The 58,045-nt window shown below is 36.6% G+C and overlaps 5 protein-coding genes, 1 non-coding gene and 2 pseudogenes across 11 annotated transcripts; 4 read left to right on the forward strand and 4 right to left on the reverse strand.

Moving 5' to 3' along the window:
* Positions 1 to 5,920: 5,920 nt before the first annotated feature.
* Positions 5,921 to 9,264, reverse strand: LOC147555863 (orotidine 5'-phosphate decarboxylase). 3 transcript variants are annotated; one of them, XM_086663561.1, is made up of 8 exons: positions 9,068 to 9,208; positions 8,442 to 8,509; positions 7,892 to 8,136; positions 7,694 to 7,813; positions 7,439 to 7,597; positions 6,959 to 7,131; positions 6,742 to 6,847; positions 5,921 to 6,136 (listed from the first exon to the last, which is right to left on the reverse strand). In XM_086663561.1, the coding sequence occupies exons 3-8, from the start codon at positions 8,114 to 8,116 to the stop codon at positions 6,107 to 6,109; spliced, it is 813 nt and encodes a 270-aa protein (XP_086519687.1). In that variant the 5' UTR covers positions 8,117 to 8,136; positions 8,442 to 8,509; positions 9,068 to 9,208; the 3' UTR covers positions 5,921 to 6,106. The 3 variants fall into 3 exon arrangements, with proteins under 3 accessions (XP_086519687.1, XP_086519686.1, XP_086519688.1); XM_086663560.1 differs by lacking the exon at positions 8,442 to 8,509 and having other exon boundaries at positions 9,068 to 9,264; XM_086663562.1 differs by lacking the exons at positions 5,921 to 6,136; positions 6,742 to 6,847; positions 8,442 to 8,509 and having other exon boundaries at positions 6,955 to 7,131.
* A 1,434-nt stretch (positions 9,265 to 10,698) lies between these two features.
* Positions 10,699 to 14,934, forward strand: LOC147555864 (peroxisomal membrane protein PMP22-like). The gene is made up of 7 exons (XM_086663566.1): positions 10,699 to 11,127; positions 11,288 to 11,386; positions 12,430 to 12,531; positions 12,926 to 13,001; positions 14,163 to 14,233; positions 14,349 to 14,434; positions 14,541 to 14,934. Exons 1-7 carry the CDS (start codon positions 11,056 to 11,058, stop codon positions 14,590 to 14,592), a joined length of 558 nt encoding a protein of 185 aa, XP_086519692.1. The 5' UTR covers positions 10,699 to 11,055; the 3' UTR covers positions 14,593 to 14,934.
* Positions 10,828 to 10,901, reverse strand: TRNAV-AAC (transfer RNA valine (anticodon AAC)). The gene has a single exon. It is a non-coding gene; the product is annotated as a tRNA-Val (tRNA).
* Positions 14,935 to 15,476: 542 nt separating the features above from the next.
* On the forward strand, positions 15,477 to 17,244 carry LOC147555866 (putative F-box protein At4g22030 pseudogene; annotated as a pseudogene).
* A 1,871-nt stretch (positions 17,245 to 19,115) lies between these two features.
* Positions 19,116 to 25,184, reverse strand: LOC147555867 (phytepsin-like). 3 transcript variants are annotated; one of them, XM_086663563.1, is made up of 14 exons: positions 24,889 to 25,184; positions 23,853 to 24,232; positions 23,449 to 23,509; positions 22,279 to 22,373; positions 22,087 to 22,199; positions 21,709 to 21,877; positions 21,563 to 21,602; positions 21,396 to 21,460; positions 20,933 to 21,046; positions 20,714 to 20,778; positions 20,313 to 20,472; positions 20,102 to 20,221; positions 19,723 to 19,811; positions 19,116 to 19,408 (listed from the first exon to the last, which is right to left on the reverse strand). In XM_086663563.1, exons 2-14 carry the CDS (start codon positions 24,222 to 24,224, stop codon positions 19,324 to 19,326), a joined length of 1,548 nt encoding a protein of 515 aa, XP_086519689.1. In that variant the 5' UTR covers positions 24,225 to 24,232; positions 24,889 to 25,184; the 3' UTR covers positions 19,116 to 19,323. The 3 variants fall into 3 exon arrangements, with proteins under 3 accessions (XP_086519689.1, XP_086519690.1, XP_086519691.1); XM_086663564.1 differs by having other exon boundaries at positions 24,732 to 24,993; XM_086663565.1 differs by lacking the exon at positions 24,889 to 25,184 and adding an exon at positions 24,838 to 24,855.
* Positions 25,185 to 29,753: 4,569 nt separating this feature from the next.
* Positions 29,754 to 31,843, forward strand: LOC147555868 (wall-associated receptor kinase galacturonan-binding protein). The gene is made up of 4 exons (XM_086663571.1): positions 29,754 to 30,481; positions 30,754 to 30,992; positions 31,197 to 31,241; positions 31,464 to 31,843. Exons 1-4 carry the CDS (start codon positions 29,898 to 29,900, stop codon positions 31,589 to 31,591), a joined length of 996 nt encoding a protein of 331 aa, XP_086519697.1. The 5' UTR covers positions 29,754 to 29,897; the 3' UTR covers positions 31,592 to 31,843.
* A 189-nt stretch (positions 31,844 to 32,032) lies between these two features.
* LOC147555869 (uncharacterized) lies at positions 32,033 to 42,309 on the reverse strand. 2 transcript variants are annotated; one of them, XM_086663569.1, is made up of 23 exons: positions 41,908 to 42,309; positions 41,414 to 41,638; positions 41,092 to 41,122; positions 40,776 to 40,960; positions 40,232 to 40,391; positions 39,726 to 39,822; positions 38,559 to 38,728; positions 37,648 to 37,808; positions 37,109 to 37,297; positions 36,848 to 36,937; positions 36,249 to 36,329; positions 35,764 to 35,907; positions 35,242 to 35,324; positions 34,843 to 34,984; positions 34,667 to 34,750; positions 33,932 to 34,093; positions 33,757 to 33,844; positions 33,404 to 33,481; positions 33,227 to 33,290; positions 33,030 to 33,129; positions 32,815 to 32,931; positions 32,662 to 32,718; positions 32,033 to 32,365 (listed from the first exon to the last, which is right to left on the reverse strand). In XM_086663569.1, the coding sequence occupies exons 1-23, from the start codon at positions 42,010 to 42,012 to the stop codon at positions 32,216 to 32,218; spliced, it is 2,763 nt and encodes a 920-aa protein (XP_086519695.1). In that variant the 5' UTR covers positions 42,013 to 42,309; the 3' UTR covers positions 32,033 to 32,215. The 2 variants fall into 2 exon arrangements, with proteins under 2 accessions (XP_086519695.1, XP_086519696.1); XM_086663570.1 differs by having other exon boundaries at positions 41,414 to 41,743; positions 41,795 to 41,909.
* A 4,390-nt stretch (positions 42,310 to 46,699) lies between these two features.
* LOC147555870 (histone H3.2-like) lies at positions 46,700 to 47,316 on the forward strand (annotated as a pseudogene).
* The last annotated feature ends 10,729 nt before the right edge of the window (positions 47,317 to 58,045 follow it).

Below are 58,045 nucleotides of genomic sequence, written 5' to 3' on the forward strand. Positions count from 1 at the left end.
ATGTAACAAGATTTCCACCAACAAAGGTAAAATATCCTGCAGTTGATCGCCTACCATTTACTTCCCCGACCCAATCTGCATCAGTATATACATCAATAGTTCGACAACTCGAATTTTTAGTAAACAAAATACCTTTTCCAGGAGCCGCCTTGAAATATCTCAAAATGCGTAAAACAACATTCATGTGTTTTTCATCGGGATCGTGCATAAATTGACTAACAATACTTAACGCATATGCAAGATCTGGCCTCGTGTGCGTCAAGTACATCAACCTTCCAACCAGTCGTTGATATCTTCCTTTATCAACCGATATCTGATTAGGCTCCACTGACAACTTTAATCCTTCTTCGACAGGTGTATCAATCGGCTCACACGCTGACATACCCACCTCATGTAACAAATCTAAAGTATACTTTCTTTTGGATAAGAAAATTTCATTACTAGATCGAGATACTTCAATTCCAAGAAAGTATTTCAATGGACCAAGGTCTTTCATCTCAAACTCTTTAGATAAGTAATTCTGTAAAGCCTTTCGTTCTTCAGGATCATCCCCAGTAACCACCATGTCATCAACATATACAATAAGTGTTGTGAGTTTTCCTTTCTGCCTTTTTGTAAATAAGGTATGGTCAGAATTGTTTTGGTGATAACCGAATTCCTTCATAGCCTTTGTAAACCTTCCAAACCACGCTCTTGGTGATTGTTTTAATCCATACAATGACTTTTTCAATCTACATACCTTCTGGTTATGTATTTGTGGTATCTTGCATCCCGGTGGAAGGTCCATATAGACTTCTTCTATTAGTTCCTCATGCAAAAAAGCATTCTTTACATCAAATTGTTGTAGTGGCCAATCTAAATTTGCTGCTAACAATAACAAGACGCGAACAGTGTTGATTTTTGCAACTGGAGCGAATGTCTCTGTGTAATCGACTCCATAAGTTTGAGTGTAGCCTTTTGCCACTAGTCTCGCTTTGTAACGTTCAATTGTACCATCTGCTTTATACTTCACTGAATAAATCCACCGACATCCCACTGGATTTTTATCTTTTGGACGATCAACTAGCTCCCAAGTGTCATTCTTTTGTAAGGATTTCATCTCCTCATTCATAGCTGCTTTCCATTTTGAATCAGATAAGGCTTCATGTACATTGTTGGGAATATATACAGTGAATAATTGATTTACAAACGACTTATTTGATTCTGACAACCGATGATCTGACACATACTGACTCATAGGGTATTTGACTCTACTAGACAGCTCAGGTTCATATGTCGGTTTAGGAATACCTCTGGTTTGACGCGACGGTAATATTTTCCTAGGTGGTTCGGAAGGTGCTTCAGGAACATCCTCGACAACTGATTGGTTTGGTGTATTACTAACCCTTGGTTCAACGACTTCAATTGGAGGTGAATCCACAATTTGTTCAACGATTTCATTAACACTTTCTTCTATTACCGATTCAGGTGTTGGTAATTCTGGAATTTCAATTTCAGCTCTACTTATTTCTTCAAGAATCAAATTTACTTCAATATTAGATCCAATTTTGTTCTCTTCTACATGATTATCCGTTTCTTCATAATCAAGAGTCAGAACTTCCTGCTTAGTTTTCTCCCCCTGAAGTTCAGACTCAGGTGAAAAATACTTAGAATCTTCATGAAAGATAACATCCGATGTAACAAACATTCGTTTAGTTGGAGGATGATAACATCTGTACCCTTTCTGATTTGCACCGTACCCTACAAATACACATCTTAATGCCCTTGGAGTTAATTTTGTACGTTGGTGCTCATGAAGATGAACAAATGCTACACACCCAAAGACATAGGGAGGTAAATTTGAAACTGTCGGAGAAGTTGTAACATCCGATAGAGCTTGAAAATGAGTCTTAAACTCAATAGTACTAGATGGTACTCTATTAATTAAATAGGTTGCAGCAAGAAGTGCTTCTCCCCAATAAGATAATGACATATGTGCTTCGATCAACATAGCCCTGCTAACTTCTAACAAGTGATGATTCTTTCTTTCAGCGACCCCATTTGTTGAGGGGTATTTGGACAAGTAGTTTGATGAACAATACCATGAGAAACCAAATAAGTTTGAAGTTCATGATCCATATACTCTCCTCCGTTGTCACTACGAAGTATCTGAACATTTGCATTGTACTGAGTACTAAACAGTTTATGAACCTTCTGAAACAATGACTTTACCTCACTTTTAGATTTCATCAAACACACCCAAGTCATCCTAGTACAATCATCAATAAAGGTAACAAACCACCGTGCCCCACCCAAAGTAGGAACCTTAGATGGACCCCAAACATCGGAATGTAAGATCATAAAAGGAGTTGGACTTTTATTTAAATTTAACGGAAACGATGCACGATGACTTTTTGCAAGTGCACAAACATCACATTGAAAACTTGAAACATCGCATTTAATAAATAGCGATGGAAATAATTTCTTAAGATAACCAAAGGAGGCGTGCCCCAGACGGCGATGCCATAACCATATTTCATCTTTATTTTTTAATTCAGAATTTTCACTACTAATGCCTGACGCAATTTATTAGAGCTTTCAGATACTAAATCCAAGTAATACAACTTTCCTCGCCTAACACCATAACCAATTGTTTGCCTTGTCCGGATGTCCTGAAAGACACAAAATTCAGGCCAAAAGATGACAACACAAAATAGAGTGGTGGTTATTTGAGACACTGATAATAAATTATGATCTAAAGATGGGACAACCAAAACAGACTCTAAGTTCAATGTGTTCGTTAGAGTTATAGGTCCTTCCCCTACAACCGGGGCTGAGGTGCCATTGGCAGTAGAGACATATTTATGTGAAGATTGGTTTATGGTTGAGACCTGTCTAGAAGCAAAAGTCATATGATCTGTAGCACCAGAATCAATTATCCAAGTACTATTCGAAAATTGTGTAGACATATTTAAAGTCTTGCCTACATTACATGTAGTGGCTACCGTCGATGAAGCTTGCTTAACAGTTGGATCTAAAAGGGTCTTCTTAGAGTTTTTCTTTCGATTATGATCCCACCATTCTGGATAGCCTAATAGTTCATAACAATGACTTTTGGTATGATCAATTTTGTTGCAGTGAATACACTTATAAGTAATTTTGTCAGATTGACCAACAACTTTAGCAAAATTTGAATTTGCCTTATTGTGAGTCATCATTGCGGAAGCATCAGTTGCCCTTCACTTTAGCTAAACCGGAAAAACAAGATGAAGATGAAAGGCTCTTCTCTTTCAATCAATATAAATTCCCAAAAAAATTTAAGACTTTTGGCTCTGGTACCAAGTTGAAATTGATCAAAGAACTTGTTTTATTCCTTGATGGATTACAAAAGAAATATAAGACTCTATTTATAGAGTTACAATACTACTAGTTTCTAATATTTTACTAATTTCTTAATAGTTTATACTAATATATTTACTAGTTCCTAATTCTTACTAGTTTCTAATATTTGATATTTCCTAATATCTATTATATGGGATATCTTAATATATAGAAAGATATTTCATCAAATTCCCCTTATCCTATTAGCCACGTAGCACATGCAGTGCACAAGGGAGTACACGGCAGTGTATTGAAAACATTTTCGATATTTATTCGTTATATAAGTTGAAAGGTTGCCAAGACGATCCAGGGAGCAAAAATGGCGAGTTTGTCACGTGTGGGGAGAAACAAAAATGAACCCTACAAGGTATACGACCCTCTCCCGTCTTTTTACCCCCAACATAAGTAAAGATCAACTCGTAAGATAATAAAATTTCGAGTGAGCTCACTTTAGTGGAGTGGTCACACATGGTAACGTGTACGTCTCTCTATTAGAACTACCTTTCGCAATCTTACCATTAAAAGAGAAAGATCATAAGACGGCTTACCCTAGAATGAATTTGAAGTGGGACTAACAAAGTGGATAGGGGAGACAAGTTTTGTAGAGAAATGAAGATAGATAGAAGGGGCGTCGGTAGCATTGACTTATTGAAACAAGGATTGAGAGTCTTAGCTTTGACTTAGGAGTGGTGGGGATTGGGGAGTTGGTCATTCATATTTAATTTTTCCCTCTAATTTCCCAACCATATGAGACGCGGTTATTGAACTGAGCAGTTATTGCTTTGAAAGAGTGGTATAGTGGAAGTGGATCAGATGATATGTCAAGTGGATGGATTAATAGAGAGTACACTATATAAGTAGATGACTTAAACCCAGTTGAAATATCAAGTTCTTGAGGCTTAACTGAGCAGAGAGCTACAACTGATATTATACATACATATATAGATCTTCTTCTTCTTTATTTGTAAGAATAAGATTGGCATTCATGGGTGTAGTCAATGTGAAATGGTTGTCTGTGCTGCTTCTGCTTAGTATTTGCTTCAACTTGAGTGTAGTTACTCTTGGAGATGGTGAGGTTGATGTGAATGGATTTGGTTACCCAAGAGGTGGAAGGTTTGGTGGAGGTAATTGTCGTTTCGGTGGTCGTCGTGGTTGTGGAGGACGTGGTGGTGGATTTGGTGGAGGAGGAGGCTTAGGAGGTGGACGTGGAGGAGGTCTTGGAGGTGGAGGCGGCTTTGGTGGTGGTGGCGGTGGTGGTTTAGGTGGTGGTTCGGGGCAGGGTGGAGGGTTTGGAACCGGGGGTGGTGTAGGGGGTGGCGCAGGAGGAGGTCTTGGAGGCGGCGGTGGTGCTGGAGGTGGAGGTGGTGGTGGTCTTGGTGGCGGTTCAGGTCATGGTGGAGGGTTTGGAGCTGGGGGTGGTGTAGGAGGTGGTGCAAGAGGAGGTCTTGGAGGCGGCGGTGGTGCTGGAGGTGGAGGTGGTGGCGGTCTTGGTGGTGGTTCAGGTCATGGTGGAGGATTTGGAGCCGGTGGTGGTGTAGGAGGCGGTGCGGGAGGAGGTCTTGGAGGCGGTGGTGGCGCTGGAGGTGGAGGTGGTGGCGGTCTTGGTGGCGGATCAGGTCATGGTGGAGGATTTGGAGCTGGGGGTGGTGTAGGAGGTGGTGCAGGAGGAGGTCTTGGAGGCGGTGGTGGCGCTGGAGGTGGAGGTGGTGGTGGTCTTGGTGGTGGATCAGGCCAAGGTGGAGGTTTTGGAGCTGGGGGTGGAGTAGGAGGTGGTGCAGGAGGAGGTCTCGGAGGCGGTGGTGGTGCTGGAGGTGGAGGCGGAGGTGGTATTGGTGGTGGTTCAGGGCATGGTGGAGGGTTTGGAGCTGGGGGAGGTGTAGGTGGTGGTGCTGGAGGTGCAGGGGGTGGAGGTGGTGGTGGTGGTGGAGGTGGTGGAGGTGGAGGAGCTGGTGGTGGTTCTGGTGGAGGATTCGGAGCTGGTGGTGGTGTAGGAGGTGGAGCCGGTGGAGGACTTGGTAGTGGAGGAGGCCTTGGAGGAGGAGGTGGTGCAGGTGGTGGCAGTGGTGCAGGATTAGGAGTTGGACATGGTATAGGTGCAGGACATGGGGCAGGAGGAGGATTTGGAATTGGGATAGGTATAGGCGTCGGGGTTGGAGTTGGAGGAGGGTCTGGAGTAGGCTCTGGAGGAGGAGCAGGTGGTGGTTCTGGAGTAGGCTCTGGAGGAGGAGCAGGTGGTGGAGGACGTTAATTCTGTTAAACTTGTCTTCTTCATTTTGTTTTAGATCTTAAAATACTATTGTTATTGGTGTAATACATCAAACTCTGTTTTCTTACTAGTTCTTTTGAGTGTGAAGTAATGAAACCACATTAATGTAAGAGAATTTAAAAAAGTATATTATGGAATTGAAAGCACAGAAGTTCAATAAAAAGCTAATTGCATTTTGCTCAATTTACTTCTCAGAATCTCATACATCTCCCACAAACAAAACCCTAAACCCCATTCAGTTTTAATAGAGCAACAAGACTTCATAGATATTCAAAAAGTATATAAAAATGGCAGTTAAAATCAAATCGAAGTACTGATAAACAGTACATTTTATACATGAACTATTCTTTCATTCTTTTTATTTCTTACATGTATAAGAGACATTTACATGTATATTCAACTGGATGGTAAAAACGGAAATATACATCGAAAAGACAAGGAGTCTGCTGAAATACATTTTTGTCATCGTAATACTTCTATCTAAGCTCTGGGCCATTGAGGACTCACTACCTGCACAAGCAACAACAAAATCAAGGTATTCTCAAATATCATAGGCCAATAGGTGAACAACTAAATTCCATGACACAAAATAAGCTTATCGAACATTATACGCCCTAGTTAGCAGAACTAGGTCGAAAACCCCATTTTGGGTTTTGAGGAATGAAGGATCCTATGGGTTTCGGCCTAAGCTATTCGATGCAGATATTATGAGGTTTCCATACATTTCACTTACGGGGATTCTAGTTCGCCTGCTGCAGGTTAGGCCTAACATGGACCGCCTTCAGCCAGACAAGAATTCTCGTTTCATTTATTATCATGTCACATGTTAAATAAGACCTAATTGATATGTCTCTGGCGTCTACACCCAAACAACCAATATTCTTAACCTTCACTCTACCAAAATTTGGATAAAAAAGTTTGGTTTTCTACATATTTTTGGAGTAGTGAATGGTTACTACCTAACGGTGGTGCTTCAACTAAAAGTTATCGATCGATAGAAAGCAGACAACTTCACACCCGAGCCGGGTACAGAGAATTATAGACCTTAGCCTTGTAATAAAAACTCTCTATAATTTGAATTGGTCGGAAAGAAAAAGACGGGTAATATAACAAACCTCTAGAGTGCTGAATACTAGTCGCATTCGGCTAGCAACAACTGATGGCTCCTCAGAACGTCCAATTACTGCCATTTGTTCTAATTGAAGTGTCTTAACTGGAAGCCTGTGAAAGAAAAAGAAATCAAAGTGATCAGTGTGAGTGATTAGAAGCCCGCCTGAGTCAAAATCAGCAATACTCGAGAACGGCTAATTAAGTCTTTAAAGCAGTACTCACCATGCCATTCCTTTTATATAATATGCATTAGCTATTAGAGCACAGAAACCTTTCCACTGAAGCATGATTTCATCTTTGACTGGAGCTGTCTCTGACCATCTAACAACGGTTGGTTGAGGCGTACACAAGATCGTAATAAATACAATGCCTAACCATAGAATGCATTCATCAACCTGCAATATGAATTATCGATGTTTAAGCTCCATATTTTTTGGGTGGTGTTTCTTTTTTCTCCTTGTCGAATTCTGACTAGTTCGAATCCAAATCGCTTGACTCATAATGGACCCAAAATGGAAAAATCAACTCAAATTAGTCGTTCAGACGAGTCAAACAAAAATAAACATTTTGAAATCTCACTCGAGTCCGATTTCAGATCATACTTGGAAAGAAGCACTACCTTTGTCAATAAGATTCCATTAATACAAAAGACACATCTAGGAATGCCGAGTGATGTAAACTGTAAAGACAGAATTTTTTTACCTCTTCGGAAAATATTTTGGATTTCAAACTAGTGTTCCCACCATAGTTTTGCATTCTCTCAACTTCAATACCAGAGTCTTTCATATCGATAAGTTCTCTTCTCAATCCTTCATCAGTACAACCAAGTGCATAAGCATTTACTCCCGCACCAATGAACTCCTAATACACAATCCAAAAGGTTTTTGTGATCAAGAAGGCAAAAAAAATAATCTTACACTTCTCAAAATTCAAGAGTACGCAAAATTATGAATATACTTTTAGGGTGTCACCTCCTCCACGATTGATGACGTTCCTATATCGCCTCAACAAACTGATAGCTATGTTTCGAGATGACCGATACTCATCGTCCGCAGAAGCAAAAACACGGGATTCACACTAAAAAACATAACACATAAGCAAGAAAAATATACTACAAAGTTGCATCGAAGGTGGAAGTGAAGTAGCAATTCCTACCAGTCTCCGGCTTAAACTTTTTTGCTTTGAGAGATAACGGAATTTAAGGCAGGTATAGCATTTCCGAAAGAGAGAGTGAGTATGTAATGTTTGATTGCAAGAATTTCTTAAAGAAAAGATTGATAATGAACTATGTGGGATACTGCACGAAGCTTGGCACAATCCTTTAGTTTCATCGCTTATCCGGCACATGACAATTCCTTTTGGAATATGTATGGTCAGCATACTTTTGTCATGTTAATATCCTGCATTCATAAATTAACACGACTCGTGACTTACAAGAAAATAGCATATATAACTAAATTACAAAAAGTATGTTCGCAAAACTAACAAAGTGGTTACAGAGTTGGTTTCCACTCTCGTCTCGGGTTCGAGACACGGGTACTATATTACCTTTCTAAAAAAACAAATTGTTGACAGGCTCGAATTTGGGCTGAGTTGGATATTGCTTTTTGATGTAAAAAAACTTGGGCACATGAGTAAGCAACAATTGCTCATCCATTAACGATCATGGTATAAAATGTATTAATCTATTAAACAGATCACTTACCATATTCCCTTTTGAGTGATATGAACTATAGTGCCCACCACCTCTTGGTGTAGTGTTGAATACCCAATCTGTGAGACAGAGGTCCTAGGTTCGATCACATGGAAGTGCAAATCCAGGATTTATTGAACTTGTGTATACTGCCCCTTAGATGGCCTTTAAGGGCAGATGTATACAGCCTTTACGGCTCAAATGAGGCAGTTAAAGTGCGTATTCAATTCATGAATCTTGATGTATCTTTGTATTATCATGTATCAATGTTTCGTAATGATAACTCTTGTAGTCCAATTCCAAAAAATAAATAAAAATTATGAAATGTAGTATTTTTTTTTTTCACTTTCTTTGTTCTGATTACTTGCATCTTGGATAGGCCAAAGAGGGTAGTTGATTAGTAACTTAAAATATGTAACTGAAACCAATCTAAGAGATAAAGCCAATGACTTTCAAGACCATTTCAAGCTATAAAGGGTTTGTGATTCGATAATTCAAGACTAAACTAATATCTGAACTAAGAAAAGTTAAAGATTTCAGTCTAAAATGTTTTTTTTTTTATGGATGATTATCTGGCAAAGAATACTACAAATTGAAATGTTGAAATATCATCAATTGAGATGGATAGAAAAATTTACCTGATATTAGGGTTTTGATGGAGCAAAGCAAGAATTGAATAGAATGAAAACTCAAAAATCAGTAGATTAAAAGAAGAGTAATTATCTGTAGCCACAAATATTTGAATGGCTATGGAGCTATGGAAATGAGAAGAGTAGTTTGGGCCTTGGGGTGGGAAATGGATCCGGTATCTTTAAGTCTGGGTTCGGGTGTTTCCAGGACCATATTTCAAAAATCACTAGACTTATTATGCCTACCATGACGACCAAACGGACTCGGACTAGACAAAATTAAGAATTTTTTGTTCAAAGTACGTCTTGCCATATGCCTACTATGCTGCCATCACGACCAAACGGGTCGTGGTCTGGGACTGAAGTAACGGGTTGGTCCAATATCAAATATGTTGGGAAAAACGGATCAAGTCGATGCAGCGTAATACAAGTTTTCCCCGTCCACCACCCTTTGGTGTAACGGTTGGACACCCCTCTTAAGCTCATGAGGTCGTGGGATCGAGTCTCGGTGGAAGCAGTTGCCATCAAGATTTATCCTATGTAATTTAGGCTATAAATAATGTAATAATTTGTCGGGCTTTAGGCCTCTTTCATTCTCGGTTTAAATTAGGCGGTTATCGTGCTTATTACATCTCTATGATGCATCAATGCCTTGTAACGACGGACGTAGATCGTTGTCGAATTCTCAAAAAAAAAAAATACAAGTTTTCCCCCTTTGTGTTAGTTACGAGGATATTATGGCAGAAAAATTCAACAAACTCCCCCTCCGACTAGGTGGGAGAAACAACCAGTCATGTTGTCCCCTTGACATCCATGGAAACAACCAGTTCCGCTTTTCCTCGACAACCCTGAACAACCAGTCACGCTATCCCTCGAAGCTATTTCAAATTGAGCAATTTTTCATCATATACATCTTATTATTTTATGTCTTCCGAGCAAACAACTGCTCCAGCTTCAACCACAAAAAACGAGCATTAGTCTCATTCTCAATATGATGCAACACATTATCATCTATCCATTGCCTCATCAAACCACATACTTGGCGATGTAACAATATGTCCACTGATCTTCAGTCTTCTCTTCGGGTTTCTTTTATTGAAACACCGGAACGTGAAGTTCCTTCACAAAGAGCAAGTCTTCCATCTCACCCTTTCATAGATGATAGTTAGCACCATTCAAACTTATCATTCTACCCATATTTTTCATCACGAACACAAACAAACCAATAACCAAAGTTATTACGACAAAGATATCATTATTATAACATGTAACCATCGCAATTCACAAGATAAAAACAAAAACTTAAATTTTCAAAACCAAACTAAGACGATAGAGATTTTCTTCCGTGTAAAAAACACCATTATGACATATATAGAGGGAGTGTCCATAAATCATCTTGAAACAAAACAAATGAATCACACACACAAAACAACACCAATCCATTTCTCAATTGAACCTTTTTTTTTTGTTGAACTTTTCTCAATTGAACTTAACTCCAAAATTTAAATATAAATAGATAAGAACTCCATAAGTTCCTTTCAACAAAAAAAAAACTCCTTAAGTTTTATTTTATAGTACTCAACAAGACAACAACAAGAAAAAAAATATTCTATATGAACACTTACCTAACTTCAGATTCTGAGAAGTCATGAAGAATCCCAATAAAAGATTAGCAATTTCTCAACTCATGTCCAAATTAAAATACTTACCCAACTTTCTCCATCTTGAAAAATAAGAAAAAATAATAAATTGGCAGATTAAAAATCTCCTGGCTTCGCCCGGGTTCGAACCGGAGACCTTCAGTGTGTTAGACTGACGTGATAACCAACTACACCACGAAACCTTTTTGTTAGGTAGAAGCTGAAAATCCAAAATAAACAACCTCTATCTGTGATCAGAGAGGAAGGGGGAGAGAGAGCAAGTAGCTTCAGTTACCTCTCTTCTTCTGACTCTTCTTCATCAGTTGGTTAAAAGGAAGAAAGAGAAAGAGATCAATAATGGGTGCAATTGCAAAGAATGGATGGCAAAAGTACATGTTACAGCTTCAGCTTCATCCCCTTAGAACCAAGGTTAACAAAGTTGCTTCCTTTTTCATTTTCTATAACAAGGGTTGTAATAATTCTGTTCTGATTCAAATGGGTATTATTCATTTTCAACTTCTGAATCTACAATTTGATTTTTCACAAAGGATTCAGATTTGGGTTTTTTTTTTTTGTTCTTGGTTTGTAGGCTATTACTGCAGGTGTCTTGGCAGGAATTAGTGATTCAGTTGCACAGAAACTCTCTGGTATACAGAAACTTCAACTGAAACGACTTCTTCTTAAAGTGGTAAAAACATTTTTGATGATTTGAAGTGTTGGGTATATTTCATTTTGTGATCTTTTAATCATTCAGACAAGTAATAGAGTTTTAGTTTTCAAGTTAGGGCTTTTTACATCTACTTGATTGAAGAAATCATTTGATAATCAAATGATTTTAGATTATTGATTAAAAATCAAAACCACATACTGTTTGGTCCTTCAGCTGTTTACTTTTTTAAAGTAGATTTTGCGTTCAGTTTCTTGATGAAAATTTGATTCTAGATTCTCTTTCGATTAATCTTTAGTATGTAGTTGTTCAAAACCCTAACTTTACTAATTTTTTGACTGCTAGATTCCAACTTGTCGATCATCTACTACTCATTCTACTGAATAGGATGTATAAATTTATAATCAGACAAATAAAAACTCGGTATAGACTAGAGAAAGAGAAAATGGCAAATATTTTGAGCTTTTCTATAAATTTATAGTCAGACATATAAAAACTCGGTATAGACTAGAGAAAGAATAGAGTAGGAGAAAATGGAAAGTTTATCGCGAATATTTGATGTTTAAGCTGTGTGATCGAGCCCCACTTGTACCCACTCCGGTTGCAACGATGCAACCCATTGACCCTCTATTAGTCATATCTTTTCCAAGTCTATTATTTGCTGTAACTAAGGAAAGAAGTGGATAAGAGAAATCATAATATTTTTTCTACATGGGGGTATGTCTCACCGAATTATCATACTACTTTGTCGTGAACAAATGTACTTTATGAAGTGCAATTCTGTTCATCCAGGGATGCCATTGTTGTATAAAAAACTAGAATCTTCTCGATATGGCCATGAAGCTAAAATTATGTCTATATATTTACAAACAATTTCTATTAAAAAGCATGAAAGGCTACACAATACTTGGGTTAACCGAATCTTGATTGTTTGGGGTTCTTGTGAAGTTGCTATTATGTCAAAGTATTTGCATATTTCATCTCAGTGTGGATTTTGGGCTACTGCATTTTTTCAGCAGCTACATAGATTTGGTTTATTGTCCTAAAACAAAAATTGCCTACAGCTTTTTGGATTTGCTTATGGAGGACCATTTGGGCACTACTTGCATATACTGATGGATAAGATTTTCAAGGGAAAGAAGGATAAAAAAACAGTAGCAAAGAAGGTACTCTACTTTGTCAATTCTTCGTATTTATGTTGCATTTGGACACCAAAATCATCGTTTTGGATCTTCTTTGGCCACTAATTGGAGTGGACAAAATCAATCCTGACACCCGTTTTGCTAATTGTGAAGGCCGTCTTTGTAGGCAAGTTGCCTTGAATCCACATTCCAATTCACATCTATACACTCACAAAAAAGCCTTAGATGGTTGAAGAGGAAAAACTTAAACGTGTACGACAAGATTTACCTTACAGGTTGTGACCAAAAGAATGTCTCACTTATCAAATGACCAAGGGTTCGTCTTGCTTATCCAATATGATATCGAAGGAACACTTACAAGCTAACTAGAGTACTTTAATGGATGATTAATCTAAAGTATCTGTATATGCTCTTTTAGGTTCTGTTCGAACAGCTCACTTCCTCACCTTGGAACAATTTGCTTTTCTTGTTCTATTACGGATTGGTTGTTGAAGGTAAGCCCTTCTTTTTTGAATTCTAAATTGATAGTTTATCTAAAGGCCAAGGTCAGGGAAAGAGATCCCGGACCACGAAAGTCAAGCTGAAGGTCCATCACGTTTTAAGGAGGGTCAAGAACCTCCCACACTAAGAAACTAAATCCTTAGAAGTTATAACAGTGTCTCTTGTTTGAGAGGAGGTCTGAAAAGTAGAAAAAAATGAGAAAATGACTTAAGCTTTACACCTATCCTCAAAATCACTTCATGACTCTCTGAATTACAAAAGTAACCTTAAACTACTAGATCTAGCCAGCTTGAGCGGTCACTCCCCTGTTTTTTTGGTAGTAATAATAAAAAAGTATGGTTGCTTGTTTCTAAATATTTTGTTTTCTCTTTCGATTATCATCATATTTTTTCTTGCTTTTAATTCATTTCTATGTTTTCAAGTAATATGATTTTAAATAAAATTGTAGTTCACTAGTTGACGATATTCTTTGTGCTCACCTACTTGAACGTTTCAATCTTTCTAAAATTTAGTCTTTTCCTTCTTTTAGTTAAAAGTAAATATAATTGCGGTCATATTTTCTTTTTGACATGGACTCCAAGAGTCATTATATTCAATATGGCATGGATACATCATGAATAGTACAAAACTACATCATGAATTGAATAAGCCCTATAAATTACCATCATCAAAGACATCTTGGGTCGTAAAGGCCCTTTAACAGAAGTTAATAAATGATGGATTTCACCTCCACACTGGATCGAATTTGTGACTTCTGGATTTTGGGAGTAGATGCATAACCAATTGGTCGAGCAGTTGGCGGACATTAGAGAGAGGTGCAAGGATCATTGAAGAGTCTTACGACGAATTAACATTGATAATCAAACAACTGTATTCACAGTGGAAATTGCCTTCTCCAAAACTAGTCATAAGAATCGGTTTTTATTCCTATCGTTTTAACTTATGGTTAGCTCTGCCTTATGTAAGGTCTTGACTCCGCTCTTGATATAATAAATAATACTTTGTACTATATAATGCATTCGTGTTGTCAACGTTTTTTTTTCAATTATTGTGTTTGCAATTTTTTTGGTTTGGGTATCTAACTTCGCTCCCCCTGGGTCCATATCCTGGATCCCCCACTGATTCTAAAACAAACCTTTATATTTGGAATGCAGGAAGACCATTTAACCAGGTTAAGAATAAAGTCAAGAAGGACTATCCATCAGTGCAGTTGACAGCATGGATGGTATTTTATCCACCTTTTACTTTTTACGCTTTGAACTATGAAGCATATGAAATCTTATAGCCTAAATTCGTGGTCGAAATAGTCTGAAAAATATTGAATCTGGATGAATGAGCAGTTTTGGCCGGTCGTTGGGTGGATAAATCACCAATATATGCCGCTACAATTCCGTGTCATCTTCCACAGTTTCATTGCTTGTTGCTGGTATTTGTTTCATTGTTCTTGCTTGTTTTCATCATGTTGTTTTTCATTCTATTTTATGTTTCTGAAACTAAAAATTTGAATGGGTTGGTGATATTGCATTATTTAGGGGGATATTTCTAAACCTAAGAGCAAGAACCAAGGCCATCGGTAAAGCTTAGATGGATACTACTGCACTCTATGAACAACGATGACGACAATGACCTTGTAAGAGATTAAAGGGGATTAGCATCTCAATAGATGGAAAAACAAACAATTAAGATCATGATTAGGAGATTCATATTGTTTTTTTTTTTTTTTGAGAATCGGAGATTCATATTGTTGTGTACACTTGATGTACCAAAAGTTGAAATCTCAATGCTTAAATGTTTTTTTCTCCATTCTTAACTTTAATTCATCTCGTTCTCGAGTCTCGACTGTCTTCTGTAAACTCGTCTAGATAAATCTTAAATATGTATTGGTTTTTAATCATAATAAATTCTCCCTACTATGTGTTTATATAACCTAACTGTCGATATAGTGTGTTTAATCTACTAGAATATGAAATAGAGACTTAAACAAAAATGGTACTCAATGAGTGAATGACAGAAATCTTACTTTGACCCTCCTGGTACACCATTCCATAAGGAGATTGTGAAGCCCCAAGCCATAGTAGTTATCGATATTGACCCTGCTTTTTCCACCCCACGCCCATAGATATAGGGTTTTGTTCTTTCCGGAGGCTCTACAAGCCCACCCAAAGAGCCTCGTCACTTACTACCCTTGAGCGTACATCGCTCGCGAGAGTGTCTAGAGCCTTGGCCGTAGGTGTACGCTCAAGCATAGCAAGCGTCGAGGCTTTTGAATGGACTCATGGAGCCTCCGCCAAGAACAAAACCCCGTATCTGTGGGCATGGACCTAAGGTGGCAAAAGCAGAGATAGCATCGACAACTGTTACGGCTTGGGGTGTTAGAGTTTTAATCTCACACTTTGCTTACACCCTTGTTAAAGAACACATTCAATGTACATGTAGAAACCCACGCTGGTAATGGTTACACCTTCCTACTGAGCTCCTTCTGTCCATAAAGCTGCCTTTTGTAATTAACCGGCAGCCATTCCAAAGATTAGGCAAGTCATCTAATCCATATAAACAGTGGCTGCTAAAATATCTATCCCAAGATCAAATCATATATTAAAAGAATTGTTATTTAATCAAATAAATTTTCCTCATTCAATGTTTTACTTGATCCTCTCTTTGGAAGTCAATTTGTTTTTAAAGAAATGGAAGTCAATTTATGAATGCCCTGAGCTTAGAATTAGTCTATTCTTTTCACTCATTCAAATGTTGAATTCTTGATCTCTCTCTCCTCTATAAATAACTTGATGAGGTCCCAAATCTAGCAAGATACTCCAAAGTTTGCAATCTACTTAATATCCTACCACCACCAACAACACCAACAACAAAATCACCATTAAAACTACCATCAAACAACCATACAATCATTTAAATTTCTATATGGCAAGTCTTCTAGCTTCAAATTGCATATGCTCTTCTTCTTGTACAAGTTCATCGGTTTTTCATCAAAGACAAAGTGTTAAGGCTGTGCTTCAAGTACCCAAACTGCAAATCACAGTGCCTAATCAATTCTACCTCCCAAAACTACCTACTAGAAATGAACCCACAATAATTAACCAGAAAAAACTTGTTAGGACTGATATTAATCATTCAAGTGATGAAGAAACGGACGGATCTTGTAACTACAGAGTAATTTCAGAGCTTCATATGATAATGGAATCTGTTGCTGAAAGAACAGAGATGCATAATAATATTGGGGAGCAGAGAAACAATTGGAATACCCTTTTTCTCAATTCAATTAATACAATCACAATAACTGCAGCAACCATGACAGGACTTGCTGGTTTAATGATGGGTTCACCTTCATCTCTCTTGGCTCTCAAGTTATCATCAGCTCTGTTATATTCAGCAGCAACTGGGATGTTGTTAGTGATGAACAAAATCCAACCTTCACAATTAGCCGAAGAACAACGAAATGCAGTAAGATTTTTCAAGCAACTTCATGGACAGATTCAAACTAAACTATCTCTCTCTACTAGTACTAGTCCTCCTACCCAAGTGGATGTAGAACTAGCAATGGAAAAGGTTTTGGCTCTAGATAAAGCTTACCCTCTTCCTTTGCTTGGAGGAGCAATGATTGAAAAGTTCCCAAAAAACGTCGAACCTGCAACTTGGTGGCCACAACAAAAACCAAAACAAGACCAAGAAGAAGAAGAAGAATTGATTGATGGCAAGATTGAGAAGAATGGGTGGAGTATTAAACTTGAGAAGGAAATGAGAGATCTAATTGAAACATTGAGAAATAGAGATGTTGAAGAGTATGTTAGACTAAGTAAAATGTTCTTGAACATCAACAAGATACTAGCCATTTCAGGCCCACTACTAACAGGTGTTGCTGCATTAGGTTCTGCTTTTGTTGGACCTTCTTCTTCCCACGGGTCGGCGGCCGTATTGGTCGGTGTCGTTGCAGGAGCGATGGCAACCGTTGTAAATACGTTAGAACATGGTGGGCAAATAGGAATGGTGTTCGAGATGTATCGGGCTTGTGCCGGCTCGTTTCAATTACTAGAGGAGACAATAGAGACCACACTAGAAGAAAGAGAGGTGGAGAAGAGAGAGAATGGAGAATTGTTTGAAATGAAAGTGGCATTACAGTTAGGAAGAAGCTTATCTGATCTCAGAAATTTCGCAGCTCGATCTTCGTCATCATCATCTAGAGATGAAGATAGTAAAGAATTTACAAGCAAGTTGTTCTGATTCTTTAATTCATTTTTTCTAACCCAAGTGTAAATATAAGATACTATTGATACATTATTTGATTTCATTGTATCTACTTTAGGATTCGTTGCTAAAATTCAATTCTTTATGTAAGTTAATTCATTCAACACTGAAATTATGGATCATTGTGACCATAGACTTCTTTTAGTTCATCTGTTTGCTTAAAATTATGATCAAAATTTCCCTTTCACTCTCTAAGGTTGAGCTCCATGAAAAAAATTAAATAAAATAGATCGTAGTGGGACTTATTTGTGACGCCCCAAGGCTGACGATATTGTCTACCCTTTCGACATCCAGGCCCGAACCCAACAGGTATGGAGTTTTGTTTCTGGCAAAGGCTCCACGAGCCCACTCAAAAGGCCTCAGTATACTCTGCGTGGGCGTACACATATAACCTAGTCTCTAGAGTCTCTTGCGAGTGATGTGTGACTATCACAATCCTCCCATCTTGGGCAAAGAGTTGTCCTACACTCTAATACCGATCATAGGTAAGTGAGGAAAAAATCAAACGTGGGTGGTCCAATAGTCCATGGTTTTGTTGAAGCCTTTTTGGTGGGGTTGTAGAGTTTTTGTTAGATACAAAACCTGTACATGTTGGGCTTAGCCCAGGGTGTCGAAATTGGGGACAATATCGTTAACTGCTAAAGCTTGGAGCGTCACAAGCGGTAACAAGGCCGCGGATAGCTCGTTGCCGATTGTGGGGATTGTGATAGGCCTACATCGCTTGCGAGTCTGGAACCTAGGTTATAGGTGTACGCTCAAGCTTAATAAATGTCGAGTCTTTTTGGGTGGGCACATGGAGCCTTTGCCAGAAAAAAGAACCCGTACATGTTGGGCTTAGGTCTGGATGTCTGAGTCGAGGATGATATCGTTAATTAGTAAGGTTTAGAGCGTCACAGGCATATCAGAGCCGCCAACAACTTGTCGCTGATGGTCGGGGATTGCAATAGTGAATAGTCCCACGTCCCTCGTGAGAGTTTGCCCGGATTATAGACATATGCTCAATCTTAGAAAATACTAAGGCTTTTTGGGTGGACACGTGAAACAAAATTCCCTGTCTGTCTATTGAGTTTGAACCCAAGTGTCAAGAGCAGCGAAAATATCGTTAATGAGTAAGCTTTGGGCATCACATAATTTCTACTTACACGATTTCGTCTTGGACCATTTCAAGTCAATGAAGGAGATGGAGAGATAATCCAAGTACCACTGTGATGGTCTTGGACCAACCACAAACTAAAAAACAAGGGAGTTGTTGATGAGCAAAGTCAATCTTATAGACACTATTATATATACATTAAAAAAAATAGTTTCCATTATTTGTGCATGATTAAATTAACAACAAAGTAAAATCTCACTCTTATCTAATATAAGTAAAATCTCTCTTTTCTAATTTTACCCATTCTTCTTTGATTATATAGGTGTACCAAAGTTGGTAAGAACGAGTCAAGTAATGTGTTGATCGTTTCACGCAACAGAAGATGCAGTGGGCTTTTGACATTGTAGGGATGACTCAAGTACTGCTCCATGGATGAAACAGAGACACTCGTGACTTGAATCTTTTTCTTTCTGTTTTCCTTTCTAGTTTGATAGATATTGTCCTTTTCAGAAAGGATAGTATAGTATCTGTGTCTCGAATTCGAGAGATTGAAGAGAAAGCAATTTGGTAACCAATCCACCCAAAGGTTGTTAGTATATTAGTTTTGGTTTTACCCAAATTCTAGTTTTGGGAGGCCCTTCTTGAACTTTTCCTTTATCTATTCACAATAATTTTCTCAACAGTTTTTAGCTGCAACAGAAGGGCCAATTTTTTTTCCAAAGCATAGATATCACACACGAAAAAGACCATGACATTCTTCAAATATTACTATATAACTAACACTATTATACCATGTCTGGAAATTAAAACCGGAAGGAAAAGCAGAAAGAAATCATCACATGCTGAAATATTTACATTAACCATTTTGATGATTGTCATGAACACCATAGAAACCACTATTGGAAACCCTAACTAGTTTCGTCGAACTCAGGAAGGGGTGTGAGTAGGTGAGGTACATTCATTTATGCTGCTTCTGCAAACCCAACTCTCATTTGTCCATAGTCGAATACAGTGTGGTACCGGCCCATGAAAACATCTCCCAAGATCCTGCGTTATATAATTAATCATAAGTTTGAAGTTGCAGAATAAATTACTCTGTGCATCTCTAGTATTTTACGGAAAAATAAGTAAGGATGACAAGACAAGAAGAATCGTAAAATATCAATGTTAGAAGGTCTAGATGACCGACCCCTCATATCCGGAATTTCTTTTCATTAGAAAGTCTACTATGAGAAAATCATGACTCTGCTATAAAATACTCTGGTGTGAATTTTCTCATAGTTTCAGTTAAAGAAGTAAACTAACTCGAGTCTTACTCAAATGACCCCCCTAAGTTACAGATTAGGTGGAAGGAAACATACCAGAGAGGACCACGAGGAGGGGGAATGTCCATAGCCATGAACCCACTGATGCACTGAGCTTGAGCTCCCTCGCCCACCTTGAGGATGTACTGATCATCAAACACAAAAATATAAGTTTGGGACTTGAATAACTGTCAGATTGTTGTCTATATATCCACAACAAATAAACGAAATTGGCAGTCGATATTTTAGTTTAATATTTTAAGAAATCAACACGGTTCTATTCATTTGTGTAATTAGTTTGCTGAAAATGTTCAGTTCATTAACGAACCCAAACTAGTATCTTTTTCGCCAACATCAAGAAGAGGTATCCATGATCAAATAACAAAGAAAATTTGTGGAGAAATATTCGTAGGAACATCGAAGCAAACTATCGTACCTGACTTGGTTCGAGTTCAAAAGTTTTACCACCAATGGTAAAAGCAACATTAGGCATAGAAGAAAGACTGTTACAGTTGACAGCTGATTGACCCATTGGGCTAGGCAACCGATCACACAGCTACAAACAAAACAAAAGAGCCTAAGCTACCAACTTCAAGGTTGAATTCATCAGGAAAAATATACAGTGTAGAATGTACAAACAGTTTTACCTGATTTACGTAATCTAAGATCTGCTCCTGTGTCTGGTTCTGCCTGAGCTGATTTTGCATCCATACAACAGACATCTCACAAGCAGAGCACATTGCATCATTTAGACCACTAGATGCTTTCTCATCATTCTTCGTGTCGACTACACTTTCAATGCCGGCACTGCACCATTCGTACATAGTTACATACAGAAGCCAATAATTAATTTATTGAATGCAAGTAAGTAACAACATATTAGATATCTTTTCATGTAAAGACGAGATGATATTTTACTCGTTATCTTACTATACTGATAAGGGCGAAGGCGTCGGCTACGCCTTCCTCAACCTGCGTCACGTACACCGGCCATGCCATAGTCGGTGACCTCAACATTGATAACAAGATAAAGCTTGATGATACTAACCTGACACCTCGTGTTCCATCAAAGGTACAAACACCAATCTTGGAGCATATTTTCTTTGGTGCTGCCTGCAAATGGGGAGGAAGAAAATCAATTCTTTTAGACAATCAATTGATTGGACAATGTATTATTACCAAAAACAACGCTTTTCCCACAGAAAACTAGAAGTTGGCTACAACGAATATATATATGGTGTATAGCTAAAGAGAGAATGTAATATACGTCGCCTATCAATAACTCCATCATCGTTTCGCCGTATTGTGAAACTACAGCTTTGCATTCTTGGCTAACCACACCAGCAGCTCCAATTGCTTTATTGATTTCAGTAATTATGGCCTACAAACACAAAAAGAATAAATAAACAATGAAAATGGAAAGAGTGAGCAATTAAAAAGATATGCCAAACAATTATGAAGGACGAAAGGCAGAATCATATCTAAACATAATGATAGCATAACCTAATCAAACTCCCATCCAGGTTGGCACACTCTCGATAGAGCACAATACAACGAAGGGCATGGCCTTCTTTTCGTGTGTAAAGGCCAAAAATTGTAGGAGAGCAAACGTAGTTTTCATTACTTATATACTCAAATGTATTAGGTCTTCTAGTAAGAATCCACGAGTGAGTGTGCGTTTTCAGAAATATTCCATGGTTCTTTTGATAAATTAAAATTCTGATACGCACCGTTGGACCCGCCAAAAGGGATGTTCCTGAATCAGCAATTGCAGCGCACCCACTAGCGCAGAACCCTAAAGTCAATATGCTCATATCAGTACACAACAATGTGGAGAGCTCCAAAACAATTCATAACAAGGATTGGAACGGCAGGTTTGTGAATTTGCATTACTTACCAGTTGACTTTCCAGCAATAAGTACATCGCCCATATCAAACTGATAACAAGAAATTCATGTATAGGGAATTAGAAAATGACAACGACAGTTATTATGTCACATTTCAAGCAGCACGATAACTGATAAGCAGTTTTCAGAAACCGACCTGCCAATAACCTTTCTGAGTTACAGGAACATAGGTATGTTCGCCCTTGTAATGCTTAGGATCCATTCCTCCAAAAACAATTTCACCCCCTTGTTCTTCTCCTACATGTCTGTTAAACCAGAATGAAAAGACAGGGTCCTTGATAAGTCCCTGATTTACCATGTTATACCTGTCATAATTGTAATCTGTTAGTTCATTGTCAGCCACAGTCAGAAATACGTAACACTTAAGAGGGGTTTCTAAAGTTCCTTTCTAAGCAATAAATATTCCTCATTGACAGCACACGAGGAAAATATGAAATCATATCTGATTATCCACAGCTTCTAAATTTCTCTAATTTTGGTTGGGTTAATTAATCACGAAATTGAAAACACTTACCAAACAGGGACAGCATTGCCAACTGAGATCTCTTGGAATCCAAGTCCAAGTATACCATCAAACTTGGCCACCAGGAAGGTAATACCAGGCTCTTTAGTTGCTTCAATGAATTCCTGACATATATCATTGCTATCAGTGACTTTTCAGGATATATGATTGAAATTTTAAGCCTCTGTTAGTCCCTCAAATCACCTGATTTGTGACAACAAGGTCACCAATTTTGACATTGTCCTCGCTAAAGAAACCGGAAATGGCTCCAGTTCCATACTGAATAGCAGCAGATTTACCTGCGCAAAAGACAAAAATATATGATTTTACACTACAAGTTAACAATTATAAAATGTCAGAAACAAAAAAGTCTACTCACAATTATAAAGCAATTACTAGTGATATCCCAATTCCGAGTTTTGTTCTAACTTCTAGATTTTGAATAAAACACCAATCACCCTGTTCTATAACATGACAATTCTTGAATGATCTAATTGTTGATTTACGATGTGATGCTAATTTAACACATCACATTCTTTTATTGTCTCCTATTAACTCAAGAAGTGTAAGTTGACATTATGATTTCATTTACTATGGGCTTGTACGTATTTGTGAAGTCAAACATTAGTTTCCACATAATAATGCTTTTTTCAATCAAGAAAATCATGTTCAAGGTCAAAACTGAATGTGTATGAAGATTCCAATTTAATCCCCAACTACTAGAAAATAAGATTTCACTGCTTATAACACTCTTGTGTGGTAATTCAACTACATCCGTCATGACTATCTATATAATAAGGGAGGAGGGTATCTTTTATAGAACATTTACTCCTCTTCAAAGGCTAAGATTACACCTCTCAAACTTATCTCCAAGGCTTGAGATTATACCTCCCAAACTTCTCTCCAAAGGCTTGAGATCATACCTCCCAAACTTCTCTCCAAGGCTTGAGATTACACCTCCAAACTTAATTCCAAAGGTTGAAATTATAGAAATGTTTGTGCCCACCAGGCACGGCTTATAACCTCATCTCTATACAAATAACATCATACAGTTTCTGACAAGTTGGAGGTATACTCCCTCTCCTGCAATTTCCTTGAAGCTAGATCACATATTGAACCCGACAATTTCTTGAACTGAAAGGATTTAACCAAATACCTTTTTCTTTTATACATATACAACAGGGTTCTAGATTTCGTATCTAATTGAACTGTGTAAAACGTTTGACTACTAATGTTACGTAAGTATACTTTTAGAAAATTAAGAGTAATAATTTTTACAAAGAGGGGAACAAACTACTATAACAAATGAGAAAATGACTAGTATCCTATCTAAGAACAACCAGACTTCATATTGAATCGAGAGTAGAGACAAACCATTCTTTTTGTATGTGCTTGAGTCGCCAGACTTGTACTTTGAATGAACATAGCAAGAAACCTGCATTTACGAGCAAATACCCAAAATCATTTTACATTTCTGTTTCATCATACAAAAATCTATTAGAAACTGTAACGAATATCTAAACCCATACGAATATACATGGAAATAATGGTTTATGTAACGCCCCAAACTTTAGCAGTTATCGATATTGTCCCCGCTTTTGTCACCACACACAGGTACGGGGTTTTGTTCTTCGTGAAGGCTCTTGGAGCCCCCCCAAAAGGCCTCGACACTTACTAAGCGCAAGCGTACACCTATAGACTAGGCTCTGGATACTCTCGTGAGCGATGTGGGATTATAACAGATTATATAGATTAGTTTTGTTGTTGAAGAAACTCACCGAGAAATAACACTTTGAAGAAGGAACCCACAGGTTAGAACTGCCAGTGTCAAATATCACAGTGAACTTCTGAGGAGGAGTTCCAACGCCAATCTCACCAAAGTACTGAGCATCCATATAATTTTTCAGTGCAACGATATCTGTATCTGCGGAATCTCCAAGGTTACCACGGAGACCATTTTTAAGAGTAAACTCTCGCACTGTCCCCCTTTCCCTGGATCCAATTTGAGAGGCAAGTCGGTTGTTTTGATCCAGACTCCTCTTCTTCAATCCAATTCTAAGAAGCCCATCAATTGAAGCAGAAAAAACTGGAGCGAGTAGAAGAAACGAAATGAAAAGAGAGACCGAGAAAGCTTTGCATGTTGTTCCCATGTTTTCCTCTGTCCACAATAAAGAAATTAAACCTTAAAATCATGAACAATATCAAAGAACAATTTAAATGGAACCAAATCAGCAAAATAATAGAAACCCAAATATAGTCCTTTATATGATTTCATCAAGGAATCAAGCTACCTTACCAAACCCTAAAAGCTACCATTTTTGAAGAAAAATTAGAAAACAGAAACAGCATAGCAGCTACAGATATAAAATGACACAGGATTCTAAAGAAACATAATAAGAGCAAAATGAATAGCAAACCTAAAACACAAAAGATATTTATAAATAGGTTTAAGAAGGAAAATTTCTCTTTTTCTAGGTTTGATTTTCATTCAACTTTAGCTAATAAAACCTTTTCCTTTGATCATAGAAGCACAAAACTTCATAAATAAATAAAGATTAACACAAAAAAGAGCATGTAATTTGGACATTGAACTCGATAAGGTGAAGCACAGTTGAGGAAAAACCTAACTAAGAGCAAAAGCTTAGAATCAGAGAAACCTTATACCGGCGAAGAACTCAATAACTATATAAAACTCCAAAATAAAAAGCATAATCTGAATAAGTTTCGCACCAAACAAACTAATGATCAGAACGACGGACTAACCTAAAATCTGTGAAAGAAGAAAGAGAAAGTAGAGAGAGAAAGAGTACTTACAGGGTTGTTGTTTGATAACAGGGAGATTTTGGGGAAGAAATGGGAAGAGAAGAAGAAGATATAAATAGAAAAAGGAAAAGGAAGAAAAGAACAAAAGTTAAGACCGAAGAAGTGGAACCGAAAAACCACCTTTCAACCTCGCGACGACAGCTACCCTTCTTCAACACTGTTTTTTTTTAAGCTGAGCTGGCTAATACTTTCAATATCAACCGTCTATGTTTTTGTAATCTTGTAATCGTAGCCGTTGATAGTGGGTCATTATCATAGTTCTTTTGTATGTTGCTTTCACGAGATTCGATTTAGGTGAGACTAGGTAAGACGTTAATATATTTTTGGTTAACTCCGTTTTGACCCCCAATTTGCGACAAACTCATTGTTTCAGCAACCCATAAGTGTCCAGCAGTTCGATTTGGTCTCAAGGGCTAAAAAAGTTTCAATTTTTTCCGGGAGTACCTTGGGACCAAAATGGAATCAAACCTCAAAAACTTTATAAACGTTAAAGCCACCTCATCTATCCCTTTCTCCTCCATCTCATTACCTCTATCACCATCTCATCATCTTCTCCGATGTAGGTCGTCTAGCGGTCAAATTTTCCGAGGAAATTCAAATTAAGAAAACGAAACTTTTTTTCTTCGTTTTCTCTCCCCTTCTTTTTCTTCTTTTACTTTTCTTTTCTCTCATCTCTCGTTCTCTAAGTTCTTGTTCGCTGGCAAGAACCCCCGCGAAGGGTTTCCACATTGAAAACTCTCTTTGCGAATGAAGGCTTTCCAGTCTAGACACCCTCCTCCTTCACGAATTAGGTCAGAGTTCCAATCGGAAACCTAGAGAGAGTTAGAGATGGGAAAGAAGAGAGAGAAAGAAGAATAGGGGAGAGAAAAAAGATTTTTTTTGTTTGAAGGTCGCCGGAAATTTGATCTATCGACAACCTTCGTCGAGAAAGATGATGAGGTGGCGAGAGAGGTTATGCAACAGAGGAGAGTGAGGTAGAAATGAGGTGACTTTAATGTTTATAAAGTTTTTGAGACTTAATTCTATTTTGATCCCCATATATTGTTGGTCACAGATAATGGTGGTTAAAACGACGAGTTGGTCACAAATTGGGGCCAAAACGGAATCAACCTGTATCGACTACACGTTAGTCATTACACGACATTAATATGTGATAAACACGATAACCACCTAAGTTAAAAAAATGGCCTAAAACTCAACAAAATTATTATTATCTACACCTTTAAGAACTAAAATTCAATAATCATTGATTCCATTTCATCCGGAATGAGACCTCCGAAATTTTAGAGCTTATGTCAACAATTTCATTCACTTGGGTAACCAAGTGTTGACCCCATATATTGTTAAGAGGGAGATTTTCATAGCCTAGCTATGATTAAACAGTAAACTATTGCCGATGAATTTAAGCTAGTGGGAAATAGAAAAATCTGAAAATGCCCCTTCAATTGATACAGTCAAAAAAGATAAAAGTTAACCTGAATAAATAAGTCTGAGAGATCCTCCTATCATAATCCAGATATCATACCAATTAGGATAATTTAATGAGACATAATTGTGTAACAAATGGTCAATATGTGTTCCTTCACTTTTTTTGTTTTGTTAAAAGATATGTGTTCCTTCACTTGTTTGTAACAAACAATCAATTAGGATAATTTATTTATCTTAGATTTTGGAAGGTTAAATTGAATTGGTAAAACATCTACATCATGGTGACGCGATGATTTGACTTAGGACATCGTAAGTCACTTCAATCATTTGTTCTATCTGTGATGTGACCCATCAACGTACGCATTTTCACCTTATATTGACCAAGCTACGAATCTCCCTCCATATACCTTGTGCAATATTCTACCACCCTATAAATTCTCATCAAATTAGTACAACTTTGTAGATTTTGTTGCTTTTATATTTTGAGTAAATTCCACTAGGTGTAGAACTCGTATGTTTTTTTTTTGTTGAACTATAGGACTCATATGTTGATAGTTGATGGTTAAGACGATTTTATGTAAAAAAAACATAATCACGTAATGTTTGTTTGTTCTTTAAGTTACATCTGAAATTTAACTTGAAGTCAATTGGTTCAAGTTAAGATTCTAAACTTTTATAATGTTTGACTTGTTTAAAATATTAATTTGAATGAACTTTAAATTTGTTTACTTTTGAATTTTAGAATTAGTCGTTCAGATTAACACAATGACCAAAACCATTTTTTTCCGACCACTTAACCTATTGAATTCACAAGAAATTCCAATCTAGGAGATCTTTTTGTTGCAAATCTTAGAGATTTTTAAAGCATATAAAATTGGGTAGATGTGTATGTAAGATGAGGAGTTGTGGATAGATATAGAGAAAAGAGAAAAAGTATGGATTGGGGGATGAGTATCGTGATTGACCAATACGACACGGGACTAAAGGACTAATACAGTTTCAACCATTCGATAACGTGTCGAAGAAGCGGACACATGCAAATTTAGGGTTTTGCTTTTGGGGTATTATTGCTGCCACGCTAGTTGAGTACTCATCCTCTCCTTCATTTTGTCCATAAAGACTTAACCTGAATCTCTGGGCCCTTCCAGTGTGGCCCATTAATTTATGAGAAGTTTTCAAAGCAACCCTTTTTTGTGTTAAGAGTCTCTCCCTTATTGGCACCTCCTAATTTTTGACAAGGGAAATGCTAAATGTACAAAGAATCTTTGACAAGATTCTTGACAAAATGCTAAGTGAACGGTCCCGATCAAAGTCAAACTTTGAAAAACTTTGATCTACTTTTGTCTTTTAGTGAAAATGAGTCATTAAGTCAAGAATTTTGTCAAGGACTTTGTACATGTAGCACTCCCGTTTTGACAAAATCCTTTCTTCTCAAAACAAGCACTCACATTGTTGTTTTTACGCAAATAGATGAGTTTGAATCGATTTCGGTTCGCAAATTCGATTTAAGTCCTATTGATATCAACGTGAAACACCTTCTTCTGAATTTTTTTTTTCCAAGGAAAAAAGTGTACTAAAAAACCTAAGAAATATAGATATAAAGTAGATTTGTTTGGAAAAAAACATATGAAAGTTGTAAACAACTAAACAAGTTTCAGTCAACAATTGGTTGCCCAAGTGGTAGAAAGTGTTGACATAAACTCTAAGAATCTAGAAGTCCTAGATTCGATTCTCACTGGAGATGGAATCCATAGTTATTGAACGTAGAACGTAATCCATTTCAGAGAAAAAACTAAACAAGTTTCAACCTAAGCTTAGGCTCAACAACTTAATAAGACTAACGTATGAACAAAGAAGGCTGAAATATAAGACATAGGAAAAAAGAAGGTCAACTGCTTTGGATAAACAAGAAAATTTTGGAGTACAAAATTTTTAAGCAAAATTGTGGATTTTTGTTAAATTTTGTAGCGCAACAAAACTTTTTCTTCATTCTCATCTCCGAGTCTCCGACCACCAATTTCGGTCACCACCTCTGACCACCAACACCATTTTTTCTTTCTCAGACATCTCACTCTGTCTCTCGGATCTCCTTCTCTCTTTTGGACTGAAACCCTATGTTCAACTACCTTAAACCATGGGGTTTCGTGGAGTTTTAGTTTTTACTTTCGACTGAAACTTTCAGTTTCAATCGGCTGAAAATCTAGGGTTTCAGCTTGAGAAAGATAGAGATCTGAAAAAGAAGTGGTGGTGGGAGGAGGAGATGAGAAATGATGATTTGAAAAAGAAAAAGAAAACATTGTCATTGGCTACATTTTCCACCCTAATAGTGGTGGGGAGTTTGGTCAAATTTTCCACCCGAAATTTTGTACACAACAAAATTTTATTTCCCCAATGCCGTGAAAGAGGCAGAGAAAAGTGGGATTGAATTGGACAAAAAGACAAAAAAGATCTAATTTTTATTTAAAATCGGGTACCAAATTTGTTTGTTTTTGGATGTTGTTTTGGACCTAAACCTATCATCCTAGATAGAACTATCAAAACGGATCAAATAATCATAAGTTGAGCTGAATTACTAAGAGATGGGTTCAAATAACAATTGCAGAGGCAAGAAATTTTTGTCTCTCTTGGGTGTTCTTTGGGCTCTTTTTATTTCGGTTGACACTGCTACGGTTGTCTCAGCTTTGCAATTACTTTTGACCAATTATGATTTCATGCCTCACCTTTCAGCTTTTGCAGTTTATCAACGTCTTTTCATTGGTTTCGCCAAGCTTCCTGGCTTGGGTTTAGTCGGCAACCCCATTCACTAGGCGTCTGATTACGGTCTTTATCGATTGAGGTGGGACATTATTTCTCTTTCAAGAGAAGTCTGGTTGGGTACTCAAGAATCTTCAAATTCCGCTCTTAAGAAATCTCAAGACTTCTGTGAAGTTTTGTATTTCTTTTTTCCATTTGTTCTCTCTGGTGGAGTTCGAACTGTATCAAGTTCTCAAGTGGTGGTTTTCGTTGAGGATGTCTTTGGCGGTTGTTCACAGTTAGGCAGGTCCGTTTTCGAGCGATCGAGTGTATGATCCCAGGTTGACGGAGAGCCTGCTAGTCTTGAGAAGTTTTATGTGACAGTTTTTACTACAACAGAGAAGGTTACAATTGGGAGAATGTGTTCAAAATTGTAACTTGTAGTTTCTTTCTCGAAAGTTATAACTTTACTTCTCATTCTGTAAACTTTGATAGATAAATAATACGATGTTTGCAGTAAAAAAAAAAGTTCTTCATTCCAACCAGTATCACACCTTCCAAACACATATCATTATCACTTTAAGTCTCTACATTCTTTCCCTTACCTCCTCATTCTTCTCATTTCATTAAAAGCAAAAGCACCACACAATAAGTTGTAAGTATGAAAAGGAAAAGAAAAAAACAAAAACAAATCGTATTGAGATTCCCCACTTCCCTCCACTTCACTTTAAAAATATTAAACCTAAAGTCCTAATAAAGCACAATATACTCTTTATTTTTTTCAAACTTATTAAAATCTTGCTTCCTTCACAAATCATTCCTCATTTCACATCTTCCTAATGGCTTCTCTCTTAACTAAAACTACAACTTGTTCTTGTTTTGCTATAATCCTTCTTCTTTCTATCTCTTTACCTACTTTCACTTACTCTCAATCAAGTTTGTGTAGAACTTCTTGTGGTGGTATTCAAATCAACTACCCATTCGGCATCGATGACGGATGTGGAAGCCCGCATTATCGTCACATATTTTCATGTACCGACTTAGGAAAACTTGAATTACGGACACCGTCGGGCCGCTACCCAGTCCGAAACATAAGTTATACTGAGTCATATATACTAGTTTTTGATCCATTTATGTGGAATTGTAATGATGGTGATAGTTTTAGACCTACAAGACCATTTAGTCTAGACACAAGTACTCACTTATCTTTGTCTTCTCAAAATGACTATCTTTTCTTTAATTGTAGTGAAGAACATGTTAGAATTGAACCAAAACCTAGTTTTTGTGAACGGTTCCCGGGTCGGTGTGAATCGTCTTGTGACAGTGCTAGTTATTTGTGTCGTCACTTACCTGATTGCCCTTATGGTGTGAGTGGAAGGACTCCTTGTTGTTCTTACTATCCTAAGGCCACTGAGTCTCTAAGGTAAGAACTATTTTTCCTTTTTTCAACATATTATATATAGATTATGATATTCGATATTATCTTATGTTTATAACGTGTTCGTAATCTTAAAACCGAGATTAACGTTCATCTACCCTGTTTAAAAAATTTTAGTAAAAGGGAATCCGATCTTCGGAAAATATATACGACGTCTCTTCGTGTCTGTAATCTTCGGTCGCGGGCTAAAAATATTATTTTGTTTTCTACTTTTTTTAGTCCGACATCGATTAAGTGGAAGAGGTGTATTTTGACAGGTTGATGTTGCAGTATTGTACATCATATACAAGTGTGTATTGGAAAAGTGTTGGGACACTTCCTCCTTATGATCAAGTTCCAGAGTATGGTATTAGAATAAATTTTGATATACCAGTGACTACTAGTTGTCTTCAATGTCAAGATTATTCAAAAGGAAGAGGAACTTGTGGTTTTGATATCCAGTCTCAAGGTTTTACTTGTCTATGTGAGAAAGGAAATATCACTACTTATTGTGCAGGTAAAATCTTCCTACTCGATTTTATGATAAAATGAAGTGTACCAAAATCATCTTGAATCAACCATTCAGACAAGTCAGACATAAACAAATATTATGAAATCTGAACGAGTCAGTTCAGAATCGAGAAAATAAAATAAAAACTACTAGAGTTTTATGAAATCATCATAAAAAGAGTTCTATAATGATTAGGTTTTCCTTGTGCAGATCATCAAAATCCTCAGCATGGCAGAAAGTTTGGAGTAATTGCAGGTGAGTTGCTTACAACATTCAAATAAACTCCATTATGGTATTCGAATTACGCCTTTTTTATAACTATGGTAACGTAGACCAGCTTGTGGAGTCTTGACTGTTTAAGACCTTGAAGCTTAAGCTACCTGCTGTGAACCTCGTTCGCCCTTAAAAGGATAAAACGAACACGACATATGAGGAGTAAACTCACGGACAGTTCATTATTTGATATTTCCACAACAGGGACAGCGACAGGAGTATCTGTAGCAGGAGCAGTTGGAGTAGGAGCAGGAGTATGGTACATAAAAAAGTTGAGAGGAAAAGCGCCAGTTACATGTGGTGTTCAAAGCAATGAGAATAGGCTATTTTGATCATTTGATGCAAGCAAAGAATCAATACTTTTTTTTTGTTGTTTTCTTTATTTTTAGATCTTTATACTCTTCTTGTTAGGGTAGTAAAGAATAGTTTTGGTGCTTTTGAGATGTGATATAAAATGATTTGTTATGCCAGGAAGGATTTTGTGATTCTGGAGAACTTTAACAAATGGTGTAATTTACTTTTGATTTCATTCATTCAATGGTTTATTATGTATTTTATTAATGAATCTCTTCAATTTCAGACGATAACGATTTGGTTTTAGGTCAGTGGTTAATCATCATTAAGAATGATCTCAGACTCGAGTTCAGATCAGGAGAAGCATATTTATTCTCGATGTCAATATACTCTTTTTTCTTCGTCTTATTGTTTTTCCTATCAAGGTTTTAATAAACAACCAAGTTTACAAGTCGAGGTAAAGATGTTCCGAGAGCTGATTTTTATCAGAATAAATAAATAAATAAATAATTACTTCGTCCGGGTGATTTTACAAGACATGAATTCATTATGAGGATTGTAGTTGAACTATTACAGGTGAATCTCAAACAGATAATTTCGTTTTATTGACAGACTAACAATCTTTGATACTTTAAAATACACATTACCTGTAAATCTAGATGTTATACTGTAATTGCAGATGCATTTGTTGAACGAGTGAAGAGTTTTCCCGTCAAGTTCACAGTGGACAGCAGGTACTTGTCCCTTCCATTCAAGCATGACCGAGCTATGTCAATCAGTTCGTTGCAGATTGATGATAGTTCCTCACATGCCTAACAGAGATAATGATCCAAGATAAATACAGGTATACTTGCAAGAACGAAGAAAGAACAAGATACGAGTCTTCTCTTAGTGATATTTACGAGTTTATGTGTAACTCAGGGCATCAAAGTTAGCCTTGAGCTGAGACCAAATCACCAAACCAGCCCCTGAGTTATCCCAAAATCGAGTGTCTCACTAAGTTTTGGACTCAACCAATCCAAGTCACTCGGACAGAATAGTTTGGGAGTGGTCGAAATGTATCATCCACTAGGAAAATAAATACAACATCTTTTTACATGAAATGTACCTTGAAAGATGACATGATACAGTTGCAAGCTTCAAGGGCTATATTTCCTCGAGTGACCTACATGCGGCATTATGAATAATTCGGATTTAAAATGGCGACTACTTTTAACTGCATTTATTCTTAAGAAGTGTTATATATGATTAAGATGCTTACCCGATGCGGTTCTTGTTGAACACTACTAACCAAGTTCCTGATAACCGACTCAGAGACAGACGCCAATTCTTGGTGGTAAGACGGATCTCCAAAGAATAGTATGTCATTAGTCATAACCTGAATAGGTTCGGAAACAAACAATGAGAGAACATAATCTCCACCACAAGACATAAGGAACTAATGAACTTGGGATACAGTTGGACACTTTATAGCACCTCACTATTGATCGAATTGTATGGGAACTTATTTTGAGAAAGTGTTGAAGATAAAGAAACAATTGCGCATAAAGCTCTTATTCTCAACTTTGGTGTTATCCTGCACACATATAATACAATCATCATACAGAAGAAAACCAAAAAAAAAGTTACATGGTCAATATTCAATTATACTTAACATGTATCAGATAGATTACCACGGTTTAGAATCAATGAGTGATAGAATGCTCTTTGGAATGGTAGCAACTCCTTCGACATTTCCTGCAGATGAAGAGATCTGTGTTAAGAAATCTGGAAAAGATGTAACCTGAGAGATGTCGCAATACGGTTTTGAAATGGATGTCAAAATTGAAACCGTGAAGTATTGGGATAACCTGGGACTATGACCAAGAGGCTGCATAATTTCCTTATCAAGGAGAGAATCCCATCTGCGTCAACTTGTGTTTGCAGCCCTAGATGCCCAAAAAACCTATTTATTAGATGAGTAAATTCTGATAACCGTTTCTGCAGTAACATGATAGAGGACAGAGGTAATAATAATGATAATCAATCATGCAAGGCCTTAGCCATGGTCTCATGGTATGGCAACAAGAAAGGTCACATATAGAACATAACAGTCGATTATTCGAACCAGATCTATTTTCCTTTCCTTTCTCTCATTTTCTATTTAATTATATGAAACTAATTATATCACCAGAGTATTTTTCTTATAAATAACGAATCTAACCATCATTTAGGTCTAAATTCTGCAAACAGCTGATAATTGAATCAATAAGTCCATCTGTGTGAGAAAGTAAGCCACCCTGAAGAGCAACCTGATATTGTGGAAACAAATATTGTTAAGGTTCAAAGATGAACTTCCTCACTTTTAGACTAAAACAGAAGAATGGAGAAAACATCACCTCCGCTGTCTCAAGATAAAGATTTATCTGTTTCATGCTCGTTGATACTGCCGGTATTGTAACTTCACCAAATGCTATACAAGATTTTACGAAGGTACTAAGTTTATTTGAATCTTTAATAGCTTTAATTGCTAAGTTGTTGCTCATGTGTACAAGAGTTTCCTACAAGTGGATAAATGAAACTTGATGAGAAATTCTATGTAGTAGGTTAGTAACAGAATGAAAATAAGAATCATATGCAACAAGAAGCGTTAAAGCTCATTCACTGAGTGCACTTGAAAAAACAATGGTAAAACTCGGACATATCATAAAACTTGGAAAAGAATTGTAGTAGCATGTTGACATTTGATACCATGTTGGTCAGGTCAAGGTAAGTTCACAATGGAGTTGATCAAGCTGCTGCCTCATCTACCTTCACCAAATTGACCAAAATTATACTGTTCAACTAAATCTTATGTTGATTCTCTCTTCGTAGATTTCCAACTTTATTGTACTTACCTCCAACCGTGTTTTAGACTTGGGCAAGACTACAGAAACATGATCAGGTATATGGTCCAGAATTTGGTGCATTGCTAACCTATTTTGTGGTTGTGAGGTTGAAATGTTGAATGAGATGAAATGTTGCATAAAACTTACTCCAAGAGAAAAAGGAGGCTAGGCGACAGAAAATCAAATGGGTTCAGAAAAATAAGCTCAACTAACTTATCCAGTATTCCAGTTGCGAGATGGACATACCTTAAGCTCATTAATTCTACCAAAAGCTCCACGACTTTCCACTAAAAACTCTAAATGGCGTTCAAATGCAGTTCCGTAGTCAACCTATGCGAAGACCCGAATAGTGTCAGTCATAAGAACAGGTAGTTATAACTTATCATGTGACCAAAGTGACGTGCAACCTTGTTAGAACATACCATCTGGACAAAACGAGAAATAAGACGGGCTGGCTGTTGATGCACATCATCTTTGGTGTCTGAGAATTCTAAACTGTCATGCAGTGACTGAGAAATTTCAAAAAGCAACTGCACTGTTGTTGGATCACGAATACAACCACTCCTGTCAAATTAAAATTAAAATATAATTGACGTTGTTCTCTACAACTGACATGTATCATTTATATATGTACACATAAACACTATCAGATTGGAAACAAATAGGCTTTAATGGAAGCTAGCTTTCCATTCATATCATTCAACTTTAATGCACATATGAGCACAAAAGACGAGTCTAAAAGGTTTTAGCCCGAAACATAGTCAACAATCAGATAGCTAAACTCGTAATTTAAAAAGACGTAACAATACAAAGGAACTTACTTAGTAGCTTTATCAAGGATATACATATTGACGGCAACTCTTGAGCTACCATACATCACATCTAAGATCTCAACAAAGTGATCCTACAAAATGATCAATAGAATCATATCCAATTATATCAACAAATTTCTTAGTACAAAATGATATCGCGTAGAACATAACGCTAATAGCGGAATGCGCATAAATTAGTAGAAGCTATATGCTAATCTATTTAGGGATTTTAGCAGAAACCCATCTCTTGGTAACACTATTGCAAAGTCAATATCTGTTATACAAGCAAACTACGTAGTCCAAAGTTAACCACGGACTTCATTTATTTTCGCCAGAAGCTCGTGTGAGATAGTAATGGGTGTATGGTAGTACAAAGTACTAGAACATGAAACTGGTATTAGACCTTTATCTTCACATGCTATACTCATACAAAATTCTCAAAACGAAATAAAAAAAGACTAATAATCATATAAATAGTGCTTCAGAAAGATGTTTGTAAGACTTTTTATCAATGTCCAAGAAAAAATTTACCAGGGAAAATGCATCTTCCAAGTCACTGAAATGAGCAAGAAGCTTTGTAAAAATGGACTGTAGCCCACTCAGTTCATTTTCTTCAATGACCTGATTGAATGCTCGTGCTGAAATACCTTCTAATATTATGCGTAAATAATTATCCTGAAGCATGGGAAAAAGTAAATTAGTACGGAAGAGAAGTCCTCAATTGAAAACTTTATGGATGAGCTTCAAGTTTACTAAACCTAACAGGCGCCACAGGTGACACTTTTGATAGACACGAAAAGCGTGGCGACATGTGGATTTGGTCGTGCAATTTGGGATGGAAAAGATCGTAATGTGCTTGGCCCACAAGGAACATATATAGTTATATACTAGAAGAGGTATTGTTGTCCTACTTATGCAGTGATAAGAAAGTAAACCAAGGAACATTGTAAGTTGACCACATTCACCACGTCTGGACAAAAACATAGTAACCAAATTTAACTGCAATTGGTGCATACCATTTCATACTGAAGAACAAGATCTACGTAAGCATCCATAACCTTCAAGTACTGATCAAGGTTATCATATCCACTTGCTACCTATAATTGAAGAATAATGCTTATAAGTTATCATATAATTCCTTGGTATCAAATCAATAGCAAAACGAAAATTAGCACCTCTGCATAAGTCATAAGAAAATTTTCCTACCAACACAAATAAGTTCAAAAAGTAATGAAAATCATAATTTATAACATAATGCAAGGACAAGGAAAAGCTCATCAAGACCAACCTAAAAACAAACTCATAGACACATGTCGATCTTGCACTAAATTAAAAGTAAACCAACTCCTTGGAGAAACCTAGAGCTTAATACATCATAAATTCCATTTCATTAAAATAGGGGGAAGTTTTCAACTCCCACGAAACTTTTTATCACATAAATATAAGTGTGATGACCTAAACACATTTTGGTCAACACAAAATTATGTGTCTATTTAGCTTTTCACCAAAAAATACTAGTGCTTTGATATCCTCACTGATAACAAGGACCTTTATGACATAAAGAACACTTTAACAGTCCCGTTATGCCTAAATGGAACAGAAGAGATTTGAATACCTGAATAACTTTTCTTAGTATCACATCAACATGATCAACACGGGGTCTGTTTTCACATAGCTTAAACCCAAGCAACCTGTAGTTCATATACTGCACAATGGAAAATCAGTAGTTGCCTAAAAAGAAGCAGTCACATCAACTCATCAAGACTACTTTCTATTTTTTATATTTCTAAACAGTAATTGACATCTACTCTACTAGAAAAATAGTTTAGGGTCGAGATTTGATATAGCTAAACGTTATTAGATCAGATGATTCTACCTGATCAAAGGAAATATCTTTGTTGCACTCGATAAGATGCACAATCTTTAAGGCCTGAGAGCAAACAGTCTGAGCGGGAAGCTCCTTCAGGAGATGATGAAGCACAATTGAAGTACAAGGATAATTACCAGAAAGATTTGACAAGCTCCTCTCTGAACCAAGATCCCTAAGTATATCATCGGCTTGCACCTTCAATTTTTATAGTTGAAATGTCAGTAGTCCGCAGGAGTAACTATCTCACCAACATATGCTATATTAACCAACGACTAAAGAAAGAAACCCTTAAATACTAGAACATTACGCAGGTCGTGCCTGCTTTTTTTTAATCTGCTAATACCATGTAGATGACTCGAAGAATTTAAAGCCCATGAAGGTGTGTGTCATAATCTAAAACAAAGACCATCTATTATTTTTACTGAAATATTCTCGGAAGAAATACCCAAGATGAGCAGAACTCAACCATCAACTGGAGAAAAAATAATTGGCAAATGGATACCGCAAGATAAGAAATAAGACTCTCGCATATCTTCATTTTTTACCTCATCTCTAAATATGCATCTCATAATCCACTCGATGGTAGGTTCCACCAGGCTGATGAGCAACTTTTTGTTTTCCAGAGACTTTGTTGGCATGGGGTCTTTTCCCGAAGTAATATGTGACAATATAAGTTTGAAGTCGGTAATGCTAGTCATGAGATATTCTGTTTAAAATTGATGAATAGAGGAATATCAATGCGAATAATGATAGTATGTGCATGAAGTAAAAGCATGGAAAGCACAAAAATTTTCCACGTTTCAAGGAGACAAAAGATAACCCTCAAACATCAAAACAAGGCGTAAGAGTAGAACAGGTTAATTTGATAGATAAGAACTAATGAACTACTGAATTCTCGAGGGAGTAAGACCTCAGAGGAGAAAGTAATCTCAAAGAAGTGAGCATCAATGCGCAATATCTCCACCACAATCTAAAGTTTCCTTCGCTACCAAATCAGTTATGTAATGCTAAAAGTCCGTTACTCCTTTTAAGACTGTTGTAGGAAAACAAGATACATATATCGGTACTATCTGTTAGCTCAAGCAGATGCATCAAGTTTTTGGTCCACGCCATAACTAAGAAGTTCTACTGCGCATCTAAATTTTTTTTGAGTAATTCTGTTTGGAATTAGATACAAAAGGAAAATATCCAAACAAATTGTCTATGATAAACCAAAATATAGGAAAAGGAAATAGTTGATCCTTTATGTTTTACCATTTCTGCAGGAGAGTAGCACACAAGGTCAAACATTTATACACACCCAATGGAAGAAGAAACCTCATGAAAAACACAAGCCTTTACAATGTATAGTACAGTGACCAAAAATAGGGTGAAAATGCAATGAGATACGAGACCGCAATGACATGAACAGTGAACCTAGATCCCTTTATGATCAAACTCATGAATCATTACTTACCTGTATCAGCTGTATGAAACTTCTGAGCACAGCGAGCCATATATAATCGACAATATGCAGATGCAAGTGGATCAGCCAGTCCTCTCATCATCATAACCAGACGTTGGAGACACTGCGAAGGTTGGTCATGCAAAAAACGCCAGCATTGCAATAGTGACAGCTCCAAATAACTGATCTATGATAGAAATGAAGGAGTACTCCAAATCAGAACATTAGTAATAAATGCAGAAACCATTTTGTCGCATCCATAGGTACACTTGAAAGAGGAGTCAACCAACTAACAACGATGAGAAACAGATTCTCCTTTATCATGTGCAATCAACAATCCATAGTAAAAGAAAATTTCTGTATACGCATAAGAATAAGTGTAAAACACCTGACATCACAATTTCCTAATTAATAAGTTCCATCGTGTTCCCAAATACAAAACAAGCACAATGTACTGAAGTTCAGAAGTGGTGATTCAAATTTCTACCTCCAAAACCTTCAAGAGGCCTAAATATTATGCTACTGACTTCTGGAAAGTTAATTCTTCAGTTCTCAAAATTTCATTAAATAGACCTTTGAAAACGATAAACGTACTCATGTTTATCGATAATACCAGTCTAACTTCCAGTGGGAGAGTTTACAGCCAGCATGCCATTCTCTTATCAGGTATGAAGAAATCTTATTGGTCATCTACGACACCACATTAAAGGAACTGGAAAACCTACTACCGAATCATGGTCATACTCAAAACCATAATATTCTCTCTAATGAAGCCATTATCTACCATTTCTTCTCACACGACTTGTCTCAATCAATGCGAAGGCAACGATCAATATCTGAAACGAATTATCAAATTCGTTGCAACATATGGATGGCTAATCAAATTAGGGAGATGAATTCTATACGAGCCTATTACCAATAAGAATAAAATAGAACGAGGATTCAGCAATATGTTTTCACAGTAAAGTTCATAGATGATTGGGTAAACGATCTCCACCAGTCTGATGGAGCAGAAACACTCGACGGATATGTATTGCCAAATAAGAGTTTTAATAGAAGCATGTCAAGATATATTAGTAATCCAGTATGCACCAAACTGTTTAAAGTAGACAAGCTTCACCAAAAAGATGAAGTGCATAACAAACATACAGAGAGGAGAAAACAGAGATAGAATTTCACATGCGTGGTAGAAGCTCGCGGATGGAACCAATTTTGCAGAACCAGTTATTACAAGTCTCTTTGGCATCAAAGCAGATATCACTGGCTTCAAAGTTATCTGTAGTAAAGGCAAAAGTCCAAACGGATAATAAAAATTTAGAAACACACTTGTCAGTTGTCACCAATATGTCAAATAACACTACAAACAGGTTTTCAGTTTCAGTGCTTTTGATGGGTCTGAGATTTCTTAAGGGAATACCCCAAGTCTTCTTTTTTATGTTCATTAGCAAACCATTTGTGACAAGAGGTGAAGAAAAGCTTAGATCAAATTTCAAACTTAACAAGTACTTATTTGTTAGCCGAGGAACTGTAGTTGGAAAACTGTCATACCGTCCATACGAATAGGTAGGAGACTTATTACTCCATATTGAACCACTACAAGTGTCTCTAATGCTAATGCCTGTGATCGTATAGAAACACGAGAAGATATGCATGCCATATGCTAAAAGCTTAAAAGAGAAATAAACCTTGCAGGGAGCAGATAGCAGTTCCATCATCAGCATATTCAGCTCTCCTTTTAATGCGATCCCATACCATGTCTCCAAGCATATCTAGTACATCCGTAACTAAAATAAATAATGTAGGATAAAATTCTGACACCGAGGTGTCCATCAGAAGCTTAGCAACCTGCACATAAAATCAAATAACTCAATTTACATTTCCACGTATACTAAATCAAAGAAAAAGTCCGTAGCTCTACATGAAACAGTGTTATGGAAGTTCATATAAAGCTTTCTGTTAAAATGTCCATCTTCCTATAATATGTGAATAGAATTGAAGAAAGATTTACAGAGCTACTACGATTATCGTTAGCAGTTAAAAATAGTTCAAGGACAAGGAATCCGTGTAGGTTTCCATCCACTTAGAGAAAGTAGAAAGGAAACCACTAACCATCAACCATCACCCAGAAACTATTCGAATTAACTACATCTTGCCAAGTTCAACCAACAAACTTAACTTATAACGATAAACTGGCACAACAACTTGTGATAGGTACGTGTAAAGCCTCACCTTGATGGATAATTTTAAAGAAGTGACACGGTCATCAATTTGCCACGCACGGCTTATCTCATCTTTAAGCTCACGCAACCTTGAAACGTACTCCTGTCGTGTAATGACTTTGACTTCATTCTCAGCAAATTTTTGAGGATCCTCCAATTCGTCTATGTGCAAGTTTGTTGCCGATCTCTCATAAACTGATGGAGAAAAGAAACTTTGACAATTTCAGTGATTAGGCAAAACCGGAAGTGTTAGGAACAATATTTTTCTTTTGTATAGGCATAAGGTCAAGGTGACGAGCAAAGTAAAGGATTCCGAGTGTGCATACCCTTGGCCCCCTTCACTATTACATCAGACATCTGCAAGAGAAGATAAATCAGAAAATGTTACTTCGACGACCAAGAATCTCATGATTGTTGCAATTTACAAAAAGACGTGATCATCATCTGAACCAAGTTATGGGTTCTAAAGAACAACACTCAGAGTAACGAATGCCCATAAGAGAAGTAGCAACACTCATAATAATATACAAACACACAGCAACAACAACTTCATGGAATAAAAAAAGGATGAATTCTCTATAAACATAACCTTATTACTAAGAAATACTTAAACTTTGAACCTAATTACCAAAAGCAGCCCAAACTTACTGAAGTAATAGACACCATCTTTGATACTGCAAATCTCTGTGCTAAGGATCTCTTGAATGTGGCCCATTCTTTCAACGCCAATTGACGATCATGTACTGCGAACACCCTTGTAGTTTCAATACTTGGAACAATTTCTACATCCCCAAAAGAATCATCAACATTTCCAATTGGCCCTCTCAATGGGTCGAAAAAATCAACCTTCCCCTCTACAGCTGCAATTTCTACCTATGACACAAAAATAATTAAATTTCACATGAGTAGGTAAAATTATTACTCCTTTAAGTCATAAGAAAATACAGTCAACAAGTAATCTAAAGAATCCATTAGAAACTTAATCATTTCATAAGTTTATGTTCATCAATAATCCCTCCATTGTAAAACTATGAAAATTTGAATGAACAAATAAGATTAAAGTCTATTGATAGAAACAAGAAAAGTAAAATTGTGTCCCCAAAAATCATAAAGAAAGAAGAAGAAGAAGAAGAGATTGATACCTGGTTTGAGGAAAGGCAAGTGGAAAGAGGATGATCTTCTATTGGCACCCGAGGTAGAGAAAAAGTGGTTTCCTCTTTACTGTAATTCCGAGGTCTGAACTCCATGGTATGGATCTTCCTCCTCCTTCCTCAAACTGTTTTCTAGTCTTCAGAGTTCATCACTTCAGATGTTCTCCCCTTTCTCTTCCTTACTATTGGGTCATTCCTATTTGGACCCTACATTTTGACAAACTCATCTTGGGACCACCAATTTTTGACCAATTCCAATTTGACCCTTAAACTAATTTTCTTCAAATTTTAGGTTGTGTTTGATACAAAAGAAATAGTTCAATAGAAATAAAAGAATTTTTTATTGCAAGTCTTACATAGAACGTATTCCATAAAAATAAGAATCGTTCATTTGGTTGTCTTTTGTTATTTCGTAAGATTATATAATTTTATTATTTAGTTGAAAACTAATTTATGCGGAAATGATAATCAGAGTTTAGGAATTTGACTATTTGGGTAGAATTAAGAGCTCTCAGTTACCTCATATGTTGTTAAAATAAGATTTCCACCTTTGCTAAAATGATACTTCTGTCTTTATGTTGTCAAATTGACATTTTTACGTTTTATATTGTCAAAATGATCCTTGTACCCTCATGTTACACATTTTTGCCTTATGTTGCTAACATGAAAACTTTTATGTTGATAAAATAACTTATTTACCATTATGTTGTCAAAATAATATTTTTACCTTTTTATTGTTCCTAGTGACATTTTTAACCTTGTGTTATCATAATTACGTTCATACCTTTTTATGTCGATAAAATGACATTTTATTAATGTGGAAGGGCAAAAGTCACTTTGCCAACTTAACCGTAAAAACGTCATTTGCATATGAAGGTAAAAATGTATTTTTGTCAATATACAAGGAAAAAAATACTATTTTTTAGCACACAAGGATAAAAATAATATTTTGTTAGTATAGAAGGATAAAAATGTCATTTTCATGTACAAAGGTAAACATATTATTTTGACAAAATAAGAGTAAGAATCTCATTTTGGGTACGTAAGGGCAAAAATGTCATTTTGTATAATAGAAGGGTAAGAATACCATTTTAGTTTTTTTTACATGGACTCTACTTGTGACGCCCCAATTCTTAGAAATTATCAATATTGTCCCCGCTTTTACCACCTTACGCCAATCCCATAGATACGGGTTTGTTATTGGCGAAAGCTCCACAAGCTCACCTAAAAGGTCTCGGTATTTACTAAGCTTGAGCTTACACCTATAGCCCAGGCTCGAACACTCCCGCGAGCGATGACGGACTATCACAATCCTGCACCGTCGGTTAGGAGCCGTCCTCTGTTCTGATACCACGTGTACGCCCCAAGCCTTAGCAGTTATCGATATTGTCTGCGCTTTAGACACCTTAGACCAAACCCACAAGTATAGGATTTTGTTCTTGCCGAAAGCTCCACAATCCACCAAAAAGACCTCGACACTTACTGAGCTTGAGCGTTCACCTATAGCCCAAGCTCCAGACACTCTTGCGAGCGATGTGAGGATGTCCTAGACTGGTTAACCCAGGCGAGGCCCGAGGAAACCTATTGGTCTCGTGTACAGCGGTGGGCAATGGTCTTTTCACTCTTTCTCATTTTACCTCACTCCCTATCCGCCTGACTACACTACCATGCACTCCTATTCGCCACTCGTCTCGACCCCAACCTATACGAAATAAAGTGAGCCCGGGCCCGATATCGAATCCGGGCAGGCCAGCCCATTTCCCACCCCTATCTCCTTGAGTATAGGAATATAGAATCAGGTTAGCATTAACCAGAACTTATTTACCCATTTTGGTTTCTGTTCTAAGGAGTATAGGACTGGAACGACAATAACCAGTTTCAGTTCTAGCCAGTTCTCGGGCTGACTTCCTTTTCTCATGACCAGGGGCGGATCCATGGGGGTGCGAGGGGGTGCGGCCGCACCCCCTGGATCCTCCCGAGAAAAAAAACTGGTAGTACTAATTCTTTTTATGTATATAGGTATGTAGTAATATATGTTCTTATCTAGCATTTGAACACAAATGAGTTCCTGGCTCAATGGTTAACTGCAGCTTCTAGTGTCACTATCACCGTTAGTACATGAGTTCGACTCCCAGTATAAGCATTTTAGATGTTTTTTTGATATTTATGTGTCTATACCTTTATATATCTAATCCTTTGGTTGAAAATATTAAGTAGTGCTTGGCTTAATGTTTAAGGCATAGTGTGGTGGGAGACTGGATGCTTGGAGCTTTGAGTTCGACTCCCAGTACAAGCAATTTAAATATTTTTATATTTTTTTTTGATATTTATGTGTTTATATCTATCTATATATATATATATAATTGTGTGTTACATAACATTAAATAGTGCTTGGCTTAACGGTTAAAGCATTGCATGGTGGGTGAGTGGAAGCTCGGGGTTTTTGGTTCGAGACCCCACGCAATTTGAAGTACTCGCCATTTTAACTTCTATATATAGAAATTATATCTTAAATTCCTATAAAATTCAAGTACATCTCTAAAATAATCAATTTTATCTACCCCATAAATTTCAACTCGCCATAAACGACATGAAATGGACATTCCAAACTCGAATATCATACTGCACCCATTTAAATGATACCGTACAGGTTGCTCGGTGCCCATTATGATACTATAGAGGTCGCTCGGTGCCCATTTAAATGATACTATAGAGGTTGATCGGTATCTATTAGAAAAATGAAGTGTTTCACGGAAATGATGAACCTGAAGTTTCACAAAATTCAGGTAATTTCATTAAACTACTAAAGCCTCTTGCTCGAAATTGATGAACCTGAAGATAATTTAGTAGTCTTTATTGAAAAAAAAAATTTGTGAAATTGACAATGAGTCGATTATACGAACATTTCAAAATATGAACTCTCATAAAGGTTAATTGCGTTTGTAATCGTTGATGTATTAATATAATTAATAAATACAAATATTTTGTTAATTAATGTGTTTGCAAAAAAAAATTTATTTAAGTACACAATTCCGCACCCCCTAAGTGAAAATCCTGGATCCGTCCCTGCTCATGACATTATGGGGTTGACTTACCTTTTTCTCTTACAAGGTTGACTTATAAAATGCATCAAATTCTGGTGCATAATAATAATACTAATAATATATGACCCAACCACTTTAATTAACACGTTAAACCCTTACTTACACAATTCTTCATACTCAAATCACCTCAAAACTTATTTACATCACACTTCACACACATTCTTCACTCCTTTACCTTCTTTTTAGCGTCAACTCCTTCTCCTTCTTTCCTATAAATCTCTCATCCAATTCACACTTCCTTCATAACCATCTCCCTCTCTCTCAATCGGTCTCTCTCGAAACCCTTCTCTTTCTCTCTCACTTTAACTTCAATTCCTCTTCAAAGCAGCAACCATGAACACCAGTAAGATTATCTTCACTATATTAACATCAATGGCTATAGTCATGATAACTATCACACTTCTACAAAGCAACAAGAAACAAGAAGAAGCATCTTTAGTAAAAGCAACCCCTTCTGATACCCTAACAACGACGAGTAACGACATACCATCTTCGCTTCCAACTAAGCGGGTTAATCGATTCTTGGCTCAATTAGAGAACCCATCAAGAGCTAATAAATACCATTGCAACAAAGATGATGCTGTTTGTTTAGCAGAAGGAAGCCCAGGAAGTAGTTGCTGCAACAACAAATGTGTTGATTTGTTGATTGATTCACAGAATTGTGGGGTTTGTAAGAATAAATGCAAGCACACAGAGAGCTGTTGTGGTGGGAAATGTGTGAACTTATCATTTGATAAGAGACATTGTGGGAGTTGCAACAATAAGTGCATGACGGGTGGTTACTGTTTATATGGTTTGTGTGATTATGCTTAGTTATTTACATACAAAAGTTGATTTTAATGTAATCTTAAAATTATTTAATTAATTTTCTTCTTGTGTCATATAAGGATACATGTATGTATTATTGAGTAAAAGAATTCAATTATACATTAACATATCATATATACTTGGTTCTTAACCGCTAGGAGTATATAATATCTTGTAGAGTTAATTCCTATATGGCCCCCTACTTTGTGACCAGCTTCCTTTATGGCCCCCAAATTTCTGTAAATTCAAATATGGCCCCCTATTTTCATGGAAATGTCATAACTACCCTTCCCATTAATATATTTTCAAAATAAAATGAAAAACAAAAACCTAAATTCCACCTCACTTCCCTCTCCACCACTCATCTCTCTCCACGTCACCTCTCTCCAACTCACCTCTCTCTCTCTCTCTCCAAATCAGCACTCTCATGAAGGTCGCCGGCCGGAAAATTTTCCGGCCGGCGACCTTCAAACTTAAAAAAAAAAACATTTTTTTTTTCACTCACCTCTCTCTCTCTCCAATCAGCACTCTCATGAAGGTCGCCGGCCGGAAAATTTTCCGGCCGGCGACCTTCATACTTAAAAAAAAAAAAAAAATTTTTTTTTTTCACTCACCTCTCTCTCTCTCTCCAATCAGCACTCTCATGAAGGTCGCCGACCGGAAATTCCCGGCCGGCGACCTTCATACTTAAAAAAAAGGAAATTTTTTTTTTTTTCACTCATCTCTCTCTCTAAAAATTCCGGCGAAGGGGGTTTCCCTTCGCCGGAATCTGGTCTGTTCTGTTGAAGAACAGACCGTCTGATCTCTACTTCCAAAACAAAATTTTCACTCTCTATAAATATCAATCCCAAATTCCCTCCAAACTCATCGATTCAACTTTCTCTCTTCCTTCTATTTTCCTGCAACTTTTATTTACCTTTTCCGATCCCAAATGGCGCGTACCAAGCAAACAGCTAGGAAATCAACCGGAGGAAAGGCTCCAAGGAAGCAATTAGCAACAAAAGCTGCTCGGAAATCTGCTCCGGCAACCGGAGGAGTGAAAAAACCTCATAGATTTAGGCCAGGAACTGTAGCCCTAAGAGAAATCAGGAAATACCAGAAAAGTACTGAGCTTTAGATTCGTAAACTTCCATTTCAACGTCTTGTACGTGAGATTGCTCAAGATTTTAAAACTGATCTTAGGTTTCAAAGTTCTGCTGTTGCTGCTCTTCAAGAAGCTGCTGAAGCTTATCTTGTTGGATTGTTTGAAGATACTAATTTGTGTGCAATTCATGCTAAGAGAGTTACAATCATGCCTAAAGATATTCAATTGGCTCGTCGTATTAGAGGTGAACGTGCTTGAAGACGGTTTATTTGTGTCGTTTTAATGGTGTTTGTATAAAATTTCTAGGGTTTTAATATTGGGTTTTAGGGGTTTACGGGATTATCTTGTAAGGGTATTTTGTTATGTTTGATCTGAACCTGGTTTAATCGACCTATTTGAATCAAATCCTAGTTTGTTCTTTCAGCTATTCTATGATTTTCAATTATGGTCGCTTAATTTGTCTCAAGTTCTAAACTTGGGAAATGCCCAGCAATTTATCAGTTTAGTGTTATTGAAAGTTCATCTTAAAGCCGAATCAAACCATTCTTCTGCTACCTTTTTCCCAGATAATGTTGAAATTCTGTCTTCAACTCTCGAGGAAGATTCATATGAGCTCTGAAAGTAAATGATAATTTGAAGGACAATCCGTTTAAGCTGGAAATTTTTTTTTTTTTTTTTTTTTTAAGTATGAAGGTCGCCGGCCGGAAATTTCCGGCCGGCGACCTTCATGAGAGTGCTGATTGGAGAGAGAGAGAGAGGTGAGTGAATTTTTTTTTTTTTTTTTTTAAGTATGAAGGTCGCCGGCCGGAAAATTTTCCGGCCGGCGACCTTCATGAGAGTGATGATTTGGAGAGAGAGAGGTGAGTTGGAGAGAGGTGACGTGGAGAGAGATGAGTGGTGGAGAGGGAAGGAAGTGAGGTGGAATTTAGGTTTTTGTTTTTAATTTTATTTTAAAAATATATTAATGGGAAGGGTAGTTATGTCATTTCTATGAAAATAGGGGGCCATATTTGAATTTACAGAAATTTGGGGGCCATAAAGGAAGCTGGTCACAAAGTAGGGGGCCATATAGGAATTAACTCTATCTTGTATTATTTTACATAAGACCAGTGTATGAATCATTAGTTAGGATTTGCTTTATGTAGCCTTACTCTCGAGCTTGTCTATAATAAAGCTCTTGTAGCCTCCTTGACGAAGTGGAAAATTCAGAAAAAAAAAATCTTTAGATCTTCGGCTAAGATTTGTAGAATCGAACCTCACAAGATTAAACTAACGAGAGATGCTAGAATCACAAAAGATTTTGACAAAAAAAAGTTCCCAGCTGATGTGGCGGTTGTGATTTTCATCTCTCAACGGCCTAGATTTGGTCAAAGTTTGAAACCACACCCGCCACATCAGCTGGGAACCTTTTTTTGTCAAAATCTTTTGCAACTTTATCATTTCCCTAAACTAAATACTTAATTTTATTGATGAAAATGAATGCATCCCCTTTATATAACATTAGGGTTTCCTAAACCAAATCAATTTCGAAATAACAACTTCAAAAAAATAAAATACTAGAATTTCAAGAAATTAGAAAACTACCTAAATTAAAGAACACTTACTAAAATAGTAAAAAAAAAAAACTACTGAAAGTACATTTTGAGGGCCTAAACGATGGAATTTGACTCCAAAAGTGGGTCGTTGTAGCGAAACCCCCAACAAATACGCGGAATGTTATTCGCACCGTCGCTCAAAATTTCTTTCAATTGCGACACCTGTAGCTTCGATTTTGGCCATTTCAGTCTGTCACCTATATTTGGCCGTATTGATTTCTTTCGTGTATTGTTCGGCCAATACCTCTAGATATGTTATCTTTTAGTTATTACTTACACCCTTTATCTTTTAAGAATGATCTTGGAGCATTATATTCTACATTAGACCCGAATTTAATGTGTTTCGCTAAAGGAGCTACACCACTTTTTTTTTATATGGACTCAATTCCTAGTTCATGATTGTTAAGTCAAATATTGATCAGCATTGACTAGTTTAGCAGTCAATGACTTGACCTAGGTTGTACTTGTCAGTGCCCATTTGCACACGGATAAACTCTCAACTATTGGGGGATGAATCCAACATAGCTCTACTGCCTGAGTCCATCTCTAACTAAAAAGAGTCTTGGCAGGTCAACATGAGTCTCTTAAGAACCTTGAAGCATGTGCTGACCCACAACCAAGCAAAGAGGTGAATCCGAGTCAATGTGCCCTTGAACCCTGCCTAAGTCTCGAAATGGAGCGGAGTGGTCTACAAAAGTCAGCTTGCCACCTTGAGTTATGCTCTACGTTGTGGCAAGCGGAGAAGTGGATCTGAGTCAACTCTGCTTCGGAGCTCTGGTCTAATAACAGGGACAAAGCAGGGTGGTTTGCTCGACACCCCTCTGCTTTGTTCGAAGAGACTAGATAAAGACTCGCTTTTCATACACGAACTGTTATGTCAGATGATTTGTTAATGTCAGAAATATAAGCACTTGAATAGATATCATCTTCTAGCAAACATGCATGTCACGTGGGTCTCATCAAGTCGGTCATTCCACTGGCTCTACGTATATCAACTAATACCTGGGAAACGATTATGACCTTGTTAAAGTAAAGGTTTTTAACTCTCTTGACTCTAAAATTTTGTTTTGTTCCTTTTAGATTTCATGGATAGACAAAGGACCGGTCCAATAAATTTCATGGTTATCATCCCAATTTTCAAAATAAATTCACTGGGTCACATGCTTTTGGTCTTCTGGTAAATTAATTTTCACTGACCATTTTTGGAATATATGCTCTGAAATTAACGGTGCGGCTTTTGAAATATTGTTCGAATCTACTGTAGATTTGAGAATGTTGATCTTCTATGCATTTGCTTTTAACTTCAGGAGCCTCCTTCGGATTCAATGGAAATTAGAAGTCAAATTAAGCATGAATTGAGCATGTTAAATACATTTAACATAGTATATACATAGTTTATGTCATTAATCATCATACACAAGAATGCGTGTGCATGTTAGAAGATTAAGAATGTCTTTTTTATGAGTGTACTAATAATTGAGCTGTCCAGGTACAAAATTCACCCTTTGCTTGAACCAACAGAAATTGCCTACCCCTTTGACTAAATTGTAAACCAAATTTATATGTATATTTTAGTATAATACTTGATACTTTTCATGACCTAGTTTTCAGAGACTTGTCAATATTCTGTAACCGTGTTCTTGAATCTTGCCTTTAACTTCCCTAACTTCTTTCAATTTCACTCTTGCAAGATAAATTAAGTAAGAATTTCACATGTAAAATACATTTTATATAGGCCGGCGCTTTGGGGAAAGCTAAATAGTTTCCGGGGTGTGAAATTTTAAAGGGAATATGGAAAATTTTGAAAATTTTCCGGGGAAACATATTTTATGGGGAATATGTTTCAAAATAAAAATAAAAAACTCTCCACCTCACCTCTCTCCTCCATCTCATCTTCTATCTCTGCCACCTCATCATCTTCACCGACGAAGGTCGCCGGCCGGTCAATTTTCCGGCCGGCGACCTTCAAACATTAAAAAAAAAATCTCTCTCCTCTCTCTCTCTCAAAAAAAAAAAAAATTTTTTTTTTTTTGTTTTAAGACTAGATCTGGTCTGTTCTTGAAGAACAGACCAGACCTTGGTCTGTTCTTCAAGAACAGACCAGACCTTGGTCTGTTCTTCAAGAACAGACCAGACCTTGGTCTGTTCTTCAAGAACAGACCAAGGTCTGTTCGTGAGGAACAGATTTGTTCCTCACGAACAGATCTGTTCTGTTCATCTAGGTCTTAAAATAAAAAAAAAAAAATTTTGTAGAGAGAGAGAGAGGAGAGAGAATTTTTTTTTTTTTAATGTTTGAAGGTCGCCGGCCGGTTCATTTTCCGGCCGGCGACCTTCGCCGGTGAAGATGATGAGGTGAGGTGGAGAAAGAGAGGTGAGGTGGAGAATTTTTATTTTTCCCCCTAACAATTTACAAAATAAAATTGTCAAATAAAATTGACCAATTTTTGACCAAGTCTTCACACCCCGGAAACTATTTAGCTTTCCCCAAAGCGCTGGCCTTTATATACTCCCTCCGTCTTAAATTAAGAGTCTCACTTTGAAAATACAACTTTTTTTCACAAGTTTTGCTTTCCCAAATTTATCCATATTAATTCAGTATATCCTTTTCATAATTCAAAGAATTATGGTAGAGTATTATTTCTCTCACTTCACTTACCATAAGTCACTAACTATTGAAAATAAAATGAAGCACTAAATTAGAAACACAATACAATGTGATAATCTTAAAATTTAAAATTGGTAGCAAATATTGACAGTATTTTATGGTTTCGTATTTTTTGTTCATTTTAAGTCATTATGGAAAGTGAGATATTTTGTTAGCGAATGAGCTAGATTTTGGTATTATTCTGCTAAGAAATATTCTAATTAGCTAATAATAACTCTAAAATCCAATAGAAGGGTATACTTGGAAAAGGTAGGGATTAAATATGATATAAAAAGAAATGAGACTCTTAATTTGGGACGGACCAAAAAGGAATACGGGACTCTTAATTTGGGACGGAGGGAGCACTTTATGTCGCTAATCATTCACAAGAATGCCATGTGTGTTGGAAGATTAAGAATTTTTTTTTTTTGCAAAAGCAAACACAAGGAGTTAATTAGAATGAAAGTAACTCACTTGAATTGCAAAGTGTCGCAATAAACATAACATATAAAAACATCTTCCAATTTTTGTGTTTCCATTGTAAATCTCTAAGTGATCATATTAAATTTGTAAAGAGATAATTACTATTTGAAGATTTTTGAAAATATGAAATTTGTTGGTTTAAATCTAAATACTCATAGTTAAGACAATTAAAAAAACCTCAAGATGATACTCTCGAAATGAAGCGTCATATTGAGATATCTTTACTGAACTACTGCCACCTCATCGATGAGATCCAAATTGAGTTTTTTATCGGAGTATTTTTAAGAAAAAACTAAAAAAAAATGATATTATGAGCCTGTAGGATTGAGTATTGCAAGGTATTTTAAGAATTAGCATACAGTAGCGGAGGTTTGTAAAAAAGAACCGTCGCTATTAATGACAAACTGAGTTTCTAGAAACTGTCGTTCAAACTGTCGGTAATAATATTTCTGACCGTCGTTTAGCGGCAGTTAACGTTCTGTTACAAAGTACTTTTAGCGACGGTTTTATATATTAGTAATTTCTTGTTGTTGTTGTTGCTAGATGATCTTAGTTAACTGCCAATTCTTGCCCTGGTCGACTTCCATTTCTCCTACATTATGGGATTTAACTTCCATTTTCCTCAACAAGGTTGACTTCTAATGCATCCAATTCTTCATACTCAATCACCCCAAAACTTCTGCTATATGCTTTCACTTCTGTACCTTCTTTCTAGGGTCAACTCCTTCTACTTCCTATAAATCTCTCATCCCATTCACACTTCCTTCATCACCCTCTCCTCTCTCTCTAAACTCTTTCCCTCTCTACCTTCAATACCTTCAAAGCAGCAACCATGAATACCAAGAAGATGATCTTTAGTACACTAACATCAATGGCTATAGTCATGATAACTATCACACTTTTACAGAGTACCAAGAAACAAGAAGCATCTTCAGTACAAGCAACCCCTTCCGATACCCTAACAACGACGACTAACAACGCGCCATCTTCGCTTCCAACTAAGCGGGTTAATCGATTCTTGGCCCAACTAGAGAACCCATCAAGAGCTAATAAATACCATTGCAATAAAGATGATTCAGTTTGTTTAGCAGAAGGAAGTCCAGGAAATAGTTGTTGCAACAACAAATGTGTTGATTTGTTTAGTGATTCACAGAATTGTGGGGTTTGTAAGAACAAATGCAAGCACACAGAGAGCTGTTGTGGTGGAAAATGTGTGAACTTATCATTTGATAAGAGACATTGTGGGAGTTGCAATAATAAGTGCATGACTGGTAGTTACTGTTTATATGGTTTGTGTGATTATGCTTAATTAATTCAATTACAAATGTTGATTAATTAATGTAATCTTAAGATTCATCAATTTATTTTCTTCATGTGACATATTGAAGGATATTTATATGTAAATATTGAGTAAAAAAATTTACTTAAACAATAAAATATATACAAACATATACAATCTGTTCTTACTTTACCTCTTTTATGTTATAGAGAATTGACTTGAAGGGTAATATTTAAGATTAGAACTCCTGTCAGCAAAAAAAAAAAAAAAGATTAGAACTCAATTTTACTCAATTTTAAGCTCATAATATCAGATTAAGGATTTTCATGCATAATTCACAAATGTTGTCCTGCTGAACGACACAATGTGAAATAGAACCTTTAAAATACATGTCAGGTGAACCTTGAAAATACATGTCATATGAACCTTTAGAAATTAGAGAGAAGGAATCTTTCATTAATTCTCAAAATCAAGATTACTGATCTTATTACATTCATCGAGCTTATATAGCTCTTACAATTCAGTTAGATAGAGAGATAGAGAGGAAAAAGATAATCAACCATAACTAACAAAGTTAGTTTGGATTTGTTAGTCAAAAAATGAGTGAGGGATCCAAAATTTGGGGGGAAAATGAGCGGGAACACCATTTTTGGCCAGAAATGAGCTTCCAGTCCAAAATGTCAGGACAACTCATTTTTGGTTGGTTTTCATTTCTTTTTCTCCCCCTCTTGCCCCTGGTTTGAAAATTCAAAATTTTCAAACGAAATTCTGGAATCCCGCGAGCAAACTCTCTCTTCTCGTTTTCTTTCTCTCTCTAAAACTTTCAGAAGACCATGGATGTTGATTATCTTCTTCCCCTCTCTCCATATACATATTTCAAAATCTGGAATTTTTGTTTTCTCTCTCTAAAACTTTCAAAATACCATGGACGTTGATTGTCTTTTTCCTCTCTATCTCTCTGAAGTAATCTTCCTCTCTATAAAAATTTTCTGAAAATTCTTCCCCTCTCTCTCTAAACTTTTAATATCTCTCTCTAAAAAAAATTCTATAAATTTTGGAGATATGTAAAGTTTCTGAAAATTTTCTCTCTATATAAATATTTCTAAATCGATTATATTATTGTCATCTCTATCCTTTTGAGAAAAGGAAAGTAGTAAGATTGGAGAGAGAAAATATGTTTAAACAGAAATAAAAAGAATAAAAATAGGAAATATGGAGAGAAAATATGAAAAAAGAAATAAAATTTAGAGGAAATAGGAAAAATATAGAGATAAATTCGAAAAGTGTGTAGTATATAACCAAATGGCTAGTACACAGAAAAATTTCCGGTAAACAAGAAAATTTCCAGTACAAAAATTGCTAGTAAACAGAACAATTTTCGGGAAACAAAACAGTTTCCGGTAAACCAAAAAATTTCCCAACACAAAAGTGTCTAGTACACAAGAAAATCCCCAGTAAATTAAACAGTTTCCGGTAAACCAGAAAATTTCCCAACACTAAAGTGTCTAGTACACAAGAAATCCCTAGTAAATTAAACAGTTTCTGGTAACCCAGAAAATTTCCCAACACAAAAGTGTCTAGTACACAAGAAATCCCTAGTAAATTAAACAGTTTCTGGTAACCCAGAAAATTTCCCAACACAAAAGTGTCTAGTACACAAGAAATCCCCAGTAAATTAAACAATTTCCGTAAATAAGAACCAATCTGGAAAAAAATTGACAGAAACTAGTTAGAAAGAAATTCGAAATTAGTTAGAAATTGGTTAAAATTTGAGAGAAATTAGGAATTGGTTAAATTAATAAGTCTGGAAAGTTAGAGATAAAAATTCGAAATTTGAACCAATCTTGAAAATATCGAAATTTGAGATAAGAAACAAATCTAGAAAAAAAAGAAAGAATTTTGAACCAATCTGGAAATATTTGTTTAGATTGAAGAGAAAATTTTGAAAAGAGAGGAATTTGTTGAGATTGGAGAGAGAATAGGAATTAGAGAGAGAGAAAATCTAAATTAGTTAGAAATTGGTTAAATTAGGAGAGAAATTAAGATTTGGTTAAATAAATAAAGAGAAATAAATCTGGAAAGAGAATTAGAGAGAGAAAATAAAACAGTAGAGAGAGAAAGTAAAATGCGGAGTGGAGAATCCCGTGATTTTTGAGTGACAATTCCGTGAATTTCTGGATGGCAGCTTCCGTAAATTTGATGGAAAATCGAGGGGGTCACGGTAATTTCTCGTGGGTGGTTGACACTTTGGACTGGGTTTACATTTTTGGCCGAGTTTGGACCGGGCTCTTATTTTGGGCCCGGTTTTGGGCCTTTCATCCATTCCCTCTTTGTTAGTTATGGTCGTTATTCTATTCTTGCTTTAGGCACCACCAAAGTAAGTATTCTTATACTTATATTTTGACACTTCAGTCACACCATCTTCTACCTTTAGCTTTAGTCTTCATCGTTTAGAATACACTCTGGTGTATTCACTGTCATGCCCCCTCAAGATGATGGGTCGAGAAGGACCATCAACTTGCTTCGTAGAGAGAGGAACAAATCCTTAGAAAGACCCTTAGTGAGCAAGTCAGCTGGCTGCTCGAATGTCAAGCTTCCCTGAAGCCACCAAATCCTTCACAAAATGGTAATTGACTTCAATGTGTTTAGTCCTAGCATGCCAAATGAGATTTGCAGCAATATTCTTAGCACCCAAATTGTCACAATACACAACCATGGGAGAAGAAATCTTCTGATTCAACTCAATAAGAAGATAAGATACTCAGAGTAATTCAGCAGCATTGATGGACAAAGCTTTGTATTCAGCTTCAGTGGAAGATTTTTCCACTATTGGTTGCTTCTTGGAGCACCAAGAGACAAGTGACTGGCCAAGAACAACACAAAAACCACTAGTAGACCTCCTTGAATCAGGACAACCTGTCCAATCCGAATCATAGTAACCTATGAGCAGGGTGGTAGCTAAGGAGGCTAACCATCCCTGAATCAACAAAATAAGCAGAAGATTACAATTGAAATGGCTTAGAGCCTGATCATGACATCCAATTACTAACAAATTGACTGAAGTGAGTATTGTTAATCCAATTCTGATTAGAGTCCCAAAAGTAAATTATACTCTGCACTTTAATGACTATATTCTCTACTGATTGCTCAATATCGTCTTCTTCCTCCAAAACTCGATGATTTTTCTCTAACCAGATTGTCCATATGATGGTTGGAGGGATATATAACCGAACAAAAGACTTTCTATCTGTAATCTTTTAACTTTCTATTCACAAAAAACTTGAGAAATAGTATGGATATTAATGGAGAATGGGTGATTAGGATATATTGATTCACAAACTTTAGATGTGAATGTGCAAAGGACAAAAAGATGAGAAGAAGTTTCACAGCTTAACATACAAAGATAACATTTGTTTGGCATAGTGGATCCTCTTTTTATCATCCTATCCATGGTTGGGACAACATCTAATAAAACAACCCAGAGAAAGAAATGACACCTTTGATGGGCTGAATTTATTCCAAATCCATTTTGGAATTAAACTTTGGTGAGCCATGGATTGTTGTTGGAGCTCTCTATAGAAGGACTTGACAGAGAAACCATGTTGAGAGGGCACCCATACCCGATTATCTATCATGGAGTATATAGAACTTAAAGCTTGAGTTGTCACACTAAGAAGAGTTGAGAGATTTTTAATCTCGTTACTCCGAATGGGTCTTGAGAGATGAAGGTTCCATGGTTCCAAGAGCCATGGATTGTTGTTGCTTCTTGTTTTTTCTTCACCTATTTGAATCCAACTTTTGTATAACTTATGCAGGACAATAAATTACCTAGTTTAGCTAGGTTGAATTATATGTTCTTTAGACATATATTGTTTTTTTATAAACAAATCCGTTAGTGCACATATGGTTAAATTTGTGTTTATCCAACTTAAATTTATTTGGCAATGAGTGTAGAGGACTTGGATATTATATTTTTTATTGCTACATTATCCATTTCTGTTGGAACTATTCTCACATGTCTGCTTGCGTATGACATTCTTTGAGCGCAACACAGTTTTTTTTCTTTTTCCGGGTTACGTAGAACACATGTTGCTTTTAGACTTACCATGTGTGACATTCAAATATACATGTATTTTGGATTCTAAATTTGCCCTTTCTCGTCGGTTATCGATCCAGATAGAATATTAGACAAAGTGCATAGTTAGATAAAACATAAGAAAAGATAAAGTTAGAATCCAAAACACATTCCGTCAGGAAATCTAGGAAAAGTGGTTTAAAGGGCCATTTTGAGGAGTTGGACATAGTTAGGAGGCCAAAAAAGAACGAACCGTTGTTTAACTATCCTAATATGTTAGTATAAATTTAGCACAATGGTGCAACATCTTTCCACTCTCTCCTTTAAATTTGATAACTTGTGTTTCCTATGACGTACCTAAATTCTTAAAGTTTTGGGTGACTTCATACATGAATACAATTCTATATGTACATTTTGTTGGAAAAATTGGCGTTTAAGTTGAAATGGAAGGTACAAAACTAATCGATGAATCAAATCATGTTGATCACTAGACTTCAAAGCTCGATAAATCGATTCTTTTAGACATTGATTCACCCCCTTCTGGTTTGGAACCACATGTACACAACGGGTCAGGAATTATGCCTTCAGGATACGATGAAGCCCTTCAACAACTGCTTGGTTCAAAGTATGTACGCTTTGACCAAGACCAAGAACACTCCGAAATATATAACTGATAATGCCAAAGAGAAAACGACACTAACTTGGCCAAATAATTCATATAAAAAAATAACCAAGAACACGCCTTCACTTATGAATCAAATAGAAAATAGAGAGAGAGATGGAGCCAGGATTTCATGTCTCTGGCCAATTCAACAAGATGGCAACCAATTTATAAAATTGGAGAGATATAATTGCATCCCCTCACATGGGATATCTTATCACCTTTCAAATTGAATGGGTACACCTATATTGTTCATGCCCACGTGCATGGGAGGTTATTCCTTTCACTTAAACAAACTCTTCCCTCCAATACTCCCTCCATCTATAAATTTTTGAAAATATTCCAACATTCCCCCACCATTTTCGAAAATTTGAAAGTTATAAAATAGCTCAACCAA

The sequence above is a fragment of the Eschscholzia californica genome, unplaced genomic scaffold (genome assembly GCF_041429995.1).
Source record: "Eschscholzia californica isolate CP2 unplaced genomic scaffold, dmEscCali1.0.p SCAF_2, whole genome shotgun sequence".
Classification (NCBI taxonomy): Eukaryota; Viridiplantae; Streptophyta; class Magnoliopsida; order Ranunculales; family Papaveraceae; genus Eschscholzia; species Eschscholzia californica.

Bases quoted from the DNA above. Each gene is read 5' to 3' on its own strand.
- LOC147555869 (XM_086663569.1), bottom strand. From the start codon at position 42,012: ATGGAGTTCAGACCTCGGAATTACAGTAAAGAGGAAACCACTTTTTCT. The intron at 41,123-41,413 runs GTAAGTTTGGGC...CTTCTCTTGCAG, and splicing joins AGATGGTGTCTATTACTTCA to ATGTCTGATGTAATAGTGAA. The intron at 39,823-40,231 runs GTTTATTTCTCT...CCTTTACTACAG, and splicing joins TGCTATCTGCTCCCTGCAAG to ATAACTTTGAAGCCAGTGAT.
- LOC147555868 (XM_086663571.1), top strand. From the start codon at position 29,898: ATGGCTTCTCTCTTAACTAAAACTACAACTTGTTCTTGTTTTGCTATA. The intron at 30,482-30,753 runs GTAAGAACTATT...GTATTTTGACAG, and splicing joins AAGGCCACTGAGTCTCTAAG to GTTGATGTTGCAGTATTGTA. The intron at 31,242-31,463 runs GTGAGTTGCTTA...TTTCCACAACAG, and splicing joins AAAGTTTGGAGTAATTGCAG to GGACAGCGACAGGAGTATCT.
- LOC147555863 (XM_086663560.1), bottom strand. From the start codon at position 8,116: ATGCTGACCATACATATTCCAAAAGGAATTGTCATGTGCCGGATAAGC. The intron at 7,132-7,438 runs GTAAAAAAATTC...TTCATATTGCAG, and splicing joins CCAAAATATTTTCCGAAGAG to GTTGATGAATGCATTCTATG. The intron at 6,137-6,741 runs GTTTGTTATATT...TTGCTTGTGCAG, and splicing joins TAGTATTCAGCACTCTAGAG to GTAGTGAGTCCTCAATGGCC.
- LOC147555864 (XM_086663566.1), top strand. From the start codon at position 11,056: ATGGGTGCAATTGCAAAGAATGGATGGCAAAAGTACATGTTACAGCTT. The intron at 11,387-12,429 runs GTAAAAACATTT...AATTGCCTACAG, and splicing joins AACGACTTCTTCTTAAAGTG to CTTTTTGGATTTGCTTATGG. The intron at 13,002-14,162 runs GTAAGCCCTTCT...TTTGGAATGCAG, and splicing joins TTACGGATTGGTTGTTGAAG to GAAGACCATTTAACCAGGTT.
- LOC147555867 (XM_086663563.1), bottom strand. From the start codon at position 24,224: ATGGGAACAACATGCAAAGCTTTCTCGGTCTCTCTTTTCATTTCGTTT. The intron at 22,374-23,448 runs GTTTGTCTCTAC...TCTTTTGCGCAG, and splicing joins AAGCACATACAAAAAGAATG to GTAAATCTGCTGCTATTCAG. The intron at 22,200-22,278 runs GTGATTTGAGGG...GATATATGTCAG, and splicing joins ACCTTGTTGTCACAAATCAG to GAATTCATTGAAGCAACTAA.